This window comes from Peromyscus eremicus, chromosome 4 (genome assembly GCF_949786415.1).
Source record: "Peromyscus eremicus chromosome 4, PerEre_H2_v1, whole genome shotgun sequence".
NCBI lineage: Eukaryota > Metazoa > Chordata > Mammalia > Rodentia > Cricetidae > Peromyscus > Peromyscus eremicus.
The window spans coordinates 16,230,457-16,302,545 of record NC_081419.1 but is presented as its reverse complement, the minus strand read 5'-3'; the positions used below and the strand labels follow the sequence as shown (position 1 = coordinate 16,302,545).

Here is a 72,089-nt window from a genome sequence, read left to right as displayed (position 1 = left end):
GGCTGGGAAGAACCAGAGAAACCTACACTACAAAAGCATTCCTTCTTATAACACACCCTGATTAAGCAAAGACCTCCAGTGAGTTCCTACAGCCTCTTAATCCGTCTGTTGGCCCTCAAGAGAAATCTCTTCCAATATACACAAATCCTGTCCCTGCATCCAGGTTGGGGCAAAATACTTCTGAAGACAAAGCATCTGTCTGGGGCTGTTATGAACAGGATCCACCCTGCCAGTGTCTCCATCCCATCTGTAAGTAAATTTGTTGCAACTCTGTGAGTTTGGTCCCAGGTTTTGGCACCAAAATGTGAGTTTGCAGCTCTGGGGAAAGATGTCCTGACTACTTGGGGCGTCAAGCAACACATTGAGCTGCTTAGGACAGCTCAGCCCTGGAAGGGAAGTTTTTCTGACTGCTGGGTAGAGTCAGGCCTGGAACTGCTTCAGCAGGGAAGTATATCCTGACTGTTTGGGAAAGTCAGGCCTGGAGCTGCCAGGAGTTCTGCAGGGAAGGGTATCCTGACTGTTCAGGAGAGTCAGGCTATACCTGGTGTGATGGAGGATGGTCTCCCCACAGGATATAGCAATCCTGCTCCTCTCCCAGAGAGCCACTACAGCTGGGCTTTGCTCAGCCCCCACTTAAGGGGGCTTCCTGGCAGAGCTCTGCTTCTCTGGCCTAAGATGTTGCTTCTTTTGCTTCACTCTGCAAAAGAGGAAACTCCTGCAGAAATGTAGCAATCTCCTCTGGCTCCAGAGAAAAGTGTTAACTTTTTCAGCTCTTTTAGCTCTCTCTTGCTCTGTCCACTGAGAGACATCTCAGCAAGGATCTTCTCTAAGCCAGTGAATGAAATCTTCACACCCAAAACTCTTTTGAGGAAGATTTATTTGTGAAGGAGAAGTCCAGGAGAGTAGCTGCCTCTACCGGGGTGGAGAGAACAGCTTACAACTGACCAGTCCACAACTGACCAGCCCCCAACTGACCACGCAGGGTGGTTTATATAGATGTCTTGGGGGCAGAGTCAACCAGGGATTGACTTGGGGACCAGGGTTCTACTGTCCTGCTCTGTGATTGGTTGGTTTCACAAGTCAGTTGGACAGGGGCAGAGATGGCTCTGATCTGAGCCAAACTGTGTTTCTTTCACTGGCCTTATCTGAGCCATCCTTCCCTAGTTCTAGGTTCCAGGGTCAGGGTGGGTTTCTTTAGCCAGCCCCTTTTCCCTACAACATGGTCTGTGTTTTCTCAGTGGAGTAAGGCCAGCCTAGCTTTGCAGTGTGGTCCAGAGTACAAGGATATTCAGGTATGCACCCATGGTGCCAATGCCCACAGGAACCAAATAAAAGTACTCTCAACCCAGATGTAGGGTGCAATGGGCATTTGAGTCTTTAGGGCACAGCTCCCATTGTAGATGGGCATCTGGGATGTTCTTAACCCCTGGGTAGTTCTGATATGCCAAGGATCCATAGGAATGGGCTTACCACCTGCTTCCTGCCAAGCACAGGAGGGTGCAGAGCTCCTGAACAAGCCTGTTGTGGAGCTCTGTGCCCTGAGTATAACACCCACCACCATTGTGAGTAGCAGCTGTGGCTACTCAAGAAACCATCAAGATTAGCAAGAACAGTACTCAAAGGATCACCAAGTTGGACTTTGATGGAATTGTACACTGGTCTATCATTGGTTCTGTAAGGACCAGTGTTGGCTCAGGACAATCCAAGACCAAGTTCTCAGCACAAAGAAGATTTATTTGCCCCAGAGGGACAAAGGAAATGGAATAAGAGACAAAGACAGGAGGTAGAGGACAAGGTAGAAGGGGAAGGGAACAAGAGAGAGAGGAAAGGGGTATTTGTCACCCCCCAGGGGGAGAGGAGACAAAGGACTGCCTCTGGATGAAGAAGAGATAGGTGTGGCCCATAGGCAAATGGCCATTCATAAACATAACAGGGGAAACCCCATTTTAGGATGAGAAAACAAGAAGTGCAAGCAAGCAATTTCCAAAATATTGCAAGAATTGACAGAGACAACTGGCAGCCTAGATAGTTATCTAGTGTTTCTCAGCACCCTTGGGGCATTCATTTTTAGCTATAGGCTTAGAATATCTAACAGCTCATTTTTAGAAGCAGGAATTTTGGAAGACAGTCTTATCCTGTCTTGGCAAGGTTCAGCAGTCACTTTTTCCTGTGTCCTGCTCATCTGGAAAAGACAGCATGCATGTTGTCAGCAGGCAAGGCAAGGGCTGTTCTTTGCCCAGCATGCCATTTTGTGCCAAGAAGAAGATGACAAAATTCTATATGGAGTGTCTTTGAAGCCCATCATTCTCTCGAGAGTAGATTGATGCTGCCAGGAGCAAAAGTGTGTCACATCAACACAATTCTAAGTTATCAAAACATTTAAATGCCATATTCTCTAGGTCTATGAAGTATTTGAAGATTACCTATCCTTTTGACATATGTTTCTGTAAATCTGGAAAACCTAACTATCATAACTATAGATATGACAAGCCTGGGTAACTATTAATCTGTAAGTCTTATCTACCTAAATAACCTAAGGACTAAGGCTTCACACTATCAAGGTAAACAATCTGTAAACAGAAGTACAGTATAAGAACAATGACCTCAAAATTATGACAATATACAAAATATCTTAATCAGAAGCAGAAAGATGTAGTGCAATATGACAACAATATCCTTAATATGTATCAATATACAAAATATCCTAAACAGACGTAGAAAACACAGATAGTATGACAAATATAGTTTTACATTTGTCATCAATATATAAAATATTTCAAATAGGAATAGTAACATGCGTATAATATGTTAATTATAGTTTTGAATTTGTATCAATATTCAAATTATCTTAATTAGGAATAGAAAAATATTTTACATTTTATCAATATACAAGAATCCATTCCAGTGCAAATTATCTAAGCCACTGTGTAACCATCAGGATATGACACCTCCTAAGCAGCCACAGGGTGACATGATCTAGAAAATCCTGTGCTCTAGGTATACTGGTCTGTCTCCTGACTCAAGGAATCTGACTCACCAAAGGCATTTGGTGGCATGCAACCCCTCAAACTGCTCTGTCATGCAACATGAGAACCCAGGAAATAGCATTTCATGACTTGCTTTGGCTGGAAACTCCAGCCTAAGTGATCAAGGCTCTGAGGGTCACATCAGCCCTCACCACCAAAAGTACACGCCCAGCTGAGCCCTTCTGCCATCAGATCTTGCACACTGCACAGGGCAGCACTCTGTGCCCAGCACCAGAGGATCAGAGGAAGAAACTTCTAGTCCCCGGTTCAAGACTGTAGGTGCTGCACATTCCAATGGTGTCTGGTAATGGAGAACATGCAGGAAGTTAGTTCCCTGGGGCCCTCACTTGGGAGTTCTCTCACATAGATTTGGCTCTCAAACTCCATTCACTGTAGACGATATAGTGGTCCATCACCAGCAGCTCATCAGGGTATATGACATTCTTGCCCTAAATGAAGATAAACAGAGAAAATGGGCCTGAAGTGTCTTGTTACACACGGGAGCAGAGCTGCTGGAGAATGCTGGCAGAGGTGAAAAGTATATTGAGAGCTACAGGGCTCAGGATGGACACCTGGTTCTCAGAGCCATCTCACTAGTTGTTTTTCTTTTAAATTATTTTTCATTGCTTCCTATGTGTCTGTATGTACGCCGGATGTGTGTGTGTGTGTGTGTGTGTGTGTATACATGTATTTGTATGTGACATAATCGTGTATGGGTGTGTTTGTTCATGTGGAGTCAAGAGGTTGAGATCACATGAGTTCCTCAATTGCTCTTACATGTTAGTTTCTCATTAAGCCTGGAGCTCGATTCAGCTAGGCTAGCTGCCCAGTGCACCACACCTCCCAGGATCCTCCTGCTCCTGACTCCCCAGTGATCATATTACAGGTGTCTTACTGCAGCTTGCTTTTTACTGAAGGCAGGCTTCATGCTAGAGGAGCAAGCTCATCTGACTGAGCCATCTCCACAACCTTGCCATTTTCCTTTGATAGGATGGTGAATTGTGGGCCTCAGACCTGTCTGGTCAGAGAGGAACATCTTATACTTGACAGTGTGTTGTGGTGCTCTGGCCTCCACACTCTGGATACCAGGATCCCACCCCTACTACATGGCAGCAGCATAGATCCTAACCAGATGTCTACTCAGAGCAGAACCATGACAAAGGGTGAGTAGGAAAGGAAGGGAGGGCCTGGGGTTGGATGAGTCCGGAGTGGTTGTGAGCCTCAGGCTTCAGGAGTGATCATACCATAGTTGAGGACTCCAGAGAGCTTACAGATCCCTCTTCCAAAGAGCCCAGGAATCTTAGGCATGGATCCCAGAGTGGGAACTAGAGCAAGGGGAGAAGGAAATAGTAACTCACTCTGTACCCACTGCCCAAGAACTTCATGCCGAGCTCCCAAAAACTCAGCCAAAGCAGAACACACCCATGAGCAGCAGCATCCCAAAGGTGGTCCTGTCTATCCTGATTATGGAATAATCGATAGAGATGTCCTCCTGCAACAGGAATCTGATGGTGATGAAGCATTTCAGCCCTGCAGACAATAATAAACACTGAGCCTAATGATTGTCCTTTGTCTCTCTGAAGGCTCATCTTAGACCCTTCATCTGAGTACTTATGGTCATGGATTGTATCCCAGACACCTGCTCTAGAGGGCATGAGGTCATTGTGCTCACAGGTGCACTAGGGAAACCAGAAATGTTAAACACACAGGGTTGTCTCTTCAAAGAAAGAGATGTATAACCTGTTTTCCACCAGAAGGCTGGGAGTAGATCTGTAGGGCCAGGCCTCACCTGAATCTCCCAGTCTATTCCTCCCTAGACCTTTATCTTTCTTTAGCTGTATTTCTCAATCAATAGAATCTACCCATAGGGAGATGTCAGATGTACTTTAGAGCCTGGTAAACGCTATGCTATCTATATAAGGAGACCGTACCAGATCCTAGGCCCTTAAGCTATAGCTCCCACCTTCATGGACAAGGTCACACGTACTTTGCAAGAGTTTCAACATAGTCACACCTTAAGCTCTATTGTGCACATGGGATTAAGATCATTGTTACCAGGGAACTTTTTCCAAAATTGTTCTGTACTTAAATATGTCTAAAATAAACTGCCTGAGGTCAGACTCTAGAAATTTGAATGAACACCTGCTAATGAAGTCATATTGAGACGGATTTCCTTCTTGCCTCAGGCAGATCACTGCTCTGTTCAGGCTGTGGCATTTATAGGGACCCCCTAAATCTGGCAGATCCTTCCCTGTTCCCATCCACAATGCCTGACATAGGGTGAGCCTATGCTTAACCTTCCTCCTGATGTATAAAACAGCAGCTACAGCCCCAGAATACACCATGTTGTGAAACTTTGTCCCCTTCCAGTGTGTTCCATGTCCACCAGCAGGAGAGAGAAAGATAAACATAGATTCAGAGCTATTGAAAGGACCAAGCAGATGCCATAACTGGCTGCTCAGTCTTCTCTCAGAGATCAGGCCTCAATTTCAGTTTCCTGAGACTTGAGCAAGCAGTTTCTGGGAGGGCCATGAACAAAGACATAGTCCTTGCAGTAGCTCCCTTTCTGCACGCACTCTGACTGCTCAAAGTTCAGCCAGATGTTTACTTTCTGGGGCCCCTCACCAACTTAGAGTTATGTGCAGTACGTGCTTGGCCAGCCAGCCCCCATGGTGGCTCAAGGACAAAGCCTGGGACTTGTGCTGGACTGCCCCCAAAGCAATAAATTGTAACCACCAACCAGTAAAAGAGAACAGAGATAGAAATAAACCAATCCGAGTTGCACCCGTGCAAAACTCCCCCAACCCCCCTGAAGGGCTTGTGGATTTTGCCTTTAAAAAGCTAACCACACAAAGAAAAAGCAAGTTCCTCCTGGCCTCACGACTACGAGTGAGTGCTTTGGATCGAGCTTCCCTGCCCGCGGCTTGTAAACAAACAAAAATAAACCATGCTGTTGCATTCTGAACCTAAGGTCTGTGGTGAAGTCTTTGGGGTCCCTATCTGGGCATAACACTATGACTGATGCATTCTCTGAGTTCAGGTGAGGCTCTTTAGCAAGCAGACACAGCCGGTCTTATGAAAATGGTGGATGTATTATATAGTCAGAAAGAACAGTTCCCAGATCAAAATCTACCCTACAGAATACCAACTAGACCTCACTGTCCTGCAGCTAATTAGGATGATTTGTGTGCATGCACACAGTGTAGACAGACTCCACACTCACCGTGCATTGCCAGGCTCATCTGTAATCTTAGGTCAGAGCTCATCTCCCATCATTGGTCTGAGATCCTGGACAACAGATGCCCTGTGAGTAGCACTGCCTGGCTACCTGATCCCTCACTGGGTACAGCCACAGAGTGTACCCTACAGGAACTATGTCAGGACAGTTCCAAGGCAAATCTGGCTTCTATGCATGTCATGGACAGTCAGCAGCTAAACCATCCAAGTCACACATCATCCAGAATTCTGTGCCACACCTCCTATTGGCTACCCTCTCAAACCACCCTGAACACAAGAGAGGGAATTTGGGCTGCCTGACCTGCAGATACTGTTTGAGGCCATGGTCGTACACACTAACCATTACCCTATACAAGTACTCTTCAGAAGGCTTTCTGTCCCTGGAGACATTCCAACCAGCACCATGTCCCCTGTCACATGGCCTAAGCAGGAAAGCTTCATTTTCAGAATTTGGGGGAAACAAAGCAACCACAGGGTCATGGTCAGGGTTAGTAACTGCCCAGGCACCCACTTCGGTGATTAGACACTGTCCTGTCACCCAGGTGGGAGACATGTGGATGTGAGTCTCACAGACAGACTCACACAGATGAAGCCACACAGATATGAGGTATATAGGAGTCATATGCAGAGACAGGAGCCACAGAGCTGGGGAATCACACAGATGTGACACAGACAGCCGCAGATCACATGAGAGGAAGCTAATAGGTGAGAAGTCACAAGGTGGGAGCCACACAGGTGAAATGTCACATTGATAGGCACTGCATGTGTGAGATTCACTTAGATGTCAGCATTAGAGGGCAGGATGAAGAAATGGAAGCCAAGTGACAGGAAGTCGTAAGGATGTGCAATGCATAAGGAAGTGAGGTCATGTGTGTAAATCAATAAAGGGATTTCACTGTCTTTGCAGGGTCTGACCAGCCTTCTCCTGGTGTCTTGCGCCCCCTGCTGATCATTCTGCAAAGTCAGTTTCTGTAGGTTTCCAAAGCAGAAATTTACTAGGGGAATCCCCAGAAGCTGAGGCCAACCTGCCACCTCTGAAGGACTCTGGGAATGAAACCCTTGACCCCTAAGGCCTTGTGTGGCAGGCAGATATTCTCCTGTAAGAGGAAAGAGTGAACACTGTGTGGTTCAGTCATCTGCTCTCATCCTGTTCCCTCCCTCCACAAGGTTTCTGTTTCCCACTCTTGCACGTCCAGGGACAATTGCATGTCTCTCAGATGAGTTTCTAAATCTGTTAAACACTCAAGGTTAGCATGATATCATCCACATAGTGAAAACTTTTTACAGAGGATGAGCAGGGTAAGAAAGCAAGGCCCTGGGCCATCATCCAGGACAAGTAGTGGGGCTGTGGGGATAATCTCTGACAAGCACTCTGAAAATCCATTGTAATTCATTCCAACCAAGATTCAGCATCTAAGTGGTTACTAGAGTGATGTATTAGCAAGGTCTAGCACAGCATAGAAAGATCCCATCAGCTGTCTCAGTTACTTCCTCAGATCATTGTTGGCTACAGCAACATGGGTAGGAGCACCCCCTGATTAGTTCTCTGTATTCACACTCATTTTTCCCAAGCTGTTCCACTTCTTTATCCTGGGGTTGTTCCCTTGGGGACTTTGTGTATCTCCCCTTGCTTGATGAACTCAATGAAGCCAGGTCAACTTGCTTTGCATGCCTAAGGCCAAAAGAGTACAGTTTGCTGTACCTATCAAATACCAGAAGCCAACTTGCTTGGGCTTCAGAGATTTCTGACTGTCATTGCATGCAGATCCATCTCCATCAGCCATACCTAGCTGCTGAAAGAACCCCTCACTGGGCAAATGAGTTTCACCCCCAGGAGAGAAAGGTACAGGACATATTCAGGGAAGAAATTTTCTCCCCTCAATCATGCTTCATCATTTTTACCTGTAACCACTGTTTCTCTATCTCCATGGGAAGAAAGAAGCTCATTGCCTGTGACAGATATGAGTGACACCAGAATCCACTGCACATGGCTACTGTGGAATAATCCTCTTGTACATTGTAAAGATTTGTCACTCGAAATGGTTTAATAAAATGCTGATTAGCCAGTAGACAGGCATGAAGTATGGGCAGAATGCTGGGAAGAGGAAGGATGGAGTCAAACAGTCACCAGCCAGGTGCAGAGGAAGCAAGATGAGAATGTTGTACTGAGAAAAGGCACCAAGCCACGTGGCTAAACTTAGATAGGAAATATGGATTAATTTAAGTGTAAGAGCTAGTTAGTAATAAGGCTGAGCTACCAGCCAAGTATTTATAATTAACATAAGCTTCTGTGTGGTAATTTGGGAAGCAGCTGCTGGGTATTTGGGGGTTGCTGTCAGGACAGAAACTTCCAACTACACATGGCTCCCACATTACCCATGGCCAACTACTTCTCACATTAATGAAGACCTATTAATCACTAATTAACCATGAGACTTCTAGTCACTCTGCATGGATCTCACCAGAGGACCCTGTTGTGGATTCCACTGGCAAAAGTGTCTCCCTTATAGCCAGCATGGTGACTTTCATCAAAGCTACTGCAGCTCTGTCCAGGTCCTGTTATCACTGCTGAAATGATCTATTTCTCCATTTGATTAACTGCCTCCCTAGTAAAGCGGACACCATTCTTGAAGGGGACTCCCACACACCAGGGGCTCCCTCCAGACCCCAGATTAGGCATACACCACACCAAAACACCTGTTTTCACAAAAGATCCTTTATTAAGCAGGGAAGAAAAGTTAAAGCATCTGCTTTCTGAAAAACAGCAACAAATGAGCAAAAAAGGGGATAAGGAAGTGGTATTTGTCCCAGAGGGACAAAGGACAGCCTCTGGATAGAAGGGAGACAGGCGTGGCACATAGGTAAATGGCAGTTTATAAAGCTAAAGAGGGAAACCCTGTGTTAGGATGAGGTGTTTAATTTTAATTGGGCATGTTAATTGTGTGAACCAAAGGGGACTTTTGATAGCTAGACTTTAATACTTCGATAGCTGGACCTTGGTAGTCAGCCTCAAGAGGAGGAAGTGGCCAAATAAGGGAATAGACCTTGGTGGCTAGCTACAGGAATGTGATCTAATGGTTTTTAGCAAGGCAGAGGGAACTGGGGTGAAGGGCAAGGCCTGCCAGAGCCACATGCTCGAGCGGGCTGGTGTCCCTTCAGTTCTCTCTCACTGTCACTTTTCCTCCTGTTTTTCCTCTTTAACAACCAATGTCTCCCATGGGTCAGATCCCAGAGGGGGTACATTAACTCAGGTCTGAGCTGTGTCCCCAGCCAGCAAAGGCTCAGGCAAACTACATCCAGCCAGAAATCATGTGAATGAGCTCCTGAGGGAGAGCTCCCAGATGGGATGTTGTTCATACAGCTCTGGGATGTTAGAGATGATGTCCCTTTGGGTGGCGGCTGGAACACACAATCACCCTAGGTGCTCTTGTCTTGACTCCCTTTGCTCCACTGAACACCGAGGATAGAGCTGGAAAAAACTCTCACTTCAGAGAGTTTATCTTTTTACTGTGATTTGGAGAAGGCCAGACTTTCAGAGTTCCTGACTCCAACACCTGAACATGAATATTTTACAGACTTGGAAATGCTTCCTGATGTTAAGACACTATACAGTTAGTCTTTAAGAGTACTGGTACGTAGGGCAAAGGACATGGTCAATAAGACAAAACAACAGCCTACAGAATGGGAAAAGATCTTCACCAACCCCACATCTGACAGAAGGCTGATCTCCAGAATATATAAAGAACTCAAGAAACTAGACATCAAAATACCTAACAGTCCAATTAAAAAGTGGGCTATAGAGTTAAACAGAGAATTCTCAACAGAAGAATCTCAAATGGCTGAAAGACATTTAAGGAATTGCTCAACATCCTTAGTCATCAGGGAAATGCAAATCAAAATGACTCTGAGATACCACCTTACACCTGTCAGAATGGCTAAGATCAAAAACACTGAAGACAGCTTATGTTGGAGAGGATGTGGAGCAAGGGGAACACTCCTCCACTGTTGGTGGGAATACAAATTTGTACAGCCACTTTGGAAATCAGTATGGCACTTTCTCAGAAAATTGGAAATCGATCTATCTCAAGACCCAGCCATACCACTCTTGGGCATATACCCAAGGAACACTCAATCATACCACAAGGACACATGCTCAACTATGTTCATAGCAGCATTATTACTAATAGCCAGAACCTGGAAACAACCTACATGCCCCTCAACTGAAGAATGGATAAAGAAAATGTGGCACACACACACAATGGAGTACTACTCAGCAGAGAAAAACAATGACATCATAAGGTTTGCAGGCAAATAGATGGAACTAGAAAATATCATCCTGAGTGAGGTAACCCAGACTCAGAAGGACAAACATGATATGTACTCACTCATAAGTGGATACTAGATGTAAAGCAAAGGATAACCAGACTGCAACCCACAGCTCCAGGAGGCTAGCTAGTAAGGAGCACCCTAGGAAAGACACAGGGACTGCCCAACAATGAAGAAATGGAGGTATTGGAGGGCAAGAGTCAGGGGAAAGAGAGCTTAGGTGAGCAGGAGGTTCTAGCTGGATCAGGAACAGAGTGGGAAAACAAGAAAAGAGACACCATGATAAATGAAGACATCATGGGAATAGGAAGAAGCAGAGTGCTAGGGAGGTCCCCAGGAATCCACATGATGACTCCCCCATAGACTACCAGCAAGGGTCCAGAGGGTGCCTGAGCTGACCTGCTCTGGTGATCGGTTGGCCGAATACCCTAACTGTCATGATTGAACCCTCATCCAGTGACTGATGGAACCAGTAGCAGAGATCCATGACCGGGTCCCAGGTGGAGCTCCAGGAGTCCAATCAATGAGAAAGAGGAGGGATTCTATGAGCAAGAGATATCGAGACCATGATTGGAAAAAGTACAGAGACAACTAGACAAACTAGTGGAAGCAAATGAACTGTGGAACAATAGCTGAGGAGCCCCCATGGTACTGAACTAGGCCATCTGAATAAGTGAGACAGTTGTTTAGCTTGAACAGTTTGGGGGCCCCCTGAGCATTGGAACTGGTACCAGTCCCTAGTGCATGAGCCAGCTTTTTGGAACCTAGGGCCTATGGTTAGACACTATACACAGCCTTGGCACAGGGAGGAGGGTCTTAGACCTACCTCAACTGAATGTGCCACGCTCTGCTGACTCCCCATGGGAGACCTTGCCTTGGAGGAGGTGGGAATGGGGGGTGAATGGAGGGACTGGGAGTGGGAGGAGGGAGGACAGGGGAATCTGTGACTGTTATGTAGGATGAATGGAAATTTTTTTATTAAAAATAAATAAATAAATAAATAAATAAATAAATAAATAAAAACATTTAAAAAAAAGAGTATTGGTATTGGCAGAGGGAGACACAGAGCATAACGAAATAGAACAAGCAGGCCCACAGATGGGTTTATTTTACAAGAGTAAATTAACCCAATGGAAAAGAATCGTCTCTTCTACAGTTGGTGTTGGAATAACTGAGCACCCACATGGAAAAAATTAAAATGCTCACAAACATGTCTCATAAAAATAAACTCCAACATGTTTGGTTGCATACACCTTTAATCCTAGCACCTGTCAAGGGGAGGGTGATGGATCAGAAGTTCAATGACATCCTTGGGTACATAGTGAGTTCAGCATCAGCCAAGATATAAGACTGCATCTCAAAAACAAACTTTAAATGGGTAAATCCAGACATAAATCCACACACTTATGGACACCGGACTTTTTCTTAATAAAGAAACCAGAAATACACAATGGAGAAAAGAAAGCATCCTCAACAAATGGTACTGGTCTAACTGCATGTCTGCAGATAGAAGGATGCAAATAGATCCATATCTATCACCCTGTACAAAACTCAACTCCAGGTGGATAAAAGACCTCAGCATAAAACCTTTTACACTGGGCTCCAAGGAAAAAATATGGTCCTACCCATCACCATGACAGACTGAGAGGGATAAGACCAACGTGCATGCCCTGGGTGAACCACCCCAGGCTCTGAGGAGAAAAATGAGTCCACCCTTGTAGTGCCAGGCAACTGGGCACTATTATGGTGAGCAATGTGTGGAGTGGTATGAGAGAGAGACAGATGGTTCATTTCCTGTGGACAGAGGCATATCTGAAGAGGTAAAAGCTGTGAGGAATGGACTGAGGTAGATGGCTTGATTGCTACCCAGGGCCATGGTGATGTCTGGGCCTGCACTGCTGCTGTGGCCTATGTCTGGGCCCATGGCCCTGTTGCAGCTGCAGTCTGTGTTAATGGTGTGGCTCCTGATACCACTGAAGGCCAAGAGGATAGGGCTGTACAGAGTTGGCCCTGCCCCCACCGACACCCCACTGACTGCAACACTAGGGAGAACTGATCCTGCCCCTCACTGGCTGAAGCAGTCAGGAGAAAGCATCCTACAGCTCATCTGGGCAGCACAATAGAGCTGACCCTGTTCACAGGGGCACTGGTGAGCTGGCCCTGAGGGAATGAAAATGGGAGAACAGGATCACACCCCTCTCATCTGCCATGTGGTAGCACGGGTGAGGGAAAGCTGCCCTCCTCCCCTTGCTCCTTGCCACATGTGGCAGGCAGGGTAGCTGACCCAACCCCTCGCCAGCTGCAACAGAGTTGACCCTGTAGACAGGGGCAAGGGTGAGCCAGCCCTGAGGGCATGAAAGGTAGATATCATCTCCCTTGTCTGCAGTATGGTGGTGGGGTCAGGGGAAAGATGCCCTCCAGCCTGTCCCCTACCTCTTCCAACTGGTGAGGGAGCTGACCCTCCTGTTTATCAGCTCCAGCACTTGAGAAAGGAGGCCCTGCACCTCATCTGGAGCTGAGAGGTGGGGGGTGGGATTGTGGGGTTCAAGTGAGCCAGCCTTGAGAACATGAGCCTGGGAGATCTGGCCCCACCCTTCATCTGCCATAAGGTGGCACAGGTGTGGGAGAGATGTCCTCCCTCCAACCCTCCACTGCCTGTGGCAGCTGGGAGAGCTGGCCCTGAGATCATAAGAGTGGGAGAGCTACTCCAGCTCCTCACCAGCTGCAGTACTCAGGAGAGCAGACCTTATTCCTCACCTTCACAGCACAGTAGAGCTGACCCTGTTAGAGGCTGGAGTATGGGTGAGCTAGCCCCATAGTTGTGAGCATGGGAGATTTGGCCTCATCTATCATGTGGCGGCATGGGCGAGTGAGAGATGCCTCCCCTTACCTCTCTCCCCTCACCACCTGCAGCAGACGATGAGTTGACCCTCCCCCTTACCAGCTGCTGGCACTCAGGAAAGTGAGTCCTGCTCCTCACTTGGGCAACACAGTAGAGTTGACCCTGTTGGCAGAGGCACAAGTGAGCCAGCCCTGAGGGCATGAGAGTGGGATAGCCGAACATGCCCCCTCATCTTCTATGTGGTGGTGAGGGTGAGGTAATGCTGCCCTTCCCCCTTTCCCCTGCTACCTGTGGCTGAGAAGGGAGCTGACCCTCCCCCGTACCAGCTTCAACACTCTGGAAAGTGGGCCCTGCACCTTGCCTGGGCAGCACAGTAGAGCTGGCCCTATTGACAGAGTTTGGGTGAAATGCCCCAAGAACGTGAGCTTGGGAGATCTAGCCCCACCCCTTGTCTGCCATATGGTGGCATGGGTGGATGAGAGATGCCCTTCCCCCCACTCCCCTCACCTCCTGTGTTGGGTGGGAGAGCTGACCCAGAGGTCATAAGAGCAAGAGAGCTGTCCCTGCCCCTCATCAGCTGCAGCACTTGGGAGAGTGGTCCCTGCAACTCGCCTGGGCAACGCAATAGACCTGGCCTGCTGGTGTAGGTCTGGAAGAGCCATCCCTGAGTGCAAGAAAACAGGAGAACCGGTCCTGCCCATTGCTCATGGCTGAAAAGGGTGAATTAGCCGGCGCAATGCTAGAGAGCTCACCCTGCTTGTGAGGATGGGCAACAGCTGGCAGGCTGAACAACCCTGCAACAACCCAGGCCCATAACTAGGGTTATGAGTTGGTCTACCCCAACATCAATTCCATCTATAATCTGCTGGAGCACATGAAGTGGTCAGTCTTGCAGACCCAAAGCTGCAGGATCTCCACAGCACAGGGCAACAACAGGATATCCAAGAGGAGTTCCAGTGAAGACCCAGTGTTCATAGTGTAGCAGAAACCAGAGGCCTCAAACCAAACCAGTGCCTCTTTGCAATGAACACTTGCAAGTAAAGATATATGGATAAAAGGATAAACTGAGTAACTCCATGGTGAGATTTTTCTTTTTTTCTTTTTCTCTCTTAAATTTTATTTTATTTTTTTGGGGGGAAGGGAGGTTGCAAGGGCAGCTGTTAAGGGATGGGGAGATGAATAGGATCCAGATGCATGATGTGAAAGACACAAAGAATAAATAAAAAGAAAGTTTTTTAAAAAGATACTCTGGACCTGATAGAAGAGAAAGTGGGGAATAGTATTAAATATTGGCACAAGAGACTACTTCCTGAACAGAACACCAAGAGTGCAGACACTAAGATCAACAACTAATAAATGGGACCTCATGAAACTGAAAGACTTCTGGAAGGCAAAGGACACTGTCAAAATGACAGCACACAGAATGGGAAAAGATTTTTCACTGACTCCACATCTGACAGAGGGCTACTATCCAAAATATACAAAGAACTAAAGAAACCAGATGTCAGTAAACTAAATAATCCAATTAAAAATGGAGTACAGATCTAAACAGAATTCTCAACGGAGGAATCTCAAATGGCCAAGAACCATTTGAAGAAATGCTCAACATCCTTAGCCATCAGGGAAATGCAAATCAAAACAACACTGAAATTCCTTCTTACACCTGTCAGAATGGCTAAAATCAAAAACACAAGTGACAGTTCATGTTGGAGAGGATGTGGAGCAAGGGGAACACTCTTCCACTGTTGGTGGGAGTGGAAACTTGTAGAGCCACTTTGGAAATCAATATGGTGGTTTCTCCGAAAATTGGGAGTAGATCTACCTGAAGACCCAGCTATATCACTCCTGGGCATATACCCAAAAGACACTTCATTCTGCCACAAGGATACTTGCTTAACTATGTTCATAGCAACTTTATTTGTAATATCCAGAAACTGGAAACAACCTAGATGTTCCTCAACTGAAGAATGGATAAAGAAAATGTGGTACATTTACACAATGGAGTACTATTCAGTTGTTAAAAAAAAATGACATCATGAAATTTGCAGGCAAATGGATGGATCTAGAAAAAAAAAATCCCAAGTGAGGTAATCCAGACAAACACGGTATATACTCACTTATAAGTGGATACTAGCTGCAAAGTAAAAGATGCTACGGTCCACAGACCAAGAGAGGCTAAATAACAAAGACTTAAGGGGGGCTGCAAGGATCTCCCTGGAAAGGGGAAATAAAATAGATTTCCTGGATAGACTAGGGGCAGGTGGGGTTGAAACAGGAGGTATTGGGGGAATATTCAGAGAAATGACTGAAATTGAGGGGCCTTTGTGGGGCCGGGTGGAAACCTAGTGCAATGGAAACTCCATGAAATCTTCAAGGGTAACCATAGCAAAGACTCCTAGTAATGGGGGACACGAAGCCTGGACTGGCCATCCTCTGTAAGCAGGCAAGGCCTCAAGTGGAGGGACTGGGACACTAAGCCAGCCACAAAACTTTTGACCTATAGTTTGTCCTGTCTGCAAAATGTTCTAGGACTGGTGCCTAGGAGAATCGTCATCAAAGAGACCAGAGAGACTTCATCCAGCAACTGATGGGAGTAGATGCAGAGTCTCACAGCCAAACATTAGGCAGAGCTCAGAGAATCCTGGGGGGGCGTGGTCAGAGGAACCAGAGGGGTCAGGGATATCACGAGAACACAGCCTACAGAATCAACTGACTGGGACTCATGGGGGCTCCCAGAAATCAGAGAGCCTGTAGAGGTCTGACTTGGTCCACTGCATATGTTATACCTGAGTAGCCTGGTGATCTTGTGGGATTCCTAACAGTCAAGTGGGGGCTATCTCTGACTCTTTTGCCTACTTGTGGGACCCTTTTCCTCCAACAGGGTTGCCTCACCCAGCCTTGATGTGATGGTATGTGCCTGGCCTTTCTGTATATTGTTATGCTGTGTTTAGTTCATGTCCCTGGGAAATCTGTTCTTTTATGAGGGGAGGGGAGGGGGTGGAGGTGGGTCTAGTGGAAAGGGGAGGTGGGGATATAAACTGGGGAAAATGGGGGAGGGAAAACATGATGTAATATATGAGAGAAGAATAAAATGAATGAATGAAGGAAGGAAGGAAGGAATAAATAAATAAATAAATAAATGAATGAATGAATGAATGAATGAATGAATAGCAGGTCTTAAGCTTAAGTATGAAGTGAAAAACCACACAACACTTAGACAATGCCTGGAAGGAAGTCCAGGTGACTGTGGCAATGGCACCTCAAAAGCACAAGCCATGAAAGACAACTGATGTGATGATGCCATTGGAATGAAAAACTTTTGCTCTGTAAAGGATGCTGTGAGCAGGTGATGTCACTCAGCTGATAGAGTGCTTGCCCAGCATTCTCAAAGCCCTGGGTCCAGTCCTCAGCATTGCATTGGCTGTGTGTGATGGCACACACCTGCAACCTAAGCACTAGGGAAGTGGAAGCAGGAAGATCAGAAATTCAAGGTCATCCTTGGTTACAAAACTAGTTCAAATCCAGCCTGAGACAATAACAGCCAGTCTCAAAAGGGGAAAAAAAGATGTTGTGAAGAGGATGAAAAGGCAACCTACCAACTAGAGGAAAATATTTGCAAAGCACATCTCTGATAAAGAATTAGAATACAAAAACCAAAAAGCCCTCATCACTCAACAATAGGAATAACAAACAACCCAATTGGAAAATGGGCTCAAATTGTAGAGACATAGGTAAAAATCAACACAAAAAGATACTTCATACTGATAGACCCCAGACCCAGGGTACTATCTTCTTGAGTGGGCGCCCCAAGAACCCAGACTCCAATCCAGTTGATGCAATAGCAAGAGGTTTATTGAAGGCTGTACAGTCGGGCAACTGCTCCAAAGAGCAAGAGTTGCATCTTACTGCAGCCCCATGGGGGCTATTAAAGGAAAAACCCACAAAAGCCATAAGATTACAATTCCCATACAATTTCGTTTCACAAGATCATGGTCTGATGATCTGTACAGAGTGGGTACAGTCACATCCACATGTACATTCTTCCTGAAACCTCAAGGGGGGTATCAGGGCAGGAGTGGAGTTTACACAAAGGTCACAGTGGTCCTTCCTGGAACACTTGCAACTATCCCAGTCACAGTTGAGCACATCTCTTAACAGAAATCTTTTTACATTGTTATATTGTTACAGGGGTGATTGAGTAGTGGCTGAGTCAGGTGGCCCTTGGAACTAGTTTTCTTTTTAGTTCCTTATTTCTTGGGGCTTGGGGGTGTAAGCCTAAAGGGTTAGGGTCTTTCAATACCAAACATTATCAGGGGACTGAAAATTAACACACAGGCTGGCAAGAAGGCTCAGTGGGCAGAGGTGCTTGTCACCAAGCCTGAGGACCTGGGTTTGATCAGGAATCCACACTGAAGAGCAAAAGAACCAGTTTCCAAAGATTGTCCCCTGACTTCTACCTGTAAAGCATGGTACATGCTCTCTCTCTGTGTCTCTGTCTCTGCCTCTCTCTCTCTCTCTCTCTCTCTCTCTCTCTCTCTCTCTCTCTCTCTCTTTCTCTGCCTCTCTCTCTCTTTCTCTGCCTCTCTCTCTGTCTCTGTTCTCTCTGTCTCTCTGTCTCTCTGTCTCTCTCTCTCTCTCTCTCTCTCTCACACACACACACACACACACACACACACACACACACACACACAAACACACACACACACCCCAAAATGAAACAACAGCACATGCTTGTGTTAAAATGGACAGATCCCTGAACACCCACATCATCAATTCTGGCAAGGAAGGGAGTAACTGGAACCTTCACCCTTGAGGGAGTGCAAAATGCTGCAGTAAGGGAAATGATGGCAGCATCTCACAAAAGAGAACACTCTTAACCGCCCCCTCCCCAACCCACCCACCTCGCTCCAAGGTAAGAACTGAAGTGGTAGATCCATGAGGAGACTTCACACAAATGTTCATTTCTGCCCTCATCTCTAACTGGGGAGAATCGAAATGCCCTTCAGCAAGGGAATCACCAGATTAGATGGACTGCCACCTCCATGCACAGAATGTGTGTCAGCAACTGGTCAGAGCAGATGGGATGGGGATTCAGTTTAAACCCCAGGGACCATCCTGCCAACTGGGTCTGCACTGCTGTGCTCACAGGGTCTTAGGCGGGAAAGCAGTGTAGACCATGCATATTGCCCCAGCACAGCTTCCTGGCTCTGCCACCATAGTATAGTCAGGTAGGGGTGACCAATGAGGGAAGATGGGGTAAGCTTGCATGACACCCTTCTCCATACCAGGAATTCAACTTCCCTAGACTCTGTTACTTGGCTTTCATTTTTTATTTTATTTTATTATTTTTTTTTTAATTTTGAGACCAGGTCACATGTAGCTTAGAGTGTCCTTCAACTCGGTAAGAAGCTGAGGGTGACCTTGAGCTACTGATCCTCCTGCCTCCCACCCCCTATGTGCTGTGATTACAGGTTTGTGTGCTCTACATCTATCTTGACAACATTTTAAGATCGTTTGTTTGTGTTGCGCTCTCTCTCTCTCTCTCTCTCTCTCTCTCTCTCTCTCTCTCTCTCTCACATGTGGTCCTATGAGCACAGGCTTGAGGGAAGGAGACAGGACACCACAAAAAGCCAGGCGTCTCAGGAACAGGATAGTGGAGTTGACAAGGGACCTTGGTCATGTCCCCACTGTTAGCATCCATGTGGAGACATTTTGGTTCTTCTCAAATTGAGCTGGGAGCTTGTATGGAGTTTGGAGGAACAGGCAAAAGGAGGGCACCCAGAAAACCCCTAACAGGAAGGAGCATTCTCCTTTTTCCATCTTAATATTCGGATCTGTACCTTACTTTAACCATTCCCTTAAAGACTCCCAACTCTCAGCTTCCAGCATCACATAGCCAAAGACCAACCCTGAGTGAGAATGAAGACAGAGGTGTGTTGAAAAGGACATGCACAAGCTCTGAGGAGGTTATGGGGCCCCTCCGAGTCTCCAGCATTGTCTCAACCACTCCCCCAAGAAATATCCCCACCCACACCCTTTTTTAACTACCATAGTCTCTGAAGTTAAGTGATTCTCCTGTCAAGGAACTCTGTGTACACTCTGTATCTTATCATTTTGGAGATGCTTCAGAAAGTGCCCAGAATTCAGGAAATTTACCAACCACAAAAGAGAAGGTAATACAACATACTCTACTTTGCATGTTGTTGGAGAATGTTTTCAGTGGCTCACAAACACACAAAGAATCAAAATCAACCTCTAAAGACAGTTTCTTATTGCAAAAAAAGTGCTCCATCACACAGTGAGCAAGCACACCAGGCAGGATGTTCCCTTGTTTTTGAGGTAACACAGGTCATGACTGGGCCCTATCCCATTGATGGGAGCTAGACCTCAGAATCTGTTGTGATTGGCTAATTTATAATTGCTGAGAAAGGGAAGGCTATGATAGGAAGTCAAGTCTCAGGAGTGACCAGGGCTTGGCATATACAAGGAGTATCAAATGGGGGAGGTTAATGAGCTATTGGACATTGGTGGTTTATTTACCTTTGATAGAGGAAAAAAAATCTTGCCAGGTGTGGCAACAGTCAGAGGGAGGCAGATCTCTATGAGTTCTAGGCCATTCTGGTCTAGTAGCAAATTTCAGACCAACAGGATACATAGGGGTCCTGTCACAGAAAAAACAAAATTCTCACAATGTGAGAAATGGAAAACCAGCCACAGACACAAAAGACTTCGGGGCCCAGTATTTTTGGGGCAAGAAAAAATTTTGGAGCAAGATAAATGGGGTTTAAAACAATTAAGATCCTCAGAGCTAGGTGTAGTGACATGCTTATAATCCCAGCGCTCTGAAGGTAGAGGCAGGAGGATCAGGAGTTGAAGGCCATCCTTGGCCACATGGGAAGGCTGAAAAACCAGCTGGAGCTACTAAAGATTCAGCCTCAATTAAAAAAAAAAATCAATACTCACCAGCACCATCCCTAAAAAAAACATAAAATTTGAGGCTGGGAACTGAGTTTGATCCCAACATTGCAAAAGAAAAAAAAAAAGTAACCACCTCTTTTTTTTTTTTTTAAGGTAGCAAACATTTACCGTGTCTGTTAGCTTCTGTGAGTCAGGCATGTGGGAGCAGCTTGCCTGAGTGGTTCAGGATCTTGAAAGAGATTGTAGAATGTTGGGTGGTGGTGTAGTTATCCGAAAGCTTAACCGAGGCTGGTGGATCCTCCATGGATCCCCCATATAGCTGACAGCTTGGTGCAGGCTGTTAGAGGGATGACTCAATTCTTCTCATAGGCCCTTTTCCACAAAGCTTATTCAGTGTCCTCCTGGGTGTGTGATTTAGCTTTAGAAGTCATATACTATCATCTCTCTAGTATCCTTTTCCCTGCATATTGTGGAAAGGGACAATGTAAGAAACAAACGCCAGGTAAGGATTCTGAGATGCTGTGTTTAGAACCCAGGGCCTTGTGCACACTACATGGATACTGTCCCATTGAGCTACACCCTCAGTGTATGTGGAACATTTTAAGTAGTCTCTATCATCATTAACATTAAGGACAAATATTTGGTCTTCTCTGTAAAGTGAGTTGGAGTCATTTTCTGATACTGGAGAAAATGATAAGTTATCAGAATGATAGACAAGCAGCTATGGAGTATTGGTAGTTAGTGTAAAAGCTAGAGTCAGGCTGTCTGGGCTGGGGTGGTGTGGTTCTGCTCCTGGCTGTGACTCATTAGCAGTAAAACGGGCATGAAAGTAGTATCCACTTTATATTGCTAAAATGGGATTTAAAAAAGCGTAAGCTCCTCAGAATAACTTCCCATGCCTATTGCCATGATTCATGATTATCGGTTCTTTGACATGGGTGTACGAGGCTGGAGTCAGATGAATGAAGGACTGTAGGGAGATTCTTTATTCAGAAGATGGCATTTACATGTCAGCCCTTGGTGGTTCAGTCTGTTCTTCTAGTTCACCTGTGTAACCCAGATCATTTTTTCTCTCTCCGTCTGTGGGGGGATAGGGGTGGGAGGAGCAGAGGACAACTTGCAGGAGTTTTTCATGACAGGGTTTCTCTGTGTAGTTTTTGGTACCTGTCCTGGATCTTGTTCTGTAGACCAGGCTGGCCTCGAACTCACAGAGATCTGCCTGCCTCTGCCTCCAGAATGCACCTGGACAAATGCTTTTATGTGACAAGGTCCCATGTACCTCAGGTTTGCCTGGAACTTCTGGTCCTCCTGTTTCCAGCTTCCAAATGCTGAGATTATAAGCCTGCAGCACCACACGTGACAAAAATTACCTGGATCCTTAACTCTGTCATGTCCGAAGAGATAATATAATTAGACTCAATTTCTGCAGGTGTTAAAGCAGAAATTGAGTGACCTGCCAAACAACCACTTTATATTGGAAATTTCAAATGGAAACCAGAGTATAAAGACAATGTAGTGGACCTAACACTCAGCAAATTCAGTCATGTGTCTCTAGGAGAAAGCCCGGACTTCAGTGGCAGCATGTCTGACTAGCACCCATGAGGCCCTGGGTTCAATCCTAAGTACCTCAAAAGAGGAAAGGAAAATGAAAAACCTCCTATATCATCTAGAAATACATTTATTCCCAGAATGGATAACTAGTTATTCCCAAATGAACCAAAAATGAGCAGAGGTGATGGTCACAGTGTGCTGATCTGCCAGCTGGGCTGAACAGGAGCTAAGCACCTCTGAGGCCTGCAGGCTGTGACTCTCCCTGCCCTCTGCCTATTCCTAAGGGCACTGGCCATTTTTCAAGCCTACCAACAGAGGAAGGCACATGCCTGTGTGAGGATGCTCAGGCCTTCAGGTAATTGCATGACAGAGTTTCTCCCATATTCTGAAGGCTCTGGCTACCATTTCCCTGAATAGGAGATTAGGGACACAGTGGGAGCTGAAGGCAGCTGTCACTCCAAGGGCCCAGTGTGTGGTGAGGCAAGTGATACTGGGTGCTGGACTCTGAGTGGGGGAGAGGGTGACACTTCGGAAATGATGTGTCCCTGGATATAGGTCTGGCCTCCCCAGTAGGAATTCAGCTATCGGTTCCTGATTGCCTGATGGTTCTTGGGCACAGCCACATATCTCAGCTTCTTCATGATGGAGGGCCAGCCCAGCAGCTTCTGGTCCCACACGTACTCTGGGGACAACACCTTTGTAGGCTTGTGGTATAGCAGGTACTTGTTCAGATGGCTCTCATCATGCCACACAGCCTCAATGCCATTGGCCTTGTCCTGCACCATAGCCTCATGACAGGCCTTGGTGAGATGGTGCACCTCCAACACTGAGCCCCCAAAGAAGCCCCCTGCATAGTAAAAGTCACCCTCATCCCGGGGGATGTAGGCCTGGGACTGTGGCCGGCGCTCATAGGTAAAGGCCTCTCGGCTGCTGCTACTGTAGAACCCAGGATGCAGGGTACCAAAGAGTGCTGAGAGAATCTCCACACCCACGTGGTCACTGAACTTCATGTCTACATCTGCACACACCAGGTAATCCACCTCATGCAGAAAGCGCTCCTCTGAGAAGTGGCTGATCATCTCCATCCTGTGCATGGACACATCCTGCCAGCGGGTGTAGTTGCGCACAGTTAGCACCACCAGCTTCCGTCCTGCACCCAGGGGCACCTGCGGCACGTCAGCTGGACAGTCAGTGAAGACATAGTAGGTGACCTTGTGTCCCACCATGAAGTGCTGCTCTGCTGTCTCCAGGAACAGCTTCAGGAACACCACATACCTGTGAGGGAGGACAAAGGGGTATGGAGAGCCTTAGTGCAGCTAGGTCAAGACTTGCCAGGGCAGAGGTCCAGGCTGCAGAATCCATGGCTACCTGGAGGCTTGAAGCGGCAGCATCCCCACTGTACAGCTGTCCTAACCAGTCTGCAGGCTGGACCTCACCTCACCCTCCTTTGCTGCAGAAGGGCACAACATCAGCACCACATCTTAGCAAGGAACGCTGAGGTAGAGGTCTGGAAGGTTTCAGCCAGGCAGCAGGGATAACTCCAGATGCCCTGCAGGTATCTCTTGTCTTGGCAGTCCCCTAAGCAGGCCAACTCTCCGTGTGTCTGTCGCCCCCCCCCCCAATAATGTCAGCCCCATTCTAAGACATTCCACACCTCACACCCTTGAATTGTCCTGAGCAGAGCCTGTGCTCACAGGGCCCCACTTTCTAAACCCTGGTGGAACTGGATGGATCTGTAAGGGCCTGGTACCTGCACCTCTCCTTTGTGGCACTCTCCAGGGCCTTGTCTCAGGAAGGGAAGGGGTCTCTATATCTCAGACTTTCCTCCTCAGAAGCTTGAAGGTGCTGTGGACAACCACTCAGTAACTCAATCATGTCTCTAAGAGTCTTCCCCCATGTACTCCACCAGAGCAAGAATCAGTCTCACAGAGTAGGCAGGGAAGGGGAGACAAGAACCCTAGAAAGAAAGCCAAGCCTAAGCCAAACCCTCTGGTCCAGGGGCAAAAAGCTTCTATCTTAGAGTTTTCATTGTTGTGAAGAGACACCATGACCATGGCAACTCTTATAAGGAAAAATGTTTAACTGAGGTGGCAGCTTACAGTTTCAGAGGTTCAGTCCATTATCATCATGGTGGGGAGCATGGCAGGCAGACTTGGTGCTGGAGCTGAGAGTCCTACAACAGGGAGTCAACTGAGACACTGAGAGGTATTCTGGACGTAGGACGCTTCAAAGCCTGCCCCACAGTGACACACTTCTTCCAACAAGACCATATCCACTAGCCATACCCGCTAATAGTGCCACTCACTTTAGGGGTTATTTTTTTTTTCAAACCACCACATTCCACTTCCTCATCCCAAAAGGCTTGTAGCCACATTATAATGCAAAAATGTATTCAGTCCAACTTCAAAAATCTCCATAGTCTATCACAGTCTCAAATTTGTTTCAAAGTCCAAAGTCTCTTCTGAGATTCATAACAGTCTCTTAACTGTCATCTCCTATAAAATCAAAATTTAAAAAAAAAAAAAACAGATCACATACTTCTAACATATAATGGCACAGTTTATATATTACCATTCCAAACCATAGAGAAGAGAGACTAGTAAGGAAATACCAGACCAAAGCAAGACTGAAAAGCAGCTAGGCAAACTCTAAACTCTATAGCTCCATGTCTGATGTCAAAATGCTCTTCAGATCTCCGATTCAGTTCAGCTTTGTTCAACTTCTTTCTTCTGGACTGGTTCTACTCTGTTTTAGCAGCTCTTCTCAGCAGGTATCCTACTACTCTGGCATCTCGAACATCTTGTGTTCTCCAAGACAATCCAGGCTTCAACTTCACAGCTTCATGAAATGGCGTCCCTACTAGGCCTCCATTCAGGGACACCCTTGGCACATGCCTGGCCTCAGCAGCTTTCTTTAGGTGCAGAGGCAAATTCCATAATCTGTTTCTTCTATCCTTAGCTCTAAAGCCAGAATCACATGGCCAAAGCTGCCAAGTTCTGCTGATTACTGGGGCTGGAACATGGTCCCCTCATTCAACTACAACTTCACCAGCTTTCTGTCCTTTACTGCCTAAACTTGGCCGTCCTGAAACTAGATCTCTAGACCAGGCTGGCCTCAAACTCAGAGATCTGCCAGCCTCTGCCTCCCCAGTGCTGAGATTAAGGGCATGCACCACCACACCTGGCTCTAAGCTTTTCTTTAGTTTCTTTCCTCAAGTTGGAAACTTAGCTGAGTGGGATCTTGTCCTGAGGTCACCACTCCCTTTTCTCCATTTCTTAATCTGTTTATCTCCTTGAACAAGAAGCTTAGCTCCATTCCACTTCCTGGTGCTCCTTTTCTCCTCAAATTGTACATTTTGTACTTTTACTTTCTCAGCTTGCTCCTTTTCATTATATATCTTCATTACAGTTAACACCAACAACAATACAATAGAGTCTATACTAAGCTGTTATGAGATTTCCTCTGCCAATGGAATTAATCCAAAATTCTTCACTTTAGCCTCAGGCAGACTCTTTGGATAAGGGCAAAAGGCAGCTGCTTCACTAAAATATCACAAAACAGCCTCTAGGCCACATACTAACATTCGTCTCCTCTGAAACATCTTGATCCCCACAGTTCATCAAATCACATTCAGCACCACGGTCTTCCATGCTGCTAATAGTATGGCTCATTAAGCAGCACTTAAAGCATTCCACTGCTTTCCTAACCCAAACTCCCAAAGTCCATATTACTCCAAGCTGAAACATGGTCAGGCCTATCAAAACAATACCCGAGTCCTTCCCACCAACTTTTGTCTTAGTTATGGTTTTTATTGCTGTGAAGAGACACCATGACCATAGCAACTCATAAAGGAAAATGTTTAATTGAGGTGGCAGCTTACAGTTTCAGAGGTTCAGTCCATTATCATCATGGTGGGGAGCATGGCAGGCAGACTTGGTGCTGGAACCAAGAGTCCTACATCTTTCAGGTAACAGAAAGTCAACTGAGCCACTTGGTGGTATCCCAAGCATAGGAGATCTCAAAGCCTACCACCACAGTGACACACTTCCTCCAACAAAGCCACACCTGCTAATAGTGCCACTCACTTTAGGGGCCATTTTCTTTCAAACCACCACAGCTTCTACCCCAGCTTCTATGTCATCTCAAAGCCCAAGAAGTTTTCACCTACTTCAGGGCTGCTCCTCCATTCATGACCACTATGTGCCCCCACCATGGGAACAGAGATCCCCATCACATGGCACATGTGTCAAGCCTCCCTACTTCAAGGTCATAAACAGGCTGTTTTTTCATGGGGCTCTCACCTAGTTCCCTCAGAGGCCTTCTTCCCACAGATAGAGCACCTACCCACTCCTGGCAGGGCTCTTGCTCATGTACCCAGCAGCACCCAGACAAGGTAGTGTTTGTGTCTTGTTACTGTGAGGTCCTTTGTCCACAGGAGCTGCAGGCATTCTCAAGGTGCCTAAGCTCCTCCAGCTGAGACCCAAACCTCTTTCAATTCTGATTGGTACAAAGGCCTCAGAGCTATCCTTGGCTCTGCACCCAGTACTGCAGGGAAGGATAAAGCCCCCCCACTTCTCATATGCAGGCAGCACAAATCTCTCATCCCCCCCCCCACAGCCTTCCACACTGTAATGCTTCCCTGTTCCCCACAGGCTTTCACAGGGAAAGTTTCTGGTCTGTGGCCTAAAGTCAGCCTGACCCAGAGTCTCAAGGCTACTCATGGGTCTGCTACTCCCTGCCTCAGGGCTGAGGTTAAAGGTTTGACCCAACCCTTGCTGTCCACCTTGTCCTCCATCTCAAGACACATCTGTTGTGGAATATCACTTTAACTATGCAAATATCTGTTACATTTGTTTATGATGCCTTTGTTTAATTATGTAAGATTTGTTACATGTGTTACCTTGCCTGCCTAAGGCACAGATTGGTCTAATAAAAAGCTGAGTAGCCAATAGCTAGGCAGAAGAAGGATAAGTGGGGCTGGTGGGCAGAGAGAACAAGAGAAGGAAGAGGAGAGAACTAGGGAGAAAAAGAGACATGCCCAGGGCCAGAAGCCAGGCAACAGGACAGTAAGATATACAGAAAGAAAGGTTCAAAATGCTCCAAGGCAAAAATGTAGATAAAGACAAACAGATTAAAATAAGAGGTAAGCTAAGATTGAGCATTATTCAAAACTAATAATAAGTCTCTGTGTCATGATTTGAGAGCTGGTTGGTGTGAAGGGGACCCAAAACAGCATGACCACACAGCAGCCATGACAGGCTTAGGGGCCTAGACACAGATTCTATGACAGGCTTACTGGCAGGCAACCCCCAGATCCAGGAAAAGCCTTAAGCTGATACCACCCAGGGATCTACCCAGGAGTGAGGAAGTACTTGACATCCCAAACATTCCAACCATTAGATAAGGTGACCAGATGTCCTTGAGTCTAGCACACACCTGTTTTTTGTTTTATAGATACCCCAAACAATTATCAGCCAATCAGGGTCCTGGACCCTGGAAATCTCCTCACCCCAACTTCTCCTATGATTAAAAACTCTGCCCCACCTGAGCTCAGGGCTCTCTGCTCTCTGTGTCGGACAGACAGAGGGACCAAGCTCTGGAGCTTGAAATAAAGACTCTTCACTTTTACATGCGGGATTTGGTCTCTGTGGTGGTCTTTTGGGGGTCCCCACGATCTGGGCATAACAGTTGGTAGTCCAAAAGAGAAAGCCTGGTACACACATCAGTGGCCACAGCTCTGCTGGCATTCTGACCCTTACCAGCAGCCCTGGGGATGAGTATACACACCTGAAGTGTGTGTGTGCTGAGGGATGCCAATGGCACATGGCTAGGAGCACAGAGGGAAGGGCAGCTTGTCTGGGGCTCTGGCAGGTGGCAGAGCTAGTTTCATTCACCTGTGAGCCCAGCAGATGTTGGGAAGGCAGCAAAGTGAACCAACCCCACCCCTGCTGCATCCTAGATACAAGCATGGAGCGGTTGTGCCTGGCCTCCAGCTTGACCATTGTATGTGTGCACATGTGCTGCAAGCCGCAGGAAATGGTATTCAAATGGAATTCAGCTGCTATCACAAAAGCTACGACTTGGAAAAGTCAAGGACTTCTCCAAAGTCAGACCATGGCTTAAGAAGTCTTGGTGATACTTTAGCTTTTGTATGTATATTAGCTGGTTCCTACAGTGATTTCCTTGTAATGCTATGCATTCTTCCTAGAACTCCTAACAGTGTATTTATCTAAAATGCCTGTCAAGCATCGAAGGCCAAATGAAACAACACCTGTCTCCTAGGTCAGGAGGATAGATTTATTTCTTGTGCAGTTTAGAGTGAGACCCTCCTTCCTTACAGCCTTACTAACAGACTCCTAATTTCTTACCTAAACACTTCTAGGAATGTAGATTGAGCACATAAATTCCCTTCTTGATATACTAACCGATCATTAGCTCTCTGTTGACCTTCTCCTTTACCACTCCCCTTTTGGGCTGTAAAAGAAAGCCTGGTGGTCACTGCCTGAGGAAAATTCTTACCTGTCTTTATGACCCCATAAGAATTCAAGCCTGGTGACCTAGCTCTGTGAGAGGATTGCTACTGCTTGGATTTATAACCGGATTCCTGAGAGACTTAGAGAGAATTGAGAGAATAAGGAGATGAAGAGGAGGAGAGAGAGAGGAAAAAAAGGGAACGGCAGAACTAGATGGGTAAGAACTGGAAAGGAACGGACTAGATGGGAAGAACTAAATTGAAGGGCTAAAAGAGAGTACTAGAGGAACAAGATGGAAGATGAGGAAGCACCAGATGGGGAAGAACAAGATGAGAAAGAAGGAGATGGGAGAGGAGCTAAGATGGGAAAGAACTAGATGGATGAGAACCTACATGGGGCAGAACTAAAATGAGAGAATTAAGATAGAACTTAGAGGGGACAGCAGATAAATATAGAGAGAATTAAACAGAAAGGAACTAGGTTTGAGTACAGAACTGTAGCTGTGTATGTTGGTTACACCACGGCGCTCATAGCTGGCTGCTGCCTGCGGTGGCCATGCCCATGGAGGAGAGTGCTGGAGGAGAGTCACGAGCCATGGTTACCTTTCTAGAGCTTTATTGGGAGAGAGAGGGAGAGAGAGGGGGGGGGGAGAGGGAGAAAGGGACAAAGAGAGAGAGAGGAGGGAAAGAGAGAGAAGACAGACAGAAGGAGAGAGAGCAGAAAGAAAGAGGGAATGCACAGAGGGCCCTCCTGCTTTTTAGGCTGGGATGCCGTCCCAGGCTGGTGATGTCATTAAGGACAGAATCCTTACAGTGTAGATAAGATTTTATCCCAGAGGAATAAAGCAGACGGACAAAGAGCTTGGTGTACTTAGATTCATTTCCCGAAAATAGTTCTCACTATTCATAGTTTCCCTTCTGAGTCCCTGAGAAGTATATTATTAGGGCTGGTCCTTTATATCATACAAGACATATGTGCATGTGTGCACATGCCTATTGACATATCCATGTTTACTTGTCTGTGTGCCTGTGTGGAGGCCAGAAGTAGACTTCAGTTGTCTTCTTCTATCATTCCTATTTGGTCTTTGGACAGGATCCCCTCTCTGACTCTGAAGCTCACTGTTTGGCTATGCTGTCCAGAAAGCTGCCTGATCCACTTGTCTCTCCCCTCCACCCACAGTGCTGGGATGACAGGGGCATGCCACCATGCACAGCCTTTACATGGGTGTTAAGAATCAAACTCAGGTCCTATGAAGCAAGTGCTTTACCCACTAGCCATCGCTCCAGCACCCACTGCTTACTTTTTGATGGCAAACACGGTCAGTCCAACTGTGGTGTTCTGAAGCCTGAACTGTTCATTCAGAATGTCGATGTTGAAGGTCCCCTCCCAGATGATGGGAGCCAGCCAAGGAGTCAGGACAAGAACATCTTTCCTACTACATGGGGACAAAGCCACAGTCCACATGTGACCAAACATGCCTGCAGGAACTCTTCTCAGATTCCACACCCTCAGCTGCCCCAGGGCTGCCCACCCTCCCCAGTGGGGCCTGGCCAATCAGCAGCAGCTCTCACTGACTACCCCCACCCCACTCCACCAAGCATTAGAAACAACTGAGTTTACAGCCACTGCAGCCACCACATCTCTGCAAACTGATGACAGAGACAGGAAACAAGGGGCAGACCCCAGATGGGAAATGACAGACAGGAGATGCTCCAGGCTCCAGACCTGAGTCAGACAACCCTTGGGCTCTGACAGGGTTGTGAACTGAGGGCAATGAGAACCACAATCAGGTCTTTGGTTTTTTCTGGGTTTTGATTTTTCCAGTGCTGGAGACTGGCCCAGGCCTCAGGTGTGCTGCTGATCTATCCCCACTACAAGCAAATCCTCCTTTAGTACCTTTACAGCACTTCCCATGCACTGACTAAATCTACTCACCTGGGTGTTAGCACCTTTGGCTGGGCATAGGCCATCCTGCAAAAAGACAACACCAGAACTCAAGGTGACAGGAAGGTCCCTGGAATGCATGTCACTGGCAGCTGTGCACCAGGCAAACAGACCTGCATGAGCAGTGGCAACCAAGCCACTGTGTACGTCCATGACCCTGGGAGCAGAGGATGGGCCGAAGCAGGAAGATCACAGTCTCACTTGACATAAGGTAGGGAGAGGAAATCATGACACCCCTCCCCTTACTTAGGGCTGGGAGATCTAAGGACTACTTTAATTCACAAGCCGGATGAGAATGAACATGTCTGTCCCTGGTAGATGCCGACCATCCGACCTGGGCCTGCAGCCTGCCTTGGTCCTCTCTTGACTGGTGGCACACAGACTCCTGGCTCTCTGTCCCAACATCAGTGTGGAGTTCCCTCAAAAGGTCAGGCCCCAAGGGACAAGAGCCACTTCTGCTAGTAAGCTGCGTTCTAGGATGGCCTGTGGAGCAGAGAGCAGGGCTGGAGAGACGCTCAGTGGTAAGAGCACTGGCTACTCTTGCAGAACAACAGGATTCCATTCCCAGCACCCACATGGAGACCCACAACTGTCTGTGACTCCAGTTCCGGGGACCTGAGGGCCTTTTCTGGACTCTCTAGGCACAGGCACAAATATGGTGTACAGACATACATGCAGGCAAAACACTCATACACATAAAACAAAATAAATATTTTTTTAAAGGCAGTGAATGAGCATTTTAAAAAAAAGCACAGGAAATTTCTACACAGGAATGAGGCTTGAAGACACCTCATCACCTTGATAAGTGAGTCTGGCCAGCCAACATAAAAGAAACCGTACAGGACCCCATCCCTGGGAGGCACTACTGCAGAGTGGCCACACTCAGAAGAACAACATAGAGCAGGCAAGATGGGGGCCAGGACCTGCAATACAGCTGGGCAATGGGGGGTTGATGTCTGATGGACTCAGTTTACAAGATGGACTGTTCTGGAGATGGGTGGTGGTAGTGATAGCTGCACCACGGCATGAATGTACCTACTGCACTGAGCTGTTGAAATGGTGAGGATGGTAAACTCATGTGTTTTGAATGTTGCCATGGAAATGGGGAGCACAGCTGCAAACTCAGCTCTGTACCAGATGAGCCAGGCTGACTCTTTAAAAACCAAATGATATGTAGTTAGTCAACACAAAGTGTAGGGCTATGTTTTCCACTCCAGGTGCAGGAGCGGACTTCCCAGCTGCCCATACTTACACACACACACACACACACACACACAGCCCTCCATCCACACCCTTTCAACCCAGATCTGTAGACCCCGTGTGAGGACAGGATACCTTGACAGGGCTACAACTTCCAGGTCACCCAGCTCTCCGACAGTCACGCTGTAGAAGGAAACACAGGAGACAGGTTTATACCAGGGATACCAGGGGGGTTTAGGGGTCAGGAACACAGAGCCTGGAGGAAGGGGAGTGGTGCCTGAGCATACAGTAAGGTCTGTTACAGTTAAAGAACAGCACCATTGTGATCACCCCATGCACTATGCCAACAACATGAAATCAAGCATTGCCATACCACAGATTCAAAAGTCAAACACTGTGGTCAAGGTTCACTGCCCCACACTGACCAGCCACTGCCTAGCGGAGCCTGAGCAGAAAAGGAGTTCCAGAACACAGAAGATTCCCAGCCCCTCCCATCAAGAAGTGGAGCCTGTTCCTGTCCTTGAAGAGATAAACTGAGGCAGCAGGGACGTGCAATATGGTCACTGGTCTAGAACCTTCCATCCAGGCGTAGGGGAAGCTCAGTCTACACAGGGAGGCCCCAGGGATGGGCACTTCAGCTGAGGGCCACCCTCAACCACCAGAAATGTGAGAGACCTCAAGGGAGACCCACCGAGCTCTGCACAGCAACCTCAGGAAGCTCTGGAGAGAGTCATCAAAGGTGTGACTCCTCCCAACACAATGGGGGTGGGGGGGGACAGAGTGCTCTGCAGCAGTGGAAAACTGACACAAGAGGGAACTGGTGGGAACAAAGAGCAGGTGGGGGCAGTGTAGTCTAGTGGGAAGCACAGCATAGACAAAGATCAAGGCCAGCCCCACTCAAGGGCATGCATGGCTGTGCAGGAATGCAGAGGAGCAGGCTGCTGGGGAGGGTCAGCAGGCAGGATCTGATTTCAGAAAGCTTCCTACCTTCTGTGCTGAAGGATCATTAGCTACTGTAAGGAAATAGGGCTGAGACAGATGAACAGGCATGTGGCTGATGCAAGGCCATAGCAGGTCCAGGAAAGCAGAGCAGAGCCAAGAGATGCCTTCCCAAAAGGCAGACTGACAGGATCTGGGACTGTGGGTAAGGAGGGACCTCCAACTTGATCTCCAGGTAGAAGACAAAAAACCTTGCACTCAGCAGGCTGCTGGGGAGGTGGGTGGGGAAGAGAAACTGTTCTTGGGGCTACCCAGGCAGGTACAGAAGGGAGGATGAGGCTGAAGCCAGAGAAGACAACAGTGTTCCCGGAACACACACACACCCTTTAGAGACAACAGGCGGCAGCTGAGATTGCTCTGTGTAGCCTAGGGTAGGACTAGACCCATCCATGTAGAGGTACAGGCAGAGGCCACAAGGTATCATGAAACAGAATGTTCATCCAGCCAGCAACTCATCCCCCATGCACAGACATACACATATTTGACACACACACATTTGACACACAAACATGACATACACAAATATCACACACACACACACACACACACACACACACACACACACACACATACAAACATCACACACACACACACACACACGCACACACACACACACACACACACACACACACACACACACACAAATCCACTCACCTTGTCACAGGTCCTGGGTCTCCCAATATCTGGCTTCTGTGGCTCAGGAACCCATAGCTGTGGAAAGGATGTACACAGACCTGAGACTGGCTGGCTGTCCCTCCCTCCAAAATGCACCACTGTACCCAGTGAGCACAGACGTTCCCAGTGGGGATGCAGGGCCAGGTGACAGGACTAAGCAAGCTCACCCTGCTGGAAGAAGAGGTGGCAAGAAGGGCCCTGGGGACAAGGCCTGCATCTGGACACCTGAAGCAGTTGCAGACAGCCCCAAGACAGCATCAGGGACTACCGCCTGGCTGTGTCTGCAGAAGCCCCAGTAGACATGGCAGTGTCTTTACTCTGTGGGTGTTCACAAACCGTCTGCATCTAGAGAGGACTGCAGTCCATCCTCCAGGCCTGCCTTCCTCTCCTTCTCCAGGTCCACCCTCACAGCTAGGGCCAAATGACTGGGCGCCCAGCCCCATTTGTGGAATCAGAGGGGACATCTGTCCTGCAACCGAGCCTGCCCTATAAGACAAGCAAAAGCTGGACATGCCACTGTGTGAGTGGCCAAGAGCACCCTCGTCACTGCCGTGGTAGTGGGGATGCTCACAGTCTCATGAGCTGTTCCTCCCTGGATTCTTACCCAAAGAAGACCAAGGCAACCACTGTGAGGGGAAGGATTCCGAGGTGAAGTGAGTAGCATTTTGGTCTTCCTGAAAAACAGCAACACAGAATCCAGATACTCATCCCATTCCCAGACCTGACTCCCCTCCAGGCCTCTCCTGAGACTCAGAGGTCATCCTGAGCACTGCAGCCACCACTGTGCCCTATCTCAGCCCCAATCCCAGCTGGACCTGCAGCCCCACTGAGCACTCAGAGGGTAAAGAAGGTTGTTCACTTCCTGCTCAGGACTCCAGCTGCTCCCTTGGGAACTCAAGGTCCCTTGGGTCCCCATGTCCTCATACCACTGAGCACCCCTTCCTGTGGTAAACTGAAATGAACCAAAATGAATACTTCAGGGTCACTGCTCCCCTCTGGCCCCTGTATGCTCACACCCACAGGGACAGCAATTGGTCTGTTCTAGTGACATTTTCTCATGCTGGGGTTGAAACCCAGGGCTGATGAGTGTTAGGTAAGTGCTCCACCACTGGACTATGCCCCTAATGCCTCAGGTGATTTTCATGTCTCTAGAAGTTATATATTCTCACAATCAAATTCAAATAGTCCTAAAGACACATATCTAAACAGACTCGTATGTGGGCTCTGGAGAAAGAGCTCAGTGGGTAAAGCTTTTGTCACAGCCACACAAGCATGAGGACCTCAGTTCAGATCCCAGAGCCTATGTAAATCCAGACATGTGAAATCCCAGCACTCCTGTGAGGAGATGGGAGGGGAAGATGGGGGTCCCTGGAGAGTCACGGACCAGCTAGCCTGCACACAGGGAGGAACAACAGAGAGACCCTGTCTCAACAAGGTGAAAGGCAAGGACTGACACCCACGGTTGTCCTCTGACCTCACATGCACACCCACACTCACACGCTGTGTTCCTAAAGGTTTATATCTAAAAAGGCTTACCTCTCCCTGTCCCAGTCCTTTACTCTCCCCTCTGAACCACTTGATGTGGTACTCTGTTTATTTTATTTATTTAGTTAATTGTATGTGTTTATCTTAGTTTTTATTTCTTGGTTTTCTTGAGACAGTGTTTCTCTGTGTAGCCTTGGCTGTCCTGGAATTGCTCTATAGACCAGGCTGGCCTCGAACTTAGAGATCTACCTGCCTCTGCCTCCTGAGTGCTGGGATTAAGGGCATGTGCCACCAACAACCCTAAAAATCTTATTCTGAAGTATAATTCATATCTAATAAAATATTTCCATTTTAGATATTATTTGATAATGTTTGAACAAGGAACCCCCCTTGCTGTGTATGCCCCCACATTCCCCTCCTCATCTACGTAGGAGTCAGGAGACACATGTGCCCTCAGCCTGGCTGTTTATATAACTCGATGCTGTCAAGAGTCACCACAGGGTCATGAGTGGATTTTATTTTTTATTGCTTTTTTTTAAATGCCCCAATAGTTTCAGCCATTTAAGAAAATATATCTTCCTGTCACATCATTCTAGCATTCATCAGAAATTACCTGGTGGGAGCTGGAAAGATTGCTCAGGAATTAAACACACTTGCTACACAATCACAAGGACCTGAGTTGGGATCCCAGTATCCATGTAACACAACAGGCATTCCAGGAATGAAAGTCTATAACCAGGACTCTTGAGTGAGTGTCATGGTGGCGGTGGCGGTGGTGGTGGTGGTGGTGGTGGTGGTGGTGGTGGTGGTGGTGGATCAAAGAGGCTTGCTGACTTCCAGCCTGACTGAGGAAACTGAGCCTCAGCTTCAGAGAGAGACCTTACCTCAAGGGAACAGGTAAAGAGTGATAAAGGAGAATGCCTGCCTGGTGCCTTCTTCTGGCCTCTGTACTCACACTCCTGGGTGTGTGTGTGTGTGTGTGTGTGTGTGTGTGTGTGTGTGTGTGTGTGTTTAAAAACACTGGCTCAAAGTCCCAGCCTGGATGGTGGCGGCTCATGAGGTCCCACTTCTATCTAAGGAGCTATTGGTAACTCTCAGCTGCTGGGGAGGGAAGAGTCCATTGTCTTCAGGAATGCAGCCTCTGAGAAGCTCCTCATGCTCCAGTAGATGACCCTACACCCAAGCACATGCAGGTGGCATTAAGTGCAATCAGCGGGTTAAAAAAAAAAATCACAAGAAGTTGTGAGGAAAATGTGTGGGGAGGAATACTGGAGGAGATAGAGGGGAAAGAATATAGGGTAGATTTGATCAAAACATATCTATGCATGTATGAAATTCTTAAATAATAAAAAGTAAATCTAAAAAAAGGAAAAAATATTTTTAATCAAGGTGGAGAGATGGCTCAGCCCTTCAGAGGAACAGAGTTCAATTTCCAACACCCACACTGGGCAGCTCACAACCTCCTATAATTCTAGCTCTGAGAGGACCCGCTTATCCCACTGGCCTCCCCAGGAACCTGTGCACAGACCCATGCATATTCAGGTATTTTCAAATAATAAAAATTAAATAGTTTTTAAAAACACAGACACACATAGTTACACATGTGAATCCACTTCTGGACTCTACATCCAGTCATGCAGCTGTGGGTCTACCCTAACTCCCACCTACACTGACAACTGTGCTGTGTAACACACCTTGAGAGGGCAAGTCCTCAAGCTGTGTTTTTATTTTTTGAAACTGTTCTAGCTATTCTGTGACCTTTCGATTTCCATTGAAATTTTTTCTTTTTTTTTTGGGGGGGGGGGAGCTGAGGACTGAACCCAGGGCCTTACGCTTGCTAGGCAAGCACTCTACCTCTGAGCTAAATCCCCAAGCCCAGATTTCCATTGAAATTTTTTAATCAGTTTGTTGATTTCTATAAAAATTCTTCTGGAGTTTTACTTGGCATTATGTACACTTCAACCACCAGCTTAGGCAGAGGACAGCTTAGCAGCTAGTCTTCCCATCCATTCATTGCTATCTATGTCTTCATTTCTGTAAGCAATATTTAACTGTATGGGCTTTAGTGCAAATTGGATAAATCTGTAGCTAAGTACTTCATGTTTTCAGATGGTACTGAAAACAGTGCTTTTATTTTGATATTTAATGTATTCTTAAACATATTTTAGTAACAAAACCAATTTAGACACTGCCTTTGGTTCCTGAAACCTTGTTCAGCTGACTCAACCTTGCTGAGCCTAGAACATGTAAAGAGATGAGACAGGAATACAGAAGTACAAAAAATCAGGGGAAACTGAGGCCACACCACAGAGAGGGGAAGGAACAGTCAGGACCCGAAGAGAAGAAACCCAAGGAAGCAAAGAGTGGGTTCACAGGTTAAGACTCAAGGGCTATGTTTCTCCTAATTTGTTCTATTGAACTTAAAAGAAGTAGATTTGAAAAGCAGTAATAACACAGTGCAATATATATATATAAACATTCATGACACTGAGACCACAGGTAAATATTTATGGTGAAATTAACAAAGAAAGTGAAAATGGATGCAGACAAAAGAAAAATGGATGTGGATGGCTAGAGCCCAGTTAACAGTCTAAGAGGGACAAAGACTTAGGATCAAGAAGACAAAAAAGTCTCCAAAGAACATATAAGCTCCAGTCTGATGCCACTACAAACAGAAACAGAAGAAAATTAAGTCCCAAATGAGTAGTGTAACAGGTTCCCAGACCTTAGCACAACTGACTCCATGATGGAAGAACCATTCAAGTCATAAAACTCAGCATATACACAACACCATCTGCCAAACCCAAAACAAAGACCTAATCCATCAAAGTCCGTAGTTCTGGGAAAGTCTCTAAATGTACAAGCCTTTCACTTTGACTTCTGTAGTTCCACTACGACCTAATTGTTCTTGTTCACTGAAGGATGTCAGTCCAGAACATGGTTTTTGTGCCTAAAAGCTCAGCCTGGCATAGGATTGGTACTATACTAGAATCTCAGACACCCAGAGTAGTTGCCTGCTGGCTAATAAAGAACTTCCATTGGCTTAAACCCATTTCCGAGCAGTCTTCTATGGTGGACACCCTGCAATAAGTGGAAGGAAGCAGCCAGTAAAGATTAGAGCAGAACTCAGCAAACCAGAAAGAAACAAAGATAAAATTAAAAAAACACCAAAGCTTAATTCTTGGAAAAAACTAATAAAATCAGGAAAACTTTAGCTGATAGGATACTGACTAATGTCTAAAACCAAAATGGAAGAACAACATCAACACAAATAGAAAATACTCAGAAGAAAACATGAGTCTGCACCTCTTTAACACTGACTGAAGCCAAGATGCCCCTGTGACCCCAGACGCATCATCAGAAAGGGGGAAAATAATTGCAATCAATAAGGACTTGGAATGTTCAGACTCCAGGAACAGGATACACTGTAGGTGGACAGGAAGGATACCTAAGTAATATATCTGCTTTCATGCACACCTTATGTGTATTTAGAATATATGAAGAGCTGAGCATGGTAGTCCAGGCCGTTAATTCCAAAATTCAGGAGTTAGAAGCCTGTAGATCTCTAAGAGTTAAGGGTCAGCCTGGTCTACTTAGCAAGCCCCAGAAAAGCTAGGACTACACAGAGAGGCCCTGTCTCAAACTGTCTCTCTCTCTCTCTCTCTCTCTCTCTCTCTCTCTCTCTCTCTCTCTCTCTCTCTCTCTGTGTGTGTGTGTGTGTGTGTGTGTGTGTGTGTGTGTGTGTGTGTGTAGAACTGTCAAAACTAAAAACATACCAACAGTAATACCTTAACTTCTTTAAAAGGAAAAAAAAATATTATCAGGCATTTTACCAAAGAAACACATGCTGCTCAGCAATGCTTGCTCTTAGGGATGCACAAACCAAAACCACAGGAACAGCTGGGTTACTGTGAGTTGTAGACTCATCCAGGGCTGTGCTATTGTGTTGTTTTGTTTAGGTAGCACCAAGCATGGATCACTTTTTCTACATGGAATGAAGAGATGGTAAGCACATTTAGCCAGGCTCTGGACAAGCAAGTCACCTCAGGGCATGATCACTGCCAAGATGTTCAATAAACCATCTTGTCAAGCACTGGGGAGACCCATGGCACAGAGGAAGACACAGCATGCAGGCACTTGCCAGAACTCCTGGTTGATCAGTTCTCCAGGAGCCAGCACTTTCTAAGAAGCAGTTCCACACAGCAGCCATGCACAGGAAGCTCACCAGCCACCACTGTGTCTAATCTCCAGGCTTATATTGTTTGGTGGGAGCCCTTTATACCTCCCAGCACTCTGCACCAGCTTCTGGGGCTGGGCCTCCCCTACACTAGCTCTTCTCATGACACACTGGTTCCCAGATTTGCACACACCAGGCCTCTCACTTACTTAAATGGAGATTCATATCTCCAAGCCTACCTCTTAATCCTGCTCACTGTGACAGGCAAACTTTCTGGTACCTAGCTTGATGATACCTACTAATGTTCAACAAATTTCACTGGGTAGATGAATAGAGACTTAATAATGTAGGTAGCCTAAGAACAGGTACTAATTTGCCAAGTTCCTCAAAAAACCTGAACATTTTAATCTTCAAGACATCTATCTCAGGTCCAGGCGTGGACCAGATCCTAAACTGGGGCCTCAAGGGTATGGACACCCACTGAAGAGTTCCAGGTCTTCTGAGTGTTCCAGAACAAGTGAAATGATGAGTCTCTGACCTGAGGACAACAATGCAGCCCAAGGGCAGAAGGAACTTGGAACTGGCCTGCTCCTTATCTTGACTAGAGACTGTCACAGGGGTCAAAGTCACCAAATTGTATACACTGTGTGTTTTACCATATAATAACTATTAACATTTGTTGGGAAGGAAAAGGTAACAATAGAAGGACAGTGGTAGGGGGATAAAGAAAGGACAGAGAACATCCCAGGAAAGCATTCCCAATAACAGAAGCAGGGGTTGCAGTTAAATTACCCCAACTCCATTCACCCTTCCCATGGTGTCTCTCCAAACCTGTCTTTCCATAGCAAAAAAAAAAAAAAAAAAAAAAAGAGCAACTAACTCTCTCCCAATCCAAAGACTGAATCAACACTAGCACTGTGGTTGTTGGAATCAGGTGTGTCCTGCTCTGAGTTACTCCATATTATATAAATCAGGTTTTTTTATTTCATCCTATGCTTTGCCCTAAGAGGATCCATCATCTATCCAGCACCACCCATTCAGCATAGAATGATAGATGACTTATTCCTGGAAACAAAAAAGGGAGTCACCCTATGAGGTTATGGGTGTAAGTTGAGACTATAGGGTCTTACAGGCATATTAAAATCAAACTTACAGGGATAAAGCTGTAAAATCTTAATCTTTAAAAAAGCCACTAACTTGTAAACTGTTAAAGATAACTAAGACATGCAAGTTAATGCTCAGTATCCTTTATAAATGATCAAATTCTTTTATGCTCAGAACTATGTTCCCAGTCATGCTAAGTACAAATGTAAGTCATTTCCAAGCTTGATTTAGCTTCCTGTATACATTTTCAAGGTTAAGCCTAAAACAAGTAACTAAAAATGAGTAAAGTTTGTCTAAAATCGGGCATACTTATACATGGTCCTCAAACTCTTCAGAGGTCTGCTGAATATGGCATTTAAAGTATTTAATGAAAAAAGCTTTCAGTATAGACAGAAGCACCAGCTCCTAGAGGCTACTCCAGGATTGCCAAAGCGTGGGGCACAGACAACTCCACCTGTATTATGGTTACCCTAACCTGTAGGCAAAGAAATGTCCCAGTTCCTGGCCCACCACCAGGGCCCTGCCTAAACTGTGGATACTGGTCAACTTCTCTACTCTGCCTCACCAAAATATGTCAGTGTTCCTATGTCCTCATCTACAGGAAAATTTCTAAGACCTGCTGAGTCTGGTAGCTGAAGGCATATGCTATCCTGTGCAGCAGCTAAAGAGGCAATGTTGTCCTGTGTGATAGTCCAAGACCTATGACCTCTGTCCCCCAACAAGGCCAGTGAGACTATGGATGAAGGAACTCTACCCAGCCTGAGCATGGCAAACAGGGCTCTGGCAGGCCTTGCCCTTCTCCTCCATTCCCTCTGTCTTGATTTAAAAAAAAAAAAAAACAAACAAAAACTGTTACATTACATTCCTAAAGCTAGCCACCAAGGTCTATTCCCTTATTTGGCTACTTCCTCTTCCTGATGCTGACCTACCAAGGTCCAGCTATCAAAGTATTGAAATCCAACAATCAAAAGCCCCCTTTGGCTCATCTAGTTAGTGTAAGTATTGCAGCACAGAAGGAATGGTATCCTGGCAGTCAGGATGCAAGGAATACCACAAAGTCACCATAAGCTAGCAGCTTACATCCTGCTCCAGGGAGAGGTTTCCCCAACGCAAGTGTTACATCTCTGTTCCGGCAACAAATCTGCTCTGCTAGGGAAGTTTCTCCAGTGAAAGTGTTCCAGTTCTGCTTGGTTCCACTCTGCTCTGGTGAAAGTTGTTACTCTTGGGCTCCAGCAAAAATGTCACACCACACAACAAACCTCACTCAAGGGATTTATCAGGAAGAAAGAATCCAATAGGGTGGCTGCCTCAGATGAGAAACAGCAGCAAACTGAACAGGGTACAGACCTTATATAGGATTTCTTGGGAGATGGGGCTTTCCAGGGAGGATTGAGAATGGTGGATTTTGGCAGTCTGATTCTGGGGCAAACTAGGAGATTGGTGGCATTTCATGCTCAAGGACCTCAGGGACTGGTGGGATTTTGCAGCCTGACTCTGTGGAGAGGTCAAGGATTGTTGTGATTTCAAGCCCTGGTCTTGGAGTCAAGTCAGGGTGTTTTTCCTTGGCCCTTTGTCACCCTACAGTTAGCATGTCCAATTTAAACAACTCATCCTAACACGGGATTTCCCCTTTTACCTTTATAAGTCACCATTTGCCTAGGGTCATGTGTGTCTCCTCTCTGTCTAGAGGCAGTCCTCCCCACCCCCAGGACAAATACCCCTGCCCCCTCTTCCTTGTTCCCTTCCCCTTCTCCCTTTCCTTCTGTCTCCTGTCTTTGTCTCTTATTCCCTGCCCTCTGTCACTCTGATACAAATAAATCTCCTTTGTGCTGAGAACTTGGCCTTGGGGCTTCTGAGTCTATACAGATCCCTTCAAATGATGCTGTGACTTGGGTATCAGCCTACAGGAATTCTGCCCCTCTTAGCCAAGTTCCTGCACATTCAGACCTTCAGCCCCCGGCCTTCTCCATCCAACAGTGTCTAGTTGGTGAGTTTCCCCCTAAACTCCTTACATTCCCACACTTCCCAAAAGCACATTCTGTTCAGTTTGGTGTGGTTGGCACACTTTCCTTCACTTTTGGTGGTTTCACTGCCAAAATCTAGAGCCTTTCCCCCTCTGATAACCCTGTAGATAGGGCCAAGATTGTTGCTCAGACACATTGAGGTCACTCTCTTGGAGACAGAGTCTGGGTGATGACCCCCTGTGTAAACCCCTCAAGGGACAAGAGTGGCCAGGCCCCTCCCCTGTGGACCTCCAACAGTCAAGTTCCGCCCAGAAAACACTTTAACTGCCCTAACAGCCAGACCCAGCCCCCACCTTACAGAGTAAAAAGCCCAAGCTCTGGACTTGAAATCCCACCAATCCCCACCCTGGAAATCTCCACCTTTAAAAGCTCTACCCTCCAAGAACGCTATATAAACCCTGTCCTTTGCTCAGCACTCTGTTCCTTCTTGCCCAAGCAGAGGCAGCACCCGCCTGGGCATTTCCATACCAGTAAATTTCTTATGTGAGGTTTGTTGTGCAGTGTGACTTTGTGGTATTATTTGGCTCTCAGCTGTCAAGATACCTTTCCCCTCAGAGCTGTAATACTTACACTCACCCTACCAGCGATCTCTGTTCTTCACCTTTTGAGAGACATGAGGACACTCTATCTCTTGATTTTGGCTCACTGGCCTTCGCTGAAAATGGAAATTCTTTCTCCACACACACAAAAAAAAAAACCCTCATTATTAGTGGTACTCTTTAGCATCCAACAATAACTCTGGACCTGAAGGTGTCTCTGCTTTCCCTTCTGTCTGCTATGAGCCCTCTGTGCACCTTGTAGACTCTCTGAAATTTTCCAAACCCTTTTGTAAGCCTTTACTCCATGTCATGTCTTATTTATCCCTCCACACTGCAGGAACACTGACTGCCAGGCACTCTGTGCCCACCGGCTGCTGCACTGCCCATGCAGCCAGCCATGCCCCCCTGCCATACAGCCCATGCTGCTGTGGAGCCCACCTGAGCCTTCAGTTACAGCATGGGCACGGATGCCACAGTCCACACACCTCAGGCACGAGCTATGGTGGCCACTGTTACAGTCTCCGCTGCCCATAGCTGACAAAGCCTCCCCCTTCCTTTCAGCCCACCTGAGCTCTGGTAAAGCTCCAAGGGCTCCCCTCCTTCTCCTGCCCCTCTTCAGCCCAGCCACACTCACTCCCTTGTTGGCCCTGCCCACTCTGAAAGGCCCAGTCAAACCTGACCTGGTGGGGAGGAGTCTATGCACAAGTGGCCCCAGCTCAGCCTCTCCAAGCTCCATAACAACCAACAACCCAAAGGAACCAATGTCTTCTCTCCCTTCCCATGAGACCTCCTACCCCATCCCTCTCATACACAAGAGGGTCCTCTAGCTACTTCTTTCCACACTTTTTATATGACGGCAGCTCCCTCCTGTCAGATGGCCACATCAGACTGACTCCTCTATTTCTAGTAAAGACTATAATTGTGCTGACATGACAGCCTGACAAGCTGCCCTTTCACCCCACTTTTACGACTCGTCACACTTTTATGACTCATTCCGCTTTCCTCCAGACCACCCTACTACATAACCAGATAACATACCTAAGTCTCCTTCAACACCAGATACCCTCTTAACACCCCCCACCTCCCACTTTGTGTATTTATTTTCACTAATGGTGCCTGTTCTCTCAAGTTCACCCATTCCCCACAAATCTTATCTCTTTTCACATTTCTACTTTTCATCTGCCCAAATAATTGCCAAACATCCAATGCTCACTGACTCCCCTAAATTCATCAACTATACAGACATCCTCAGACATCAAACACTCTAAATAAATCCTACACTCACAATTACAAGACATAACTAAACCCCAGCCATCTTCTCTCTCTCTCTCTCTCTCTCTCTCTCTCTCTCTCTCTCTCTCTCTCTCTCTCTCTCTCTTTCTCTCTCTCTTGTCCAAACCCTCACTTAGGTCAAGGTCACCAACAAACTCTCTCCTCAACTTCACTAACCCCTCCTTCAGTGCCTCCCACTGCTTTCTTTGTACCTCTCTTCAATGCCCTCCATCAGTCACAGTCCCTCTCCTGCAGATACCCCAGCCCCACTCTCACTAACTGCTTGTCCCTTGACAATCCAAGTCCCCCTTTAGGAACCAAAGCCAAGTTCTCTCAACCTTTCCACACCAACCCCAAAACCCTGTCACAGACCATCCCTCTCACCATTTGTCAAAGCCCCCCCAAAATCATCTATGTTCCTAAAACATTTCAATTTCAGAACCTACCTAAACACCCCAAGATAGACTATTCTGATGCAACAAAAGCTTCTCAAAGTATATGCTCCCCAACACAACCAGACCCCACTTTGAGATAACATTGCTCCCCAATTAACTTTATACGGCCAATCTAGATTCTCCTGGCTGCTCTCAAGAATTTTTAGACAGGCACCAGACAAGTACTCTTGTCAACCAACAGGATGTTTTCCTGCCTATTGTCTATTTCTAAGGATGGAATCTCTCCCCATTTATCTAGTCTTGGCACTCCTCATCACACTACAAGGCCCATGAACCTAAAAGTTTCAAATGTATATCCAAGATAACTTTTTTCTAAATTCCTTAACCTTACCTCTGTTCCTAGTTTCTCTGTACCAACAGACTTCGAATCAACTACAGACCACTCTAGCAACTCCAATGCCAGCTACAGATGTTTCCTTAAAATCTACATCCTGATGTAGCCTCACAGACTACACTTCCCTAGCCTCAGATGGTCCCACATAACCTGGACATTGACTTACACAGCCTGCTCTTCCTGCCCTTGACCAACAACTTAGCTTCCTTGGGTCCCCTAACGACAATGCGCAAATATCAGCAGAAAGTGGGTAGAAAGAATGATGCCCACTTACCCAACACCCAGCAACCCAATAATAAAACAGATAGGTGGGAATAAGCCCGGCAGTGGTGGCACATGCCTTTAATCCCAGCACTCAGGAGGCAGAGGCAGGGGGATCTCTGTGAGTTCGAGGTCTACAGAATGAGATCTAGGACAAGCACCAAAATGACATAGAGAAACACTGTCTCGAAAAAAAAAAAAAAAAAAAAAAAAGGTGGGAATGAAGGGATTCTAGCCAGCCTGAGCATGGCAAGCATGGCTCTAGCTGATAGAAATTCCAACCACACCCCATGGTTGTGCACAACCGGCAGGACACTTAGTCATCTCTGCCTAGTCATTTCCGGGGCATAAGTCCTGCACGACCCATGCCCCATAGTTACATGGTCAGTAGTTGCGCGGACCACGTGATCTATGCGCATGAGTGGAACAGCCACGTGGGCCTGTGTGCGCAGGTGTGTCCTGGCCTTTATAAGGCGGGTCCCATGTTCCCCTACCCTCTTTTGCACGTGTCCTTCCACAGGCCCGATCACCTCTATCCCTTTCTCTTTGTCTTGATAAAACTCTGGTAGTGGATTCTGTCATGTGTTATGACATTTCCTTGGGGCAAGAGCGCCACAAAAAAACATCACTAGCAGACCTTGCCCTTCTCTCCATTCTGCTTTGATAAAAAACCATTAGATTACATTCCTGTAGCTAGCCCCCAAGGTCTGTTCCCTTATTTGGCCACTTCCTCCTCCTGAGGCTGATTACCAAGGTACAGATATCAAAATATTTTAGTCCAGCTATCAAAAGCCCCCTTTGGCTCAACTAATTAACATGCCCAATTAAAATTAAATACTTCATCCTCACACAGAGTTTTCCCTTTTACCTTTCTAAGCCACCACTTGCCTATGGGCCACATTTGTCTCCTCTATCCAGAGGCAGTCAGTGCTTTGTTCCTCTGGGACAAATACCCCTTCTCTCTCTCCCTTGCCCCTTCCCCTTCTCCCTCCTCCTCTACCTCCTGTTGTTGTCTCTTATTCCCTGCCACTTGTCCCTCAGGGGTAAAGAAATCTCCTTTGTGCTGAGAACTTGGTTTTAGGGGTCCTGAGCCAATACAGATCCCTTCAGTGGGAACCTAGGGCAACCCAGGTAGCTGTAAATTTCTGTCACTTTAATTGATATAGAATCCATTTGGCTTATACTTCCTACTATAATTTATTTTTCTCAGATCTCTGATGGTATTGAAGGCTGACTGTAGCTTCGTTAGTTTGGCAGCAGCAAGTAAACAGCTCCTTCCCCAAGGCTGCAGCTACCTTGTCTGTTCATTTCATATGTAAAATCAGGCCTCATTCTCTCTAGAGCTACCAGGTCTCCAGTTGAGAAAGACAGTTTACCTGCTGACAGAATTCACTCTGAAAAAGATAAAATCAAAAATGGGTTTCAGTGTAATGTTTACACTTTATCTAAAAGAACTTGCTTTATAATGACTGTTCTCAGTACTCAACTACCTGTGTCTTTTGTAAATGATTGAATATAAGGAAAAGGTTACAAGTTTATGTGTATTTTGAGGGTCTAAGAAAATGTTTTAAGGTGTGTAAATGCAACATGTAAAGGTCTGAGGATGTAAAAGCTTAAGTTATGAGGGTCTAAGAAGGTGATTTAAAGTGTGTAAATGCAAGTTGTAAAAGTCTAGAGTGATTTAAAGTAACTGAAAAATATTTCAGATTTCTTGCCTTCTCTCTATAGTACTGTTACATTAAACTTCAAATGTTCAGAGTTTTAACAATAATTGGTGGAGCTCTGATAAGCTATTAATCTAATTCTGGTAAAGCACTGACTGCTATTATCATAGTCACAAGCTCAAAAATTTAAAATTCCTTTGGCTGTCTCCTAAGTATAGACTTGAAAGTGCTTCTCATCATGCTGAAAACATCTCTCTCCAATCCATAAATTCATTTCCCTGCACAGAGAAGAGAGTGTTAATGCATTTAACTCAGAATCATTTCTTTGTGTCCTGAGGCTTTTACTATGACTCAAAGGTATAAGTCTACAGCTTATTCTTCAATGTAGATTTCAGTATACATTACAAACAGTGGTAATGCTCATGTGTCTAAAATTTTACCTCTTTTCGTAAACTTTAAAAATTCATGTAAGCTTACAAGAAGTCACCTGAAGCTTCAGGATCCTCCTCTCACAGCTCACATGGACTCCAGATAACTACTACTGTCAATCAGCAGCTCCACCTGCCTATTCCTAAGGGTGGGATCTCCCCTTCCCAGGATGTCCTCCTTCCCCCAACTACCAGGACCAAAAGCCTGAAAATTGCAAATATACAGTCACACTAAAAAAATAAATAAAATTTCCACCTTCTCTCCCTAGTCTGTATCTGTTCAAGCAGATTTCCAATCAAGTGAAGACTGAAAACTGTTCCAAATGAGACAGCCCTAGGAGCTTCTGAAGGAATTCCCAATCAGCCTAAGCCACTGCAGCAGACAGCTCCAGGGCTCCCTGCTCTTCACTAGCCCCAGGTGGTCTCAGGACCTGGGCAGCAAGCTTAACAGGTTTCACCCCAGTCTGCACTCCTTTCTTCCCTGTCCTTTGACCATCACTCCAGCCTTCCTGCCAAACTCAACCCCAAAAACAACGCCCCAATTTCAGCTCAGAAGCACTTCTAGAAGAGATTATGCTGCCCCAATAATAATAATAATAATAATAATAATAATAATAATAATAATCTCTTACTGATAAAGAGGTTACAAAATTATTTTTCCAGTAAATAAAATACAGGTAAATGTTTAGTCCACATTGTTAATAATTGGCTATTTGTGCTAATGTGTTACTTGGAATCTATAAAAAAAAAAGATCCTTTTTTTAAGATTTTATAAAAATACTCAAGAATATTACCTAAAGTTACCTCTTCAAATCCTATAGAGATTGTTTTTAACGCTTTTATAATTGGCATATGCCATGTAAATAGAAGCTGGTGATAGAATTGCTCAATTATTATTGCTTTCATATTTTAAATGCAAAATGGCTCCTATATGTAGAACTGGAGGCTTTGGAAGTATAGGAGAAAAGGTGTTTTGACAAACAGTTATCAATGATAAACAGCCTAAATTAAAAATAAAACTATATGGGATTGAGATTGAAAGATTATTGGATTCTGGTGCTGGATATATCTATAGTTTCACAAGAATCCTGAGATCCCAACTGGCCTCTACTAGAAGTCAGGAAAATGGAGACTACTACAAGATCTTAGAGCTGTAAATAAAACCATGCTTCTCATGGGAGCAACACAGCCTGGTTTGCCTGCCCCTGTGGCAATTCCTAAACATTGGTATTTAATTGTGATTGACTTATATTTTATTGGCTGCTAAAGATTAAAAAAAAAAAAAAAAAAAAAAAACTTGTTTTTAATGCCTTTTCTAAATTACGAGAAGTTCTTAGCCTGGCTAATTTACAAATAGCTTCAGAAAAGGTACAGGTATCTTTTCCCTATCATTATTTAGGTCATGAATATTTTAGTTTTTCTCATTCACCTACTGGAGTGTTTTGGCAAACAGGTCTTATTCTATGGGTACATTCCCCAGCTTCTCCAGCAAAAACCATTACTCCTTATCCTCAAGCTGTTGCTCAGATTATATTTAAGGGAATCAAGATCAGTGTTCAAACTTTTGGTAAGGAGCCAGTCTCATACACCCAGTCTCAAATAGCATGGTTGCAAGCTAATGATAATGATTGGGCCATATTGACATGCTCCATGCAAGGTCAGTTTGATACTCACTACCCCTCCAATGATGTGTGTCAATTTTTTAAATTGCATCCTGTTATATTTCCCAAGATAGTACAGATGACTCCTATTTTTCAGGCCCATGTGGTATTTACTGATGGCACTTCACGTGGTTTTGCTGTGGTAATTTCTGGTAACATAGTAAAGAGAATGAAAGTCCAGGGCACGTCTGCCCAGATGGCAGAGGTACAGGCACTGTTGCTTGCTTTACAGGTGTTTTCTGATAAGAGTATAAATATTTATACTGATAGCCAATATGTGGCACATGCCATTATGCCTTTGGAGACAACAGCCTACATACCATCTCTTTCTCCCATTCATGAATATTTATTGCAAGTGCAAGGACTCGCTCATATAACCTTTATGTGGGCCATATTAGAGCTCATACCCAATTGCCTGGACCTCTAAGCAATGGTAATCAGAGGGCTGATGCCATTACTCATATGGCTGTCACATTAATTTGTTCTGCTTTTGAAAAGGCTACTCATTTGCATCAACATTATCATCTTAATGCTGGATCTCTTCATCATCACACAGGCATAACCTGGGAACAAGCCATCCAGATAGTTAAATCATATCCTATTTGTGTTGAATTCTTACCTGTTCCTCATTTGGAAGTTAATCCCTGAGGACTTTTACCTAATCACGTGTGGCAGATGGACGTCACACATGTGCCTTCCTTTGGAAAATTACAATATCTCCATGTGTCTATTGATACATATTCTTCTCTAATTTTTGCCTCTGCCCATTCAGGGGAAAAGGTTAAAGATGTAAAGAATCATTGTCTTCATGCTTTTGCTTATATGGGAGTTCCAAAATGCATAAAGACTGATAATGGTCCCGCCTAGAGCAGTACGGAATTTTCAAAATTCTGCCAAGATTTTTCTATTGTTAATAAGACTGGTATTCCTTATAATCCTCAAGGACAGGCTGTAGTAGAATGCTGCCATCATGCCTTAAAAACATATTTTGCTAAATTAAAAAGGGGGGAGCTAGGAGTTCATCTCTCCTCTCCACATTCTATTCTTTCCCTTGTTTTGTATATTTTAAATTTTTTATCAGTGGATTCTGCTGGAGTATCCGCTGTAGATAAGCACTAGAGGGCTCCTGTTGCAAATCACCCTCTGGTGCAATGGAAGGATCTTTCTACCGGCACTTGGAGGAGACCTGATCTGGTGTTGGTGTGGGCCCGGGGATCTGTTTATGTCTTTCCACAGGACAATGAGATTCCTCTTTGGGTTCCTGAGTGCTGTGTGTGCCCTGTGGCTACTGCTGAATCCCAACATGGCAGAGACCTATTGGGCCTTCGTAAAAAACTCTCCCCTTCTGATGCCAATGGGGATTGAGAGCCCAATACGGCCAGCCTTGGCAAGCATTAACGTAAGCCTAGGAACTGTAGCCATATGGTTGGACTCTTCAGAAGGTAATGTATGGTAACTGCTTTTTCAAGTATGTTTGAGAACATGTCACCCAGACACCTTGGAGATTAAGGATAACTCTGAAGGTCACTGACCTCCATTTATTATCAGTAGCATGCCAGCTAAGCCTTTTCACATTTTGCAACCCTCTTCAAGCTGATGTAGTACCTACTTTTCAGGAGTGGCTCTGTGAAACTTTTATTGGCCTCCTGAAATTCATCTAGCCTCTTTTGAAGATACCTTAAAATTTGTGAACCTGAATGTAGCCATTATGAGACCATTAGTTCTGCTCCTTTTGCTGTCTGTTTTTTTTTTTTTTTTTCTTTATGGTTCTTAGTTGTTTTTTTTTTGCAGAGCTGCCAGCTTAAGTCATGCTGGGATCAAGAAAAATGGGTCTTGGTGGTTCGTTTTCCTGGAGCTGTGTCCATTCCAGTGGACCGTGGCAGTTAGACACAGATGATGCTCACACGCTCCAGAAGAGAATCTGACATTGTTGCTGCCGTTGTTGTTAATTGTTATAGCAGTGGCGGCCATGTTGTTACTGTTTCTGGGATTACTATTTCTAAATTGGTTACTACAGTTAGCACAATGGAGACCCTGGCAGCAAAAGTAGCTACCACAGTTAATTAATCTTTCATTTTATTGGGCATGATAAATTTAATTCAACAGTTATATACATTTCAATTGGCTTTGAAGGTTGTAAATTTATAAACTCAAGTTCCACTTGCTTTTGGGATACCACCTTCTGAGGACTCCAATTTGCAGTAAGGCTTGTTAAGGAAGGGAATGGCTCAATTGCCTTTAGCCTACTGGCTTATGGGTGGGTTAGGACTTCTGTTGGTCTTTTCTGTGTTGCACAGATTGCAAGCCCAGCGCCACTTTGAGATCTTTGGCAGTAGTTAATTCTACAGCCCACGTGGTTGAGTCTATATGATAATGAGTATTCAGAGACAGGTAATGCTTGGGGGGTGGTTACCAACCTAAGGCAGAGTGCCTGTGTGGCCTGGGCAGGTGTCTCCATGACGGGTAAGATGACCTGCTGATGTCCCATGCAACCTAAGTCAGAAGCTCATTTTTTAGTAAAAAGGGGGGACCTGTAGGGCCCTGGCCCCCCCAATTTGAAAAGCTGCTGCCTTGCTTGCCGTCCTTGACCAGATGTCCTCCCTATGCTGATTCCCTGCCGGTTTCCTTCTTTCTGAATGCTCACCGGAGGTTCTTTGTTTGTGTAGCCTACATTTGATGTAAACAGCTTAGATGCAAGAATGTAGAACATTGGGTGGCAAACTTCTGCCCTCCGGGGTTCCTGTATTTAAGGTGTCCTCCCTCTTTCAATAAAGGGCATTCAGCATTCTGCTGTGGCAAATGACTCGCTGTTTCTTGTCTCTATTTTCTAATCCACAGCCCCTCACTTGGACATGGTGAACGGGTGGTAGTAGCGCAGGTGCTATCACAACACAATTCAGTATCCTGAATTCTAAATTCTGAAACCCAGATTCTATTGTCCTTTTTGATGCCTCCCAAGTTACTTCTTTAGATGCTTTTGGTCTCCCATAACTCACACAATTATCCTCTTCCATGGGACAGAGCTTAAATCATTACCCCAGTGATAGGATACTACAATTCCCACAGCACACCACTTCTGTTGTTCCTTTACTTCCTTCCTCCTACCCTCCGTCTGGTGCCCTCACACTTTCCATTTACCTGGGGTACAGCTCAGCTAAGGCCGGCTCACTCTGTTATGCTGTGTTTGCTGTTCTAGGAGTTTCTCACATGATCGATAGCTATTGGGGTCCAGCCTCTAACAGCCTTCGTCCAGGGGTCCAGAAGAGATGCTACCAATGGCAAGAGTAATCTGAGGGAATAAATCTAAGTACACCAAACTTCTTCAGTGCATTCACTTTATTCCTCTGAGACAAAATTCTATCTACATGCTTCAATTCTGTTCTCATTCTTAGCTCCTCTCTGTCCCTTCTCCTCCTGTCCTCTCATAGTTCTAACTAAGTTCTTTCTGTCTCCTCCTCATCTTCATCTTTGTTCCTCTCTGGGAACCTGTCTAAAACCTTACAAGCAGTAACTCTTTCCCAATACAAGGCAAAGCTTTGAAGTCCTCACAGGAGCAGTGACAGTCAGCTTCATTTGCAACCCAAAGGGGGAGAGAATAGAGGAGGTAGAGCCAAATAAGACCTCAAATAAGTCAGAAAGGGAATTTATGTGCTCAAAATATATTCTTATAAGTGGTTGGGTGAGACATTCCGAGTTTATCATAATTGTGCTCAAACTACAATCTCACAGGTGGTTAGGTAAAAGAGTCTATGAGTCACTAAATAAAACTGTCTTTAGTTTTCTGTGTCACTGTTTCCGGCAGGGTGGGGGGAAAGTACTCAATAGTTAGGTAACTTGCGTCACAGCTTGAAGCACCTTGAAAAGACCCTTTTGTTCACTTTGGCTGTGAGACAAAGGAGGTTTGAGTTTAATTTGCACAAGAAGCAGAGCTATGTACCTAAGTCCACCTGGCCTAGGTGGTGTCTGCCTATGGGTGTTTACCTTATTTCAGGAGACAACAGGTGGTCTGACCAGATGCTCTGTCTGCCACTTACCCTTGGATGCTTTGTCTGGAGCTGGCCCTGGCTTTGAATGCCTGCTAAAGTGGATAATTGCAGAAGGCAGACATCTAATTCAAATGCTAAAGGGGGGCAGAAAGCCTGGAAGTAGGGAGCCTTGCCTGCATGACTGTATCCAAGTAACTTAAATGTATATGCCCAAGGAATGATCAATCCACACTGTTAGAAATTCTTGAGGAAGCTATGAGAGCTCCCATGAAATTCATAGCAGGAACAGCTAATATTCAAAAGTCAAATATCACTAAGACTCCTTAAACATTGAACAGCTAATATTCAAAAGTCAAATATCACTAAGACTCCTTAAACATTGGCTTTCCCTCTGAAAGGCCCTTGGCTTATTCCAGGTATTAGCTTTTGTCATAGCCAGTTAAATTCCTACTACATATTCCTATGGCCTGCAGCATCACATGATCAAAACAAATAACAAACATAAGCTTTCCAAACTTTTGTTCCTTTCCAGGTATTCTGCACAAAATTGACATTCCTGGCAATCCGGCAGGACAAACTATTATTGAGCTGGCTAACAATCTATTAAAACTACAACTTCAGAATAAGAGGGGGAGTAATCCACTAAAATCTTTAATTTTTTTTTCTATAGGTGATAATGGGTATTCTTCTGTAAAGGCACTGTGCAGAATTTTCTACTCATACATTACCTGTAGGTTTTCTGGCAATATCCACAGGCAGACACATATAAAAACCACTTAAGACCTTCTTACTTGAGGTATGAGGTATGCCTGAATATAAATGTCTTTACAGTCCAGGAAAAAAAAAATATCCAAACCTGGTCCAGCAGAGCCTCCCACAGAGGCTGTAAAATATCCTTGCCCAAGTACTCTGCTCCTGGCCTGGAGGCAAGGAAAAGGGAGATCTGATAAAGGGGTGCAGGGATTTAGAGATCTGGGCCAGTCTTTTCCCCTGCAAATCTGCTCATTGTGATTCTCATCATCAGACCTCAGTGGCCTCTGCTTATGGGCAGACTTATTGGGCACTTATTCCTAAACACACTGTCCTTCATTCTGTCACTTGGATTGACGCTCCCCACTATTATTTTAAATAGTACGCATACCTGCCTGGACCCTTACTGACACAGTGCCCACGGATAGATTTCCTTACAACTATATTGGTTTCATGTTCCCCCTCCACTCACTATGTGTTGCTGTTATTAAATTCTTTTGTTATCACCCAGGATTACCTGGCTGGCTTGGGGACCAAGAAAGATCCAAAGGCTATGCTAAAATTTATAACAGCTTGGGCATCTGAGACTGGGATTCTTACCAAGGTCATTTATACTCCAAATAGACTTTCTTGTTCTGATCATAGGTAATGGGACCCCAGAGGTAAGCTTTTAAGATGGTCTGAGCGCACTACTAAACATCTTTGTAATAAAAACATAGCTGAAAGGGAGGTGACAGATTGAAGAGCACACAGAGAATTGGAGAAGGAAGAAAACTGGGTGTTGGGACAGGAACTCACAATACACTTGAATCACTCTTATCACACAGTGAATCACTCCAATAACACTGTGAAGTGGGCTACAGGTGGGTTAGCCCCATCATCCACTCTTTGATCCTATTGCAGGACCCATCTTTGGAAGTTGGGAATGGTTAACAGTGTAGCGATTATCACTAAAATACAACTCAAATGCTACCCATTTAAACATAACACCAAATAAGTAATGGTCTGTGTCAGCATGTGTGCTTATGCTCTGGAATTGGTGAGCTCCTCAGTGACTGCGCAGGCACCCTTACTGAAAGCTTAGTTTATTCAGGGAGAGCATTGCTTTGCAAATGTCTCCCGTTCTCCCCTTGCTGCTATGGGCAATAAGTCTTTCCCTTTTACATCTTGGCTGTGCTTATTTTGGCTTTGCCTGCACCAAGATGCCTGAAATAGATGAAAGTGCAGGCACTTAGGTACATAAAAGCACTAGGCAGTGTTGGGTGGGGACCCAGACCAATAAGAGATGGCAGAGCTGAAGAGGATGTAGAGTACTACAGGAAGCCAACTAAGCTATGTGACAACAAATGGTGACATTTCCTCCACCACTCACCTGACCCTCCCTAATCCATGTCTGGCCTTGCCTTTGTAGAACAACTTGAAAAATCTGCCCAGGTCAAGAGCTCCAGGCTTTCTCGCATCTGCTCATCCCCACTCCTTGCCTCTAACCCTTCTTCCCTGGCACCTGGTCATCCCTGATCCCGTTCTCTCTTCTGTCCTCCTGGAGTTTCCCCACCAACCATGGCTGACCCAGTGGAGGACAAACTGGCTCCCTTGGGTCTCCAGCCCTCCACACACCCCTAGCTTTGCTTCTCTGGTCACCCCTTTGCATCATCTTTGCTCCCCTGGTCCCCACAGCACCTCCAGTGTGTTCCCGGGGTACCACCCCACCCCCGACTCCCACCTCCCGCCTGAAGCTGCAGCTTCAATCACAACTTGTTTTCTCATCCAGCATCAACCTCATCCCATATTGCATTCCAGAAACTGAACCCTTCTGGGCGCTCCAGGAAAGTACGGCAGACCTGCGAGCACTTGAATGCACAGCCCCTGAATGCACAGCCCCTGAATGCACAGGGGGCTTGTCAGGGCTCAGTGCCCCTCGCTGGGAGCTGGCAGGCAGCACTGAGCTTTGTCCTTTACCTTAATGTGAATGTCTTTAAAGAAAACAAGCTTTGCACTTAAAATTGCTAAGATTGGTCAGTAAGACGGCTCAGTAGGTAGAGCCTTTCTGCATAAGCTTGACAACCTGAGTCTGAACTCCACCCGTGACATAGCAGAGAAGCATCTCCACAGAGTGGTCCTCTGACCTCCACACACACGCTCATGTGTACACATCCCACATAAATAAACTATCTTCTTTGATATGGGGGTTAGGAGAACAGTTAAGATAGTAATTTTGTTATATGTATTTTAGCACAGGGAGAAAATAGGGAGTATGTGTTAGTTATTTTTCAGCGCTGTGCTCTTACCCTGCAAGGAAATGTCACGAAGCACGACAGAATCCGCTAATAAGAGTTTTATTAAAGATAAAAGGGACAGAGAGTGCTCAGGCCTGTAGGAAACATGTGTGTGAAGAAGGAAGAGCCGGAAACATGGCGCCAGCTTTTAAAGGCTGGGTGGCATACATGCGTACACAGGTCAACGTAACCGTTCCACACCTGCGCAGATCACATGGCTATGCTGCGCGCTCTTATGTAACCATACAGTAACCATGCAACCTCACAGATCCTGGTCACGCCAGACGCCTTGACCCGGAAATGGCTAGGCGGAAGTGTTCAGGTCTGCCGGGCATCCTGGTCACTCGAGACGCCCTGACCCAGAAATGGCTATCCTGACCTGGACCTGGCTAGGCAGAAGTGTCCGCCAGGCATATGCAAACACGCCCGACCATGGGGGCGTGTTGTGAACCCTTCAGTATGTGAAATTAGTTTTTCCTATCTAAGGTTGTTAACCTGTCAGGGGCCAATACTCTATAACTTTCTTCTTGTAAAACTCTGGTGTACATGCCTGTTGACTCTATCACACCCTTATCCTTTGTGCTAAATAGTAATGAGACAATGGCATCAGACTGCAAGGTCCAGCTCCCACCAATGGGGTGAGACACAGTTACCACTCACTCTAGGGGAAAAAAGTGTATTTTATGCTCCCATTTTACAGGTAACACACAACCTTTTTGCAAAAACAAATTCCCTTCCTGGATTAATTTTTCTTTGTTTGTGTGGGTTTTTTTTGTGCAACACCAAGAGTATTCTTTGTCAAAATGATCCTGGCTTGAGCAGGTGAAGCCTGGGGAGCCAGACCCACCCTCTCTCCTATCACACCTCCTCACCAGCCCACCACCAGTCACCAAGAGACTCATCCCCATGGCCTCCTTCCTCCCCTTTCCCTCACAGGAGACATGGAGGCCTCTGCACTCCTGGAAGGCCCGCTTCATGGCCACTGGCCACCACCTCTGTCCTGCAATGTCTAGGCAGGTGGAGAAGAAGATGTCCAGTAGAGGGAACAGGTCGTTTGCGTTTAATGTCCTTCCAGAGCAGTCTTGCCTAGACAGATCAGGACTTTCCACTATGACCCAGTCCTCTGCCCCACTTACCCACTCCTCACCAGTACACATGCACAAACAAACAAATCTAGGGACCCTCAGTGTTAGGATTCTGCCCCCACTCCAGCTGCATAACCGAACATGCGCAGTTCAGGAGCTAAGCAGGGGGCTTGTGTCTTACGTCATCGGTGCACACTGGTGATTATTTGTACAGTATGGTCACGCAATCTGCACATGCGTGGCAAAGTTCCGTAAGCCCACCTGCACCTTAAAAAGCTGGACATAGACTCCATCTCTTTCTCTCTGTTCTCTCCTGCCCCCACCATCTCTCTCTCTCTCTCTCTCTCTCTCTCTCTCTCTCTCTCTCTCTCTCTCTCTCTCTGCATCTGCTCCTTTCCCAGGCCTGGTTCTTTTGTCCTCCCCCCAATAAAGCTCTGATAATAGGTTTTGTCATGGCTCGTGCCTCGTGACCTTACCGCACGGTAACCAGCGCTGCTTATTTTTAACACTCAGGGTTCTGGCCAGCAGAGCAGGCCTGGCCCTGCTGCCTCTGAGCCTGTAGCCCCACTACCTCAGGCATCTGGCTCCAGCAGCAATGTCGCCCCAACCAGATGGTGTGCAATCAATTCAGGGAACCCACAGCCCCTTCCTCACCCCTCAGCTCACCTCTGAGATCCATGACAGGGCCTTGGATGGCTCAGTTTCTGGGTAGCAAGTCCTTAGGCACAGCCCAGACCTCAGGCACACAGCAGGACCCACCCTCGGGATAGAAAACCCAGTCCTGAACACCTGTGGGCGGGGACAAACTCTGGCAGTCTTCTGATTTGCCCAGATGTATCTACAGGAGCCAGGTGTCCTCAGCCAGATATTCCCACGGTCACAGGCAGTATCTCACCCACCTCTCAGATCCCAGAGACTGTGGATGCTTTTCCCTTCTGTCTACTCTAGTCTCCCTTTGCTGTGGTCCCCCAAATCCACTCTGCTGTCTTCTTTGGCTTAGGTTCCTTCCTACTCTATCAGTCTCCCCCAAGCTCTCCTATCCTGACTGTTTTGTTCTAGAATATTCTTTTTCATCTTTCTCTTTCCCGCTTTCTCCCTTTCTCTCCCTCCCTTCACTTTCTCTTCTCTCTTCCTCCTCTCTCCTGCAAAACAAGTTTTTGCTTACAGAAACAGAAACAGAGGTTGACCTTAAAACCTTGCATAATGAAGAGTTTTGTTAAAATTTTACAAGACCAGGTAATTATAAAAATTAACCCTTAACAGCCCTTGACATTTGGAAGTCCAATTCTGTTTTAAAGTTCTCTTAAGCACAGAAATTTAAACAAAGCATTAGTCATCACATTCCCCATTGAGTTACACCCTGAGTAAAATTCTTGCCTCTGTGCTGGGAACCTGTTCATGTTGGGAATTAATGACCATCCACTTAACAGCTACTAAGTGGGAAATTATGTATCTGGTTAAGGCATTGATGATGCAGGAACCATCCGTAATCTGTGGGCACAGGAGAACTATAGGCCCTCCAATGGCTGACTACACTGTTACTAGCCAGGGAAGGCCTGAGAATGAGAATGAGAACCATTTGGGGTTTTTCCCTTTCAGGGCCTTCTCCCTTTCTTCTGGAGCACACTGAGTTGTCTCTAATGTTTCCAAATGCTTCCATAGAAACAACTTTCCCCTAAAGTCAGTGACCTCCTTGTGCTAAATACAGCAGGTCAAACACTCTCCCATGCTGTAAGCCCACCTTGACTAATAAATCCACTAGTTCCTCTAGCTTGGCAATAATTTTTTTTTTTACTACAGAAAGATTCTGGGGGATCTGGGATCTTAGGTTTTTGAAGTTAATGTCAGCCATTGCTGTACCAGTGGTGCCAAGGGTGCTTCCTGCTGTTCCTAACCCTAAGCTTCTTATGAGGAGTATGAAGAGAGAATTGCATGTTTTTCCCTGCACACGCAGGATGGAAGGGCCTGGGTCTATGCATACATATGATTTCTCCCTACTGGACCATCATAAACATATCCAGGGAACAGAGATTCCAAGATGCAGACTATAAGGAATCATGCATCTGACAAATAGACAAGCAAAGGTGTAAACTGTCAGCACATGCAAAGCAACTTCAACTGGGAAGTGAAGGCTGGGAGCTGGGAGACATTTGTGGCAAATTTGCATTTGCTCTTAAAGGGGGATCTAGAAATATATGCCATGAAAGAGCAGAAGGGAACATAGTCAAACAAAACAATGACATTAGTCTACAACCTGATTCAGCCTTATCACTAGTGAATCTTCACAGGCCTTGGTGACAGTCCTTTTTTCTATAGCCAGGTCATGATCCCTTGTGATGTTCCTGACCTGAGAATGACGTATCCAGTACAGACACCATCTACCTTGAGAGAGGTTGGGGTGGATGATGGCTGGAAGGGACACACTTGGGGACCCAGTCCCTCCAATGCCCTTGCCTACTAAGACCCAGGTTCTGCAGACAGAACCCAAGGTAGCTGTCTTGGAGGCCCTAGCTGGTGTTGCAAAGCTCCATCCCTCCTAGCCTCAGTCTAGGAACCTTCCCATGCCCAACCCATTGATCCCACCCCATCCCGAGCAGTTCCTGCCTAGGGACCCTCAGCTCCCTCACACTCATGGTCAACTACACCCTGCAATTCTAGTTCTCAGAATGCAGCTGCACACCTCTGCAGCTCCAACCCCAAGGTCCCTAGAGAGACATCAGATATGTTCTCTAGCTGACGGTCCCTAGGGCATGGCAGGGACATCGAATCCTGGGGGAGAAGGGGCAGGTGCACAAGGAACCCAGTGCAGATAGGGACCCTATTCCAGTTGGCGCTTTCCTGCCTGGTTACAGACTTCTTCACAGTTATTCTGCTTCTCAGTGGTGTTCTTGTCACCCACTTTTAGCACGTAAGAACACAGAATCACCCGGAGGCACCAGAGTGGAGCAGACGGAGTTTGGTGCCCCACACCTTGATCAAGTTTTGAATTTACGTTTTTTACTCATGTGTCATCTACTTGCTGTCAGTCAACTGCCTTCATCCTCTCACTGCTGTTGGGTCTGGGCTCCAGGGGCCCAACCTTGCACTGTCTAGAAGTACAATGTGGTCAAGAAACCTGGAGCCTTAGAGCCACAGCATAACTCACCACCCCCCTGCACTTCTCTCCTTGCCCCTCCTTCTCAGGCTTCCACTACCTGGTTGAGAGTTAGTCAGCCTGCTCAACAAGGAACTGGAAACCAGCCAAGAAAATCCCAAGGCTTCATTCTCCCTTCCTCCTCACTGGGAGAGAGACCCCAGCTTATGTACTGGGAGACTCAAAGCTGCTCTTCTGAGCCTGTGATAGTCAATAGAGCACCATCTGAATCTTAGCAAGTAACTTTGTAAGTATGGAAAGGCTGATTCAGAGCTGGGAATTTGTCTCACTTGGTAGAGTGGCTTTCCTAGCATATACAAAGCCAGTGTTTGATCCCACCACTTTTCAGGTGGAGGCAGGAGAATCAAGATTTCAAGGTCACCCTTGGCTACATAGTGAATCTAACATCAGCCTGAGATAAGAGACTCTGTCTGGGGAAAAAAGACTAATTTTAAAGTTTATGTGGGGAAGCAGAAGCCCCCAGGACAGTTGACACAGTAGTGAGGGATAAAGCCAGAGGACTCACACTGCCTGAGACAGCATGGTATTTGAAAGACTAGACAAATAGATGAGTGGAGCAGAACAGAGAGCCCAGAAATAGACCCACAGATATCAGTCCACTGATCTTTTGCAAGGAGTAAGGCCAGTGGAGAAAGGACAGTGCTGATAAGCTGAACACCCACATGCAAACCAAACAAGCAAGACACTGCCTAGCCCTCATAAAAGGTAATCCAGTACAGCTCACAGACTCAAATGAATCCTAGAGGATAGCTACAGGACAGCTCAAGAGGAAACGGAGATCATGAGCACTACCCTTCCTTAAAATCACATTTTTCTGCTCTAACAAAGGAGCAAAGGAAAGACAAGTCATAAACTGATTGCAAAAGACATAATCTGATGGACTATCATCCAAAGTACATAAAGAATTCATTATTTTCCTTATTTTCCCCCAAACTTTCAAAAGTTACAAATACAGGGTCATCAAATCCATTGATGTGAATCAAAATAATCAAATGCATTTGTCTCCTTAAATTTGTAACATTATTCACACCATGGGCTTTCAGTACCCCTAGAGATCCCAGGAGAGGCTACAGTAATTGGAGAGGCTTTGATAACTGTAGGTGTTGGAGAACTGAAAAGCCTATGCCAGATACTTAGAGGATCCATCCTTGTACTTTTGTTGCTCTAGAACCACTGGTACCAAAATCTGTTAGTCTAGAGTAACTGGATTTATATAATGAATCTTTCTCTATTCATAGAAAGGGAATTTAGTAGAATGACTTATAGGCTGCGGTTCAGCTTATCCAAAAATGGCTGGCTGTGGATGGAAAGTCCAAGAATCCCATAGTTGCTCAGTCCATGAGCTGGATGTCTCAGCTGCTCTTCAATACATGCTGGAATCCCAAAAAACAAGATTCTAATGCCAGTGGAGGAATGGACTTGCTAGCAATGTGAGGACAAACAGGCAAAGACCAAAAGCTTCCTACACTCATGTCCTTATATAGGCTTCCAGCAGAAGGCATGAGCCAGATTAGATCTTCATTAAAGGTTTGTCTTTTCCCAGCTCAAATGATCTGGATTAAAGTGTGTCTTCCCACCTCAAGATCCAGGTTAGAAGTGGATCTTCCTACTTCAAATTAAGCAAAAATTCCTCACAGATATGCCCTCCATTATGGGATTTTAGTTCCAAATGTAATCAAGTTGGCAACCAAGAATAGCCAACACATCATGTTTTCACAGGATTGTCTGCCACAAAAGGCTGTATGGATTCGGTATGTCTTTATGACTTCTTTGTTTTAATATCTCAGAACTCTGTTTTCACCTCAGGGAGAACCAAGACCAATCAAAATGGAGAATGGTGTCAGAGTAGGCAACTTTTATAGTCAAAAAGTAGAAGCACATTGGGCACCACTTGTCAGAGCCAGCCAATGGGTCAACTGAGTAGAGAGGGTGGAGGCGTGCAGATGAAGAAAAGACAGAGGAGACAGAACAGAGTCAGGAGGACTGTCAGTGAAACTACCGTCCCGGGTTTATTTCTGAACCTGCTTATATACAAACTAAAGGCAGAAGCAGAACAATGCACAGCGTAGGCAATCAGACATTATCTTAAAAAAGAACCATATCCCTACTCTGTCCTTGAATCAAGGAACAGTCAATTTTGTTATCTCATCATATGCCTACTACTATTGCTGGCATCCTGCCTAGAATTTGTGCACTTAGATAAATAATATATTCTTTTCCATAGGTGAATCAGGACATTCTCATAGCTCCCATTCTTTCCCATGAACTTAATCAGAATATTCTCATAGCTCCCAAAGAGACTGGAGCAGACAAGCTTGAACTCTTGATTAGTAAATCAGAATGGACTCCAGATTCAAACTGAGTCACTATAGGCTGTCACTATGGGCTCCCACACTCATGCTCTTTCAGACTGAGGACTGTTTAGAGGTAAGAACTAGTGGCTGGCTGCTCTACTTCCCTGACATTTCAGCTTTCACCCTGATAGCTGATGCCCAGTTTTTATTAATAAGACCAATTAGGACTCATGCAACATCTGGTGTCCAACTTTTGGGGCACATATTAACAACAAAAAAGCCGCTTGCCTGTGCCTTTGCAGTCACTGGCACAAGCTGGAGCTACACACTGCAGGAGTCACTACCCCACCAGCTGGATTTTCCTTTTCTTCCCCAAGCCCTCTGAGGTAGTCTGAGATTTTTTTTCTGTTGTAGCCTCTCTGCAGCAGACTTCACAAGCTCTTGTGCCTCAACAGCCACAGCAGTTAGCCACTTTCATACCTTCCCCTGTGCGGACAGCTGGCTCTTTAGCTTCTTCCCTCTAGCTTTCTCTGGACCCCTCCTCAGGCTACTGCCACACCAGGTAACTGCCTCACTTCACTGTCATTTGAATCATCATTGTCAGCAGATTCAGTGAGGCATTTGGGATTTCTTAAAAGGGGGAATTAGTTTTAAAAAAAAAGACAGAGAGAGAGTCTTTTCCCATATTAAAAAATGGGAAACATTTTTACAATGGAAGGAGTTAGGTCTCCATTTGATAATACATTAGACAGTTTGACAATTGAGCAATTAAATGAGAGGATAATTAATTTAGATGGGATTTATGTAATGTCATTTATAAATATTTTTGTTTGATCATTTCTGTTTTATCATTAAAAAAGTTGGTCAATATGAGTGCCAAGATAAAAGTTTTAGAAAAACTTGTTAAAACAGATCATAGAGATATTCAGACCCAGACAGAGAAATTTAAAGGAGAACCAATCTCAGCATTGCGTTATAAGGTTACAGAGAAACAGCCCAAGGCTTTCAAACAGTCAATCTTAATTTATCCAATAACCATACAGGAACTGCCAAATGATAGATATCCCCAAGGCTGTGTAAGAGCTGAATGGACTCCTGTGCAAATGTTAGATTTGATGATATTCAAGGAAGTGATAGTCTCATACGGCATGCATTCACCTTTTGTGAAGCAGATGTTAAACTCATGGTCAACTTATAATAGAATTATCCCTCAAGACTGGAAAGATTTAGTCATAGCAATTTTAGAGGCTGGTAAATGTAATTCTTACCTGATAATTGTTTTTATTGTTTATAGTTTTGTTATGCCAGAATTAAAACTTTTAATTAATTAAAAAGGGGGAATTGTTGTGGATTATTTCTTTACACTATGTGAAGATATGTCATTGTGATTGGTTTAATAAAAAACTAAATAGCCCATATAAACCCTCCTCATTCTCACTAATTGGACTCCCAGAGATCCACCCGGGGCCTAGCCATGGATCTCTGCATCCAGATCCCTCAGTAGTTGGATGAGGTTTCTACCACGACAATTAGGGTGTTTGGCCATCCCATCACCAGAGTAGGTCAGTTCAGGTTGTATCTCGACCATTGCCAGCAGTCTGTTGTGGGGGTATCTTTGTGGATTTCTGTGGGCCTCTCTAGCACTTTGCTTCTTATTCTCATGTGGTCTTCATTTACCATGGTCTCCTATTCCTTGCTCTCCCTCTCTGTTGTTGATCCAGCTGGGATCTCCCGCTCCCCCAAGCTCTCTTTCCCTCGACCCTCACCCTTCACTACCCCCACTCATGTCCAGGCTGTTCATGTAGATCTCATTCCATTTCTCTGTCATTGGGTGATCCCCGTGTCTTTCTTGGGGTCCTGTTTTCCAGGTAGCCTCCCTGGTGATGTGAGTAGCAGTCCAGAATTTGAGAAAAAAATTAAGTTCTATTTTATATGGAAATTATAAATTATGCTGCATTGTCCCATTGTTCTCAGTAAAAAAGGTGCTGAAGCTAATAAAATATAAAATATCTTGGCTTCTAAAAAAAAAAACTAAATAGCCAATAGATAGGCAGGATTTGGGGGGCAGAGAGAATGCTGGGCAGAAGAAGGCTAAGTCACCAGCCAGATGCTGAGGACACATGGCATGCAGGAAATGATGTAGTAAGCCATGAAGCCACATGGCAGCATATAAATTAATAGAAATGGGTTAATTGTTATAAGAGCTAGTTAGGAACAAGCCTACAAGCTTTCATAATTTACAGTAAACCTCTGTGTCATGATTTGAGAGCTGGCTGCCAGGACAGAGAGTGACTTGCTACAAGGGTCTTCATCATCAGACCTCAGTGGGCTCTGCTTGTGGACAGACTTATTGGAGACATATTCCTAAGCACACTCTCATTCATCCTGTCACTTGATTTGATGCCCCCATTATTATTTTAAATAATACTGCATACCTGCTTGGACCTTTATTGCCATAGTGCCCACAAATGGATTTCCTTACAACCATATTGGTTTCATATTCCCCCTTCACCCATTATGTGTTGCTGTTATTAAACTCTTTTCTTATTACCCAGGATTACAGACCTGGCTGTCTTGGGTACCCAAGAATGATCCAAAGGCTATGCTAAAATTGATAACAGCTTAGGAATCCAAGCCTGGGATCCTTATCAGTATCATTTATACTCCAAATAGACCTAATCATAGGTCATGTGACCCCACAGGTAAGATTTTAAGATGGTCTGAGTGTGTTACCATAGATCCTTGTTAAAAAAAAATGCATAGCTAAAGGAGAGGTGATAGACTGGGGACTAAACAGAGAATTGGGAATGGAGAAAACTGGGTGTTGGGACAGGAACTCACAATGCAATTTAATCACTCTTATTACACAGTGATTCATTCAAATAGGACTATGAAGTGGGCTATGGGTGGGTTAGCTCAATCTCCCACTCTTAGGATTTGGGCTTATTGAAAGACCATCTGTGTAGATTGGAGATGGTAACAGTGTGGAGATTATCACTAAAATACAACTCAAATGCTACCCATTGAAACTATTATAGAACAACTGACTCCATTTTTTCCTTTAGCCAAATTTTGGTTTACCTCTGTATTATTCTCTATAGTGTTTGTTTTAATTATGTCCCAAGATGAAGGTTAATCTTAAAGCCAATTTCTTTTAATTCATTCTTCCTCTATAATCTTGTGATTCGTACATCATAAATTGTTTCCACTATGGCTGAACACATGTTACTTTCCTCATAATCATAAAAATAACTGCGAAAATTCCACTTTTATAATCATTTGCTCACTTGTTATACAAAGCCCCCCTTTATGTTTGGTCAAGGCTGCTTGCTCTTCTAATCTTGAGGAGACTAAGTTTGGACCCAGTTGTGAAAAATAAAAATTTTGCCTTGCAACATCTTAGTGTTGGCTCCTGGTTTTCTACATCATAACAAAACATAACACCAAATAAGTAATGGTCTGTACCAGTGTAATGATATGGTACTGGGGAAGCCCTGGCTGATGAGGCCAAGGTGTCCCACGGGTGAGGGGGACATGCCATGCAGATACCGCAGCCAGTGGCATGCATGGAAAGTCACTCACACCCCAGGCACTGCATCCACGTGGAGTTTATTATAACAGAAAGATAGAGAGAAAGATAGGGAAAGAGGGGGAGAGAAAGAGAGAGAGAAGGGGAAAGCAGAGGCATGCACACCTCATGGCGGGGAAGGGAGGAGAAGGGGAAGGGAGGCTTTTTTGTTTCTGGTTTTCCAAGACAGGGTTTCTCTGTGTAGTTTTGGTGCCTTTCCAGGAACTCACTCTGTAGACCAGGCTGGACTTGAACTCACAGAGATCCACCTGGCTCTGCCTCCCGAGTGCTGGGATTAAAGGCTTGCACCACCACCGCCCTGCTAAAGGAGACTTTTACATCAGGATGCAGGGCAGCCCCAAGGGTGGGTTCAGAATGCTAACAATCAGCATGTGTACTTATGCTCAGGAATTGGCCAGTCCATACATGACTGTGGGCAAGCACCTGTGGTGATATTTTGTTGTACTCTAATAAAATTTTCCTAAGATCAGAGGACAGAGCCAGCTACTAGATTAAATATAGAGATCAGGCAGTGGTGGCACACCCCTTTAATCCTAGCACTCGGGAGGCAGAGATCCATCTGGACTTCTGTGACTTCAAAGCCACTCTGGACTTGAGATTAATCTAGTCTAAAAGAAACAGAGCCAGGTAGTGATGGCACACACCTTTAATCACAGCACTTGAGATCTCATGCCTTTGCTCCCAGTATTTGGGAAGCACATACACCATTAATCCCAGCACTAGGAAGGTTGAGACAGGAAGTGATATGGCTGGGTGGAGAAAGGCTTATAAGGCAGGAGGAGATAGGAACTGAGGTCTTTTGGCTAAAGACTCTGGGTCATTCATTCAGAGGATCCAAGGAGTTGATGAAGTAAGAAGGGGCTGTGGCTTGTTCCTTTGTCTCTCTGATCTTTCAGTATTTACCCCAAAATCTGGCTCCAGGTTTTTTTTTAAACCATTTAGGATTCATGCAACAGGCACCCTTACTGAAAGTTTATTCAGGGAAAGCATTGCTTTGTAAATGGCTCCATTCTCCCCTGGCTGATGTGGGCAATAAGTCTTTCCCTTTTACATTTTGGCTGTGTTTATTTTGGCTTTGCCTGCACCAAGATGCCTAAAATAGGTAAAAGTGCAGGCACTTAGGTACATAAAAGCACTAGACAGTGTTGGGTGGGGACCCAGACCAATAAGAGATGGCAGAGCTGAAGAGGATGTAGAGTACTACAGGAAGCCAACTAAGCTGTGTGACAACAAATGGTGACATTTCCTCTACCACTCACCTGACCTACCCCAATCCACGAGTGGCCTTGCCTTTGTAGAACAACTTGAAAAATCTGTCCAGGTCAGGAGTCCCAGTCTTTCTCCCATCTGCTCATCCCCCCTCCCTGCCTCTAACCCTGCTTCCCTGGCACCTGAGCAGCCCTGACCTAGTTCTCTGAGACTTTACACAACAGCCATGGCTGACCCAGTGGAGGACAAACTGGCTCCCTTGGACCTCCAGCCCTCCACACACCCCTGGTTCTGCTGCTCTGGTCACCCCTTTGCATCGTCTTTGCTCCCCGGTCCCCACAGCACCTCCAGTGTTCACCTGGGGCACCACCCCACCCTACTCCCACCCCCTACCCCCAACCCCACCCTGGCCTGCAGCTTCAAGCACAACTTGTTTTGTCACCCAGCTTCACCCTCATCCCATATTGAATCCCAGAAACCAAACCATCCTGGGTCATGCCACAAAGTATCAGTGACCTGCAGCACCTGAATGCACAGGGTGCTTGTCAGGACCCAGTGCCCCCTTGCTGGGGGATAGGAGACGGCTTGGTCCCCACCCCAAACTCACCTTGCTGAATTTAGTGTGAATGTGTTTAAAGACAATGAGCCGGTAAGATGGCTCAGTAGCTAGAGCCCTTCTGCATAAGCTTGGCAACCTGAGTCTGAGCTCTGGAACCCAGGAGGTAGAAGAGAAGCATCTCCACAGAGCTGTCCTCTGACCTCCACACACACGCCCACATGTACACATCACATGCAGAAATAAATAAGAGAACTCTGTCTTCTTTGTTATGAGCTAAAAAACGGTTAGATGGTAATTTTGTTATATGTATTTTACCACAGGGAGAAAAAAGGGAGTATGTGAAATTAGTTTTCCTATTTAAGGTGGTCAGCCCATCAAGGGCCAATACTCCATAACCTCCCCATCTTGTAAAACTCTGGTGTACATGTCTGTTGATTCTATCACACCCTTATCCTTTGTGCTGATTACACATACCAATGGCATCTGGTTGTGAGTCCTGCTCCCCTCAATGGGGTGAGACATAGTCAACACTCGCACTATAAAATAAAATAAAATAAAATAAAATAAAATAAAATAAAATAAAATAAAATAAAATAAAATAAAATAAAATAAAATAAAATAAAATAAAATAAAATAAAACAACTGTGTGCTTTGTGCTCCTACTTTCTTAATTACACATAACACACCCTTTTTGCAAAAAGGAATTCCCTTCCTGGATTAATTTTCCTTTGTGTGTTTCTTTGTGTAACATCAAGAATATTCTTTTCTATCAAAATGATTTGGGCTTGACCAGGTGAGGGCTGGGGAGCCAGCCCACCTTCCCTCCCATCACACCTCCCCTCCAGCCTACCTCCAGTCCTGCAGGATTACTGGTCACTCTGTCACCTGGAGACTCTCCCCTTGGCCTCCTTCCTCCCCGTCTCCTCACAGGTGGCCTGAACTCCTCTGAGCTCCTGGAATGCCAACTTCAAGGACACTGGAGTGGTTTAAAAGAAAATGGTCCCCATGGGCTCACAGGGAGTGGCACTATTAGGAGGTGTGGCCTTGCTGGAGTAAGTGTGGCACTTTTGGAGGAAGTGTGACACTGAGGGAGAGGCTTTGAGATTTCAGATGCTCAAGCCAGGCCCAGTGTGGCCCACAGACTCTTCCTGCTGCCTGTGGATCCTGATGTAGAACTCTCAGCTACCTCTCCAGCACCATGTCTGCTTGCATGCCACCATGCTTCGTGACATAAGGCTAATGGACTAAAACTCTGAACTGTAAGCCAGCCTCAACTAAATGTTTTCCTTTATAAGAGTTGCCACGGTCATGGCATCTCATTGCAACAATATAAACCCAAACAAAGACAGCCACTGACTACCACCTCTGTTCTAGAATACCTACACAGGTAGATAAGAGGATGCCCAATAGAGAAAAAGACAGGTTATTTGCATTCAATGTCCTTCCAGAGCAGTCTTGCCTAGACAGATCAGGACTTGCCTCTATGACCCAGTCCTCTGCCCCACTTATGCACTCCTCACCAGTACACATGCACAAACACAGATCCAGAGACTCTCAGGGTTCTGGCCAGCCCAGAAGCCTGGATCTGTTGCCTCTGAGCCTCTGGCCCCAGCAGCAATAAAGCTCCAACCAGATGGTGAGTAATCAATGCAGAGTCCCCACATGTCCCTTCTTCACCCCTCAGCTCACCTCTGACGTCCATGGCAGGGCCCTGGATGGTTCAGTTTCTGGGCAGCAAATCCTTGGGCACAGCTGAGACCTCAGGCACACAGCAGGACCAACCCTCAAGAGAGACAAACCCCAATCCTGAACACCTGTGTGTAGGAGAGAACTCTGGCAGACTTCTGATTTGTCCAGGTGTGTCTACAGGAACCAGGTGTCCTCAGCCAGGTATTCTCACGGTCACAGGCAGTATCTCACCCACACCTCAGACCCTAGGGATTATGGATGCCTGCCTCTTATAGTTCCTCAAATCTGTTCCTTCTCTTCTCTCTCTCCCATCTCTTTCATTTTTCCTTCCTCTCCCTCTCATGTCTTCCTCTACTTCCTCTTCCTCTCATCTCTCTCCCTCTTCTCTTTCACCTCCTTCATTTTTTATCTCTCTCTGTCTATCTTTTTATCTCTAGACAGGGTGTCCTGTATCCCAGAATGGCCTGAGCACACTCTGTAGGACAGCATTTAACCTCATCTGCTTCCACTTCCCAAATGCTGTGATCACAGGCATGCAGCACCACCCCAAGTTTATCCATCACTGAAGCTGGAACTCATGCCCCCAACCCTCCTTTCTCCTGACTCCAACATGGCATCATTTCCCCACACTGAGCACCTTGAATGCACATCTACTAAACAACCCACAGGTCAGTGATATTTTCCACACCTTTCAATTAAGTCTAGATGGAAAACTCCTAGTCCTAGGTACTTCTGACATACTGGGCTTCTGAAGGTGTTGACAAATGAGGTATCAAGACAGGCTGCTGTGACCCAGATTTTCAGGAGAAAGAGCATGGCCTCTGTTGTGGTCTCTGCTCAGAATCATGCTACAGCAGCAGAAGTCAAATGAGGAATCAATCCTCTGTGTCACCCTATGCAGCATGAATCTTAACAGTTCTTATTAATAAAATCAAACCCGAGTTATTGGGATCAATGCTAGTAGATCAGAGAGACAGAACAAGCCACAGCCACCTCACCTCGCCTGATCCTCAGCTGGTCTTGTTTCCTCTACAACCCTAACTCCACACATAACCTAACTCAGAATGATCAAGTGGCCTAAACACTGACATTAAACTGTGACATTCTTTCTGGTTTGCTTTGGTTTTGATTTCAGCATTTGTTGTTGGTGTTGACCATTGTTGGTTGTTTTATTTGTTTTGAGACCGGGTCCTACTATGTGTCCCTGGGTGGCCTGGACTTCACTGCATAGACCATGCTGACCTTAAACTCACCAAGATCTTCCTGTCTCTACCTCCTAAGTGCTGGATAATCCTGTCAACTTGATTTTTTAAAAACCTAATGTGAACCAAAGTTCCCCCAAAGAAGCTAAACCTTCCAAGTACCTTCTACAATAAGACAAGAAAAAGAAATAAAAGGGGATACAAATAGAAAAGGAAGAAGTCAAAATATCAGTATTGGCTGATGATACAATCCTGTACATAAGAGAGTCCAGAGACTCCACAAGGAAAGTCTAAGGACTAAAAAACATTTTCACAAAAGCAGGAGGTTACAAAATCAACTTATAAAAATCATCAGCTTTGCCACATGCCAATAGGGGTCATATGGAGAGATAAATCAAGAAAATGTTCCAATTAGCATTGGCTTCCAAATGATCAATAAAATACCCTGGAATAAACCCAAGGAAGGAGTTAAAGGCCAATGAAATTTTCTGTGGAATGAAGAATGAAGGAATTAACAGGAAATGAACTGTCTCATTAGTTGTAGCTTGAGCAAAGGAGACTCCCAAGCCCATCCCTACAGTGACACACTTCCTCCAACAAAGCCACACTAACAAGGCCACACCTCCTAACATGCCACTCCCTTTGGGCCTATTTTCTTCAAATCCACATTCTACTCCTGGCCTTGCACTAAAGGCTTGCAGTCATATTGTAAGAAGAAAACAAACTGAAGCCATTTTTAATAAAACTTCCATTTTTAAATAAGATTCAAAAATGGTTTAAGTTCCAAAGACCTCCCGAAACCTCCCTGGGTAACTGACATCCTGGTTGACAAAGTGAGACATGAATGGGGGCAAGCCACCACACCACACCCTTAAGTAAATCCACCAATGAGAACAAGGTAAGTGTTCCCAGGAAAAGTCCCCATCCTTGAATGCTGACTGATGAAAAATATAACTGTAACTTGGCACAGATATTTGTGGTTTTTCTGCTTAAATACTTGCTGAAAATGAACATTAGGGAACTCAGTCAGCTCCCAAGTCTGTACTGTTGTCCCTGAACGGTCAGTTTTTGCTACCCAGTTCAATAAAGACCTTGCTTTGTGTGGACTTCTGTGTCTGCTTGGATTGTTACAGACTCTCAGACTCCACCCTAATATCATAATACAAAAATTCTTTCACTCCAACTTCAAAAATCCTCATAGTCTATAACAGTCTCAAACTTATTTAAAAGTCTTAACTTCAAAACCTACTCATATATTCATACAATATCTTAACTCCCTATAAAATTAAAATAAAAAAGCAGATCTGTGGCAGGGTCCTGTGCTATTGTTCCCTTTGGGGGAGGGGGCCAAGTAGGTGCAGAGTCAATGACACAGACTCTGGGAGAATGTCAAGACAACAAGCTCAGTTTATTCAGGCAAGCCTTATATACCCTCCACTGCACCCTGGGGGGAGGTCTGATGAATATGTATCTGCTGGTATGACATGCTGCCTCTCATTGGTCCAGATCATCTCCAGATCATGTTTCAGCTGCTGTTGCTGAGGCCCTTAGGCAGACCCAGGTTGGCTCTCAGAAAGTATCTTTTTTTACTTGTTTGGGCTGGCTGGCCCTCAAGCCTGTTAGGGATGAGTCATCCCACATATCTACCCCTTTTATTATTTTATAGGACATGCTCAGTGGGAGCTAGGGTGCATTGCCCTA

At 45.6% G+C, this 72,089-nt stretch overlaps 1 protein-coding gene across 1 annotated transcript; it reads right to left on the bottom strand.

Annotated features, from left to right (window-relative positions):
• Positions 1 to 21,320: 21,320 nt before the first annotated feature.
• On the bottom strand, positions 21,321 to 42,217 carry LOC131909080 (histo-blood group ABO system transferase 1-like). Its single transcript, XM_059260364.1, is given in 6 exon segments — positions 21,321 to 23,175; positions 29,674 to 29,808; positions 30,309 to 30,366; positions 33,157 to 33,227; positions 33,796 to 33,861; positions 42,023 to 42,217. Coding segments are annotated over 6 exon segments (1,119 nt in total). The 5' UTR covers positions 42,118 to 42,217; the 3' UTR covers positions 21,321 to 22,481.
• Between the last annotated feature and the right edge of the window lie 29,872 nt (positions 42,218 to 72,089).